General features: G+C 39.0%; 1 protein-coding gene across 2 annotated transcripts; it reads right to left on the reverse strand.

The window, feature by feature from the left end:
* Positions 1 to 14,143: 14,143 nt before the first annotated feature.
* LOC128734619 (phospholipase B1, membrane-associated-like) lies at positions 14,144 to 44,397 on the reverse strand. Of its 2 annotated transcripts, none has more exons than XM_053828900.1 (7): positions 43,888 to 44,397; positions 22,459 to 22,909; positions 16,359 to 16,537; positions 15,594 to 16,036; positions 14,825 to 14,942; positions 14,589 to 14,665; positions 14,144 to 14,500 (listed from the first exon to the last, which is right to left on the reverse strand). In XM_053828900.1, the coding sequence occupies exons 2-7, from the start codon at positions 22,760 to 22,762 to the stop codon at positions 14,365 to 14,367; spliced, it is 1,257 nt and encodes a 418-aa protein (XP_053684875.1). In that variant the 5' UTR covers positions 22,763 to 22,909; positions 43,888 to 44,397; the 3' UTR covers positions 14,144 to 14,364. The 2 variants fall into 2 exon arrangements, with proteins under 2 accessions (XP_053684875.1, XP_053684874.1); XM_053828899.1 differs by having other exon boundaries at positions 43,822 to 44,397.
* Between the last annotated feature and the right edge of the window lie 27,692 nt (positions 44,398 to 72,089).

Here is a 72,089-nt window from a genome sequence, read left to right on the forward strand (position 1 = left end):
TAATGCCGCGTAAATCTCCTTCCGAAGACGACCCCTTATCCTAGCAAAGCGGCACTCAGTGACCCAGAAAATCGCAAAAAGATCAATTGAGATCGGCAGTATGGCAAAGGCAAACGTCGGGTTCGCCGGCGTCACTGACCAGCGGACCTGGCCCGAGGCCAAACTAGACTGACCGTCTGGGCGTTTGTTTGTTCATCACACTATCCATCGCATGATTAAGCGCATAATTCGAAAAGCAAATATTATCCACATACAGCTTATTGTGGTTTGCTCTGCTCGGCTGGCAAGTGTGTTATCATCATTACCGAATTTTGCCTCTTTGTCTTCTTTTTTTTCGGTTCCGTGAGCAGCACAGGTGAGGTGATTCAGTAGCACAATAGGATAATTAATTGAGTGAAGAAATGTATACCACTTCACTTCGCTCTGAATGGGTAATCAACCAACGGCTGAAGTGTGATCGGACGGTATCAAATAAACGCATAACGCAAAAGCGAGCAAAAACCGGCCAACGCAAATTGGCAGATAGTAATTAAATGGGTTAGACTGATAATTTCATATTTACAGCGATACGCTAACGTTCACAATAACTTGCAAATGGTTTGCGAAATTTGCCAACCATTTGCTGGCGTCACTCATTCAACATGCCTTTTTTCGAGTACCTCAGGTTAAAGTGATTTAAATCTGTAGTTTGCAGTTCTCGTGTGTTTGGAAGCATACATTCACTCTTGTTGAATGTTGAAATTATATCGCACATTTCAGGTCGAACCTATTACGGTCTTGATCAATCATGACACTTGAGAGAATTTTTATTATTTGGTGACATTTTGTATTGCACTACAAATTTATTACAAAGGTCTGCGTAACTTAACGTAAACTTTATTTAGTTTCTAGCAACCAATGTATAGTGGTAATTACTCTAGTTTATCGATACAGTTTTCATGTTGAAATCAACGATTTTTCGTTTGGGTATTTTAAACTGAGCATAGATTGTTTAACTTAGCAGGTTAATGATAGATTCGTCGCAGAATGATTGATCACGAGTGGCACATTTCCTGCAAAATCGTTAAAAATTGAGTGCTGATTACGTAGTTATTGAATACTTTGCGCTTGCAACAATGGACCTCGACTGCTATGACAGCTCAAATTAATTCTATTAAACTAGTTTCAAACATATTATATTGACAGTACAAGGTAGGTAGTAATAACTGTCAGTATTTTTGACGTAGGACTTTCAGGAAGGTAGCTGGTATAGGGGGTTATTCCAAAAAATCGAAAAATGCGAGCGTCACGAAAAATAAAAGATTTTGAGCGCTAATAGCTTAGCGGTTTCCCGATCGATTTTAAACATTTTTGCACCAATCGATCGGAAAATCTTCTTCGCATCCACATTAATAAATTTGTTCAACTCTTCGTCGAAATATAAATTCTCGCTTCGTGATTGGTTGGAATAATTTACAATTATTTTCAAATAAGTTTTGATACAATTCAGGAACCAACGAGAAAGCTGTTGGAAAATTCCATTTAATTTTACTATAACAAAGTTACAAGAGAATTAAACGTAGCCCTACCCTTTTATCGTTGATTGCTAATTGGCTTGATAATTCCTTATTGTGATGTATAACTAACAATTTTAATTTCAATGATCGTCACATTGAAAACTTGTCTGCCGTGAACAAGTGATAGCAATTAAAACCAAGTTAACACCAAATTAAACACTAGTGACCGCAACAAATGCGCAGGAAAACGCATTAAAACTAAACCCAATGTTTTGTTGTAATAATTATTGCTGGCCCAATAAACTTTATTGCGATCAGCGGAGTACAACAATCTTTTATATAAGCGATATTAGTATTAGCAGTTTTAGTAACATCTTTTGCATCTTCATATAAGAATTTGTTCATTCTTAATAGACCGGTTTTCGGTAATTGATGAAACTTGGAACTTAGGGCTTTTTACTAGGTTTTCTTCAGCAACACAAATCTATACATCACTAATGCTACAGTAATACGTAGCGTAATTTTTCTTTGGCAGCAAAAGGTGAACAGCTTGCTGGCAACTTTGCTCTTTTGTTCAGACTGAAATTGAAATGCTCCATTTTCTTCAACGTAGATGATGGAATGATGGCCCACGAAAAATAGGCGGAACCGATTCTTGTCGCTTGCTCTGGTACATAACACGAGGTAAGCCAGCGAACAGTATTATTCAAACGCTAGCTGAGCTACTGCCAACATCTTACCAGCATGTCTGGACGCGACAAAGGAGAAAGCATCAAGGGCAAGCGAAAGTCACGCTCCACAGTGGTTCCATTGGTATCAGAACACGCGTTTTTTTAATTGCGCCGAAATGGTTGATTACACTGGTTAAGTAAGTTCAGAGAAATTTCTCAGCGTTAAAAGCTCTTTCATATGGCATGAACGATTATTTGATTAATCCCCCTAAAAGTAAGATGAAAAATTTATTTTTTGAACAGTAAGTGATACAGCAAAACAATGTTCTACAAAATTTTTGAAAAGATTATTATAAAGAACTTTGCCAAAGAAAGTAACCTTCTAGCTATTATAGTTTTAAAGATAAAGAACAATTTTTAATGAGACTTTATGAAAATCAATTTTTTGACCACAGTTCTTTCTACAGTATTTATACGCATTAGACATGTTTGGCAAAGATTTTCTAACAGTCAAGTTACATACTTTTGTAGAATATAGTAACTTGCTATCGTCAATATTTGCGGAGAAAATTAAAGTTTTCGTTTAAAAATTAACCAATTTTCAACAGCAATAACTCCCAAACATGCAAATATATTCAAGCCATTTATTACCCATGTGAAAGTACAAGAAAAATACTACAAAATGCAAAACAAATTAGCTTGACCCTGGCTATCCCTCTACCAAAACACTCGCATTGAAAATTGTTACTCGGTTGAATTTAATATGGCGTAGTGTAAAAACCGTGTTATCCCGATCAAGTAAAGTGTGCAAAATAAATTATGAAAATGTGTAATCCAAGCAGCATGGATTATTAAGATTTTCAAAATTCGTTTTCGGATGAAGTTTAATTACTGCAGTTCGAGGTGTACAAATTTCGAAGTGTATTTCAAGATACTTCATCGCTGTTACTGTGATTATCAGACCTCGTCAAGTATTATCAGCTCGAAAGCTGCATCACTAAACACGTTTTCTGATGAAGAACTGAAGACAGTAACTTTTTTCGTAAAGTACGGTTGCGATGAAAGATGGAACCGCAGATCTTAGCGAGTATTAGCAAACATTCATTGATGATGATGGCACGAAGTCCAACTCAAGCCTTTGTGTCACATCAATTGTTGCCATGAAAGCAGTAACAAATGGAAAGAATATATTCCTAAATCCCCATCCATCTTCGTCCAGATTTTTTCTTTGAATTAGCCTAATTAGATCGTCTTCGACCAGGTATTGCCGGCCGTTGCATCTCCAGTTTGCAAAGGAAACGGCTGCACTAACGCTGCAAGAAAAAATTAACATAGACCAGCAAATCGCAAAAATTCATCCTACATCCATTGAATGTGAAGGTAGAACGGTAGTGGTTACGAGCTGATGATGACAATGGTGGACAAGGACATACAACAGTTCCGAACTCATCACACAAGGAAGATCTCCAGAATGGCTACAGATACGGATCTTCTGCCGTCTGTTAGAATCTTCTGATCCGGTAATTTCTAGCATGAGGGAACTACCAAATAACAAAAACGCCATGTCCTCTGAAGATGTACCTACTGCAACTGTTGGTCAGTACATATGATATGCACAATAATAGCGATAGTGAGGATGAAGAATCTTCAAATACATTTCGAAATTCGTACACCTCGAACTGCAGTAATCAAATTTCATCCGGAAACGAATTTTGAAAATCTTAATAATCCATGCTGCTTGGATTACACATTTTCATTATTTATTTTGCACACTTACTTGATCGGGATAACACGGTTTTTACACTACGCCATATTAAATTCAACCGAGTAACAATTTTCAATGCGAGTGTTTTGGTAGAGGGATAGCCAGGGTCAAGCTAATTTGTTTTGCATTTTGTAGTATTTTTCTTGTACTTTCACATGGGTAATAAATGGCTTGAATATATTTGCATGTTTGGGAGTTATTGCTGTTGAAAATTGGTTAATTTTTAAACGAAAACTTAAATTTTCTCCGCAAATATTGACGATAGCAAGTTACTATATTCTACAAAAGTATGTAATTTGACTGTTAGAAAATCTTTCCCGAACATGTCTAATGCGTATAAATACTGTAGAAAGAACTGTGGTCAAAAAATTGATTTTCGTAAAGTCTCATTAAAAATTGTTCTTTATCTCTAAAACTATAATAGCTAGAAGGTTATTTTCTTTGGCAAAGTTCTTTATAATAATCTTTTCAAAAATTTTGTAGAACATTGTTTTGCTGTATCTCTTACTGTTCAAAAAATAAATTTTTTATCTAACTTTTAGGGGGATTAATCAAATAATCGTTCATGCCATATGAAAGAGCTTTTAACGCTGAAAAATTTCTTTGGACATACTTAACCAGTATAATCAACCATTTAGGCGCAATTAAAAAAACGCGTGTTCTGATACCAATGGGACCACTGTGCGCTCGAGTCGTGCACGTCTGCACTTTCCGGTCAGTCGTATTCATCGGCTGCTGAAGAAAGGAAAGTATGCTGAGCGTGTGTTGGAGCTGGAGCACTCGTTTCGCTGCCGTGATGGAATATCTAGCTGCTGAAGTTCTGGAATTGGCAGGAAATATGCTTCTCGCGACAACAAAACGACCAGAATCGTCAGCAGCTGGCCATCTGCAACGACGAAGAGTTGAACAAATTGCTGTCCGGTGTCAACACTGCTCAGAGAAGTGTCTTTCCTAACATCCAAGTTGTTTTGTTGCTGCCCAAGAAGACGGAAAAGAAGGCTTAAATTGTCAACATATCACGTCGAAAAACTGTTCTTTTAAGAACGAAATATATGTTCATGAAGATGTGAGGAATTTTCGCTCACTGATATTCAATTTAATTCGGTTGGTTCTAATTGTTCGGTTCATATTAAATAATCATCGATCACCTCTCGCGCTTCTGTTCGCTTGTTATTGCCGGGTGAGTTGGCCGTCTCGGAAGGTGCCAAAGCAGTCAACAAACATACCAGCTCCAAGTAAATGTGTTCGGTCAAGCGTTAAAATGCATTGAAAACTATGGATTGAAATTGTTTTAGTAACATCTTTTGCATCTTCATATAAGAATTTGTTCATTATTAAAAGAACGGTTTTCAGTAATTGATGAAACTTAGGAAACTTGAAACTTAGGGCTTTTCACTAGGTTTTCTTTAGCAACACAAATCTATCCATCACCAATGCTACAATCATACGTAGCGTAATTTTTCTTTGGCAGCAAAAGGTCTAGCTGGTAACTTTGCTCTTTTGTTCAGACTGAAATTGAAATGCTCCATTTCCTTCAACGTAGATGATGGAATGATGGACCACGAAAAATAGGTGGAACCGATTCTTGTCGCTTGCTCTGGTACATAACACGAAGTAAGCCAGCGAACAGCATTATTCAAACGTTGAGCTACTGCAAACATCTTACTGGCCTGTCTGGACGCGACAAAGGAGAAATCATCAGGGGCAAGCGAAAGTCACGCTCGAGTCGTGCACGTCTGTAGTTCCCGGACAGTCGTATTCATTGGCTGCTGAGGAAAGGAAACTATTGAAGCTGCAGCTGACTGCCGTGATGGAATAATTAACTGCGGGAATGCTGCTCACGACAACAAAAAGACCACAATTATCCCACGTCGCTTGCAGCTGGCAACCTGGACTGGTATTTCATCGTGACTCATAACTATACACGAACGGCTTCGTCGATCGCATAGCTGCTGTGGCTTTCCGGTTGGTTCGTTGCAACAAGCGGTGCCTGGTTTGCGGTTATCGGTACTCCAATTTACCGCAAAGAAAATTACGATAAGTGCGTTTGTGCAAGTTTATTGCAAAGCTGGAGTTATGATAACCAAACAATCGGTTCTTTTAAGGACCACGCAACAATTGAAGAGTTTATTTATTTTCTTGTCCAGTTAATACGACAATAACACAGGCAACGAGGGAAAAGTTGAATTTTTATAAGGGGCCATCCATATACCACGTGGACAGCTTAGAGGGGGGTGGGGGTATGAAAATGTCCACGCTTGTCCACGGAAGGGGGGGAGGGGGTATGGAAAATGTCCACGTGGACAAGTTTTTTTTCCTACAAAAAATAGCAATTAGAAACAGCAATCTTGAATTGATTCTACTTATGTATTAGCATTAACCACTGATCAGTGATTGTTTTTGAGATCGAATAAAGTTTTATCTTCTGAGGTATATGTTGACCTAAACACATGAACCGAGCATTACGAGGGCACATATCTGACATAAATCTTATCGAAAAGATCAAGCCTGCGTTTGTACACATAGCTGTTGATTGCCGAGTCTGACATTTGATGTAATGCAGTAATAAAGATATAATTGTTTTACAATCCTTGCACCCTTTTGAAAATGATAAGGGTAACGGAAGAATCCACGAATATTCACCAGTCACGTGACTCCTTTATTATTTAGGTCGCGGTTGCACCAAATGTGGATTGTATTTTGCCTTAAAATCAAATGCAAGGGCATCCATGGGCAACGTATTTCCAAAAGGATTCGCTTTCAAAAAATTTTATGAATCACATCGCATCGGATTGTGTTGTGTTGAAGTAGACGGCCAAGTTGAGGTGCTTTGGGTAGACAAAGATACTCTGGAGCGCGAAAGTCAAGCTGAAACGGACTTTCTTGCAGTCGATAATAATTTGCAGTAGACAAGATCACAAGAATTCAGATTCTAACACCTTGCATACGGATTTTAATACGCTGCGGAAAATCCACGGAAAAACTCAAATTTCCGCAACGACTGAAAATCCGTAAGCATTGTGTCGGGGTTTTTAGACTGGAGCTTCCTTTCACGTAAGCTTTTTCAATAAATACTGCATAAATCAAGTTGAAAACAAAATGTAGCACAATGCATTTCTGTTTTGTTAAATTTGACATTAGAAAAAAAAAGTCCACGTGGACAAACAGGGGAGGGGGGGGGGGGGTTTGAGCCAATGTCCACGCTTGTCCACGGAGGGGGACGGGGGGGTTGAAAATTGGTATTTTTCTGTCCACGTGGTATCTGGATGGCCCCTAAACAGATCAGGAAAATTGATTTACTGTTTGGTTTAGTGTGACTGATTCGTTTTAATAAAATAGATTCAATCAATTCATAGAAATACTCCTAAATCTGTTGAGGATTCAACGTATACTATGTTCCTACTTTGATAAGCGTTAATTACAACGCATGTAGCATGTATACATGAAGAATCGTATTAGAACCCAAACTCCTTCGTTCTAGAGGTAGCAAAAACAACTGAATCTGAGCAAAACTTTGTGCAGTAGATCAAAACTCGAGCTGAATTGCGTACGTTCAAGGTTCAGAGGGCCCCAAAAGAATACGGTCGCGAAAAGCCGTACCCAGAAGTTATACGACCAAAACTTGACGAAACCTCATTGCTGCGTTATGGACGACGACACCTACGTGAAAGCTGACTCCAACCAGATTCCGGGGAAACAGTATTTCATAGCAAAAGATAAATTTGACATTTCAGTGAACCTTCGAAAACAGAAGATCGAACTCGAACTTTGCAAGAAATTCTTGATTTGGCAAGCGATTTGTTCATGTGGCGAGCAGATGTCGATTTCGTGCCCAAACCGCTCGAATACACCGGTGTTGCGACCAATTGTAAACGACCATGTGAAAATATGCAAAAACATGTCGATTTTGATGTGCAAAATCTCATGGGTGGGGTTAATCCCTAGCCGCTTTTGCTTCTATTTTTCTATGGTAAGCTTTTTTGCATAGACAGGAATAACAGCAATATAAGCAGAACTTTCGATGCCTATCGTTGCTATATACTTTCGTGCGCCTTCGCGTTCGTGTGTTTTCCTGATAAAAGACCCTCGCTGTCGCCAGGTGTGCTACTATCTGTTGAAGGTCACAAGTAACAATTTCAAGTTTTATAACGTTCCTCTAGTGGTTTTCATGACCGATTTCATAAAACCATCAATAAAACTATGAGCTCCACCAGAACTTCCTAATGACCACTATAAAACTGCCTTCCGCCCAAGTGTACTGTGGTTTAAAAAGCATAAATTACGAACCTCAGCATTTTCAAAGGACAAACGTAAGTAAGGCGACAGCATTATTAGCAAAGTTGTTGTATGTCAGTAATGCCAACTTTCGACAGGAATAAATTTTTGATTAATCCACCTTAAAGGGAGATAAAAAAAATATTTTTTTGATTATTCGAGAAACAAAATTTGTTCTTCGGCAAACTTGTATAAAATAAAATTAAGAGAAACTTTTTCTTCTATCTCTTCAAACTAGCGAAATACAGTATTTTTTGTATGAACAACACCTAAAAACTATAAAAAAAAGTCCGCTTTACTCATATTGATGGCATTTTGAAGGCCCACTATGTTCTAGAAAATTGCTTACATTACTGATTGCATAAAAAATTTTACATTCAAAAGTGCACAATCGTTCATAAAAGTGCTATTTTCGATTGCATCGCGTCGGTATTTTCGGCACACTTTTTCGTTATATTCCGTACAATAAGTGCGCAAAAGGCACTGAACCGATTCAATCGAAAATAGCTAATTTTATGAACGATTGTGCACTTTTGAATGTGAAATTTTTCATGTAATTAGTAATATTTTAAAAATATCTTGTAGTTTTACGCAGGTTTTATGACTTTTTTGATGAAAAATTGTGCTTTTCATACTACAATATCTCGGAAAGTTAGCAATACATGCAAAAAAGATGATATATATCTACAAGGGTAAGATTTTGGCTTCCACATCCAGGTGAATTCTGTTAAGACTAAATTGTCTCTTGTCATCAAATATCAGGTGACAATCTGGAACATTCAGTCCAGTTTCATAATAAAACCAGAAGTAACAATTAATAACGCACTAAAACCTTTATAAGACTCAAGTAAAACCAAGTGACTGCAGAACTGTTACTTGGGATTCATAACACCTTCATATGATCGAAATTCTGGTACATTACGTCAGTGCTTTTTTTAACTAACAAATATGCAGCGAAATTCATTAAATACACACTTGTGGTCCGGAATACCGCATAGCATTCGTTTCACACAGATAATTCGATCGTACAAAGACGGTCTGGGGCTTCACAGTACGAAAACCAATGCTAAGGCACTACTCCCGGATCGATACTTGCATACTAAATTACCTCCAGAAATACAAAGCCTTAAAAGCCTTATTGAAAGGAGAGTTTTCAATGCCAATTTACCTCACATTCAGCAAATTGTAAACACAATTGGTGAAAAGTTAATGAAGCAACCAACTTCGAGTCGCATATTCATATTGGCATATGGTGCACGCTGTGCATTGGCGTGCCTGGGGGACCCAGAAATTTTAACCATTGGGATTTGAAAACCGGAACAAAAATCAGTGTATATTTTCCCAAAAATATTCCATCTTTATTTTTCTCACGTAAAAACCAAACGAATATCAACAGCTATGTAGTTGCGATATTACATACCGAAACCTGGCATACGTAGGGATGAGGGAGTGAATCTAATCACAAATGAGCGAGAGATGGTCGACAAGTGGAAGCAGTTCTTCGATGAACACCTCAATTGCAGAAGGAGACTTAACGAAAGTTAACTGAGGAGTGCCCACGGAAGAGAGTAATGTCCCAGCACCTGATCTCCAAGAAATCAAACGAGAAATCGGGTTGCTGAACACCAACAAAGCCACTGGTAAGCACCGTCTTCCGACAGAGCTTTATGCACATGGCTGAGTAACGCTGGCAATGGCTCTACACTGGGTTGTTTCCCAGATTTATGAGGAGGAGAAGCAACCGGAGGAATGGATGGAAGGATTGGTTTGTCCCATCTTCAAAAAGGATAATCGGCTCAACTGCTGCAACTATCGCGACATAACGTTGGTAAACACCGCTTACAAGGTACTCTCCCAGATCCTTATCAGGTGGGCTCGCGCAGTAACATCGCTCTTGATCCGACAAGCGGGCACCGTTGTGAAAATGTCAAAAATAGCGGAAAATGAGCAAAATGGGGCACTTCCTAATGGCAAACAGAGAAGGAGTGGGCACCACGAGATTCTCCGGAAAATTTTACATAAGATCACCTATATTTTATCAGCCTGCACGCCGTATCTCAATTGCGTCTGTTTTTTCGCTCATTTTTGCCCATAGTGCAACGCGATGGCTCGGCAGTATAAATTTAATAAGATAATTATGCTGAGAAAATTATATGTAGTTACTAGATCGTTATTTTCGTACACAGTGAATTTTTTTAGAAAGGCACCCCCTAGACCCCTCTCAGCAAACTTTCCTAACTACGACAATGACGCTATTCCACTAATCGAACGCGGGTAATGTGGGTTAATATGGACTGGAAACGCATTTGTAAAAATTATCAATCACCGGAAACTGAACTCTAAAGAAAAATCCTTGCATTATCGCTTGGCCAATGCTACATTGGAACATAAGGAACTGCGTTATAGAAAGGAACGGCCTAATCCGTTTTATACACGGTGCAATCAAGTGGAATCAAACGAGCATCAATACTCAGCAGGTGGTAGAGGCGCTCGCATGATTGTAGAGTGAAACGAAAGCGAGCATAACATCATGGTTAATTTTGTGGATCTACAGTATTCAGAACTAAAAGGGATAAATAATCAAAGAGTAGGTAAAATACTAAACATATTCATCATGTACTGTGAAAAAACTCCAATTGCAGTACAACATATCAACAAATATAGATTATATATGAAAATTACAACAAAGTAAATTAAAGTTAAAGTTAAATTGATCGAAGAGTTTGAAGGTAATAATATGAATGTGAATAATCTCCGAATAATGCCCGTTAATCGTTCATTCGTTCATAATCGTTTCGTCTCCATTCAACTCGATCTTGCGCAACTCGTCGCCAATTTCCCAATTGTCTCAAAAGTCGCAAATCACTTTCAACCTAGTCGAGCCACCTATCCAAGCAGTGTCTGTTCTGTCACTCCCCGCTTTTAGTTTGTACTCCACCAAATACCATCCGCAGCACCTGCCACTCGAACACGGCAAGGTCGCGTACGTCCTCCGTAAGCAACGTCACAGCTTCAAGTCCATAAAAAACTACCAGTTTTGTACATTGTCAGCTTTGTACGGCGGCATATGCTTCTTGATCGTAGCGTATTGCGAAGGTCAAAGTAGGCCCGGATTCCCGCGTGAATGCACCGCTGAATCTGCTTACGAGTGTTGTTGTCTGCGATCACCAGCGATCCTTAATACACGAATTCATCTACCACTTCTAGTTCGTCGCTGTCAACGGTTACCGTTCGTGGGAGGCGTTCATTGGTTTCCTTTGAGCCTCTTCCTTTCATGTATTTGGTCTTCGCCGCATTTATTTTTAGCCCAAATCTCCAATGTATCGCTTTCCGTCGTAAAGTTCCTGGCTATGACATCAAAGTCATCTGCAAAATTATGCCTCTCGTTTCGATGCCTGCTCTTCGGATCACTCCCTCAAGAGCGATGTTGAACAGCATTCAGGACGAGCCGTTTCAACCCTCGCCGCGTTTCAAAAGAACTCGAGAGTGTCCCCGAGACGCGCACGAAACACATCACACGATCCAATGTAGCTCTAATCATTTGGGTCAGTTTATCCGACAAACCGTGTTCATGCATTATCTGCCATAGCTGGTCTGATTCGACAGCATCGTATGCTGCTTTGAAATCAATAAAGATGTGATGCATGGGCACATTATCCTTCTGACATTTCTGCAAGATCTCTCGGATTGTGAAAATTTGGTCCATAATGGCGCGGGCCGCTATGGAACCCGCCTGATAAGTCCCTACGATGCCTTGTGCTATCGGTGACAGTCAACGTTACAGGATCTGGGAGAGTAACTGGTGGGTGGCGTTTACCAGCGTTATGCCGCGATAGTTAAAGCAGTCGAGCCGTTTTGTAGATGGGACAGGGACATTACTATCTTCCATGGGTACTCCTAGGTTAACTTCTGTGTTGCCTCCTTGTTCTACTTCGCTATTGAAGTGGTCATCGAAGAAGTGCTTCCATCCGTCGACAACTTCGCGCTCGTTTGTGATTAGAATGCCTCCCTCGACCCTGCACAAGTCAGGTTTCGGTGAATAGCCCTTACGAGATTGTTTCACCTTTTCGTAGAACTTGGGCGTGTTACTAGTTTGACACAGTTGTTCTACGATCTCTATTTTCCTTTTGACTCTTCTTACTCCTCAAGACCGTGGACAACTGGTTCATAGTTTATCGACAAGCTGGCCAGGTTCTACTTGTATTCTCCGGGGCTTTTCACCTAGTACCGCGGTAGTGTGTAATTCTTGGCAGATTGCGGGTTATCTAGCTGCCTAATGCTCAACCGAAGAGGACGGCTTTGACGTGTCTGGTATACGGTTGACAGTTTTGAGCGCACATTTACTGTTATTAAGTGATGGTCAGAGTCAATATCTGCACCCCGCAAGGAACATATGTTCACTTCTATAAGAACGTGGTCAATCTAGTTCAGTGCAAAGTTTATATATCGTTGGCCGTTATCGTTCGTGTCGGTGTGCATGCCATTGGGTCCTACCACCAGTCTATACCTTTATTCCGTACCTACGGACCTGGGCGTTCATATCACCGATCATGATTTTGATGTCCCGGGGGGGAACGGCTGTCGTACGTTGCTCCCAGCATCGCGTCAAACACTTCCTTCTCGTCGTAGAGTCTACCTTCGTGCGGACAGTGCACGTTGAAGATGCTGCAATTGAAGAAACGACCCTTTATCCTCAATAGACTCAAATCTAACGCGGTCAGGTTTGAAAAGTCGTTGAAATTGGCTAAATCTACCGTGTGCAGCGTTCTCAAATATTCCCGTTAGCAGTATACTATCGATTGCCAGGATCATAGCAAGCGTTGTAGTAGAAGTACGGATCGGAACCTACGTTGGTTGCAAGGTGTTGATAATGATTAGGCCAAATCCAGGGCTGTCGTATTATAATATCGCCTAGAAATTTCTTGGCTATTTTTCCTTTGACGAAATTTCTTCGCTAGTTTTTCTTTGAAGTGTAATAAATGACCTACATTTTGAGTACTCAAGTCAACATTTTTGCTTAATTGGCATGGTTCCGAAATAGATATAATTTTTAATGTGTCCAGGTATTGAAGGACTAAAACTTCGGTACAGTTAAAAATAAAATTTAAAAAATACTGCTGAACTTTACCTTAGATAGCCTATTTAAAAAAATTCATCATCATCATTCTAAAGTCACTTTTCAGGCGCAATAGACTTTAACGTCGTATTACAAAGATCGAATCAATCTATACCTATTTATTCGAGCAAGATTTCACTGTTCATTTATTGTGACTGTAAAACTTCTCGAAGTTGCCGAGCAAAAACTCTAACGGCTATCGTAAAAAATATTCTTTCCATGCATTTTAAACATTGAACTTTATCTCAACCGTTGCAGAATAACTTTTTCTTCGTTTCTGTTGTCGAATGCAGTGCAAGCTGCAACCCATCCAACACAGTTTCAGTCAAGTTTTTCCTAGATAGGTAGGTATTTATTCTCGGAGCACACTTTGCATACACCCAGATAGGCCAGAGCGTTATAGGCCATTACACACGAGCACGCGCATATGTATGTACATTGCTCAACTGAGCAAATAGAAATGCATTATCGGTGACAGCAAATCTGCATTTTCAAGAGTTACCTTTTTTTCGCGCTATCCATGCCGTCTGGTCGAACCGCCGCCGCGCGCTCCGATCCGACCGACCGCCGAGACGAGCCTTGAATGGCGCTTCACATTGGAGGGCTTGAAATCGAGATCAACGAGGCGAACGGGATATGTATAGCGACCGACTCGGCGATCGAGCTCAATGAGCCGTACCCGCAGGGTTTCGTAATTGGTAACAATTATCAATTAAAGTCAATCGGTTCTCTGGAACAGGTGAACTTACCTCTATACGACCGTCTTGCTAGGGTGGACTGGTCTGGTGGGACTGTTTTGGATATGTTTTCCTTACTAAAACCCGTACTCGAAAATGCTTTCTTTGACGTAATTAACACATTTCTAACTGTTACCTACGCTATCGATGTAATTGAAATCAATCAATCAATTGAAAATGTATTCTACAAACTAATGAAACTAGCATTAGAAAAAAATGCACAAATAAATTAACTTGTTCCCCCAGTAAGGAGGTTGTGATGGATTACGGAAAAGTCTTTTCCGTATTCTTTTTTGGCAGTTTGTTAGCTATTATCATAGGTAAACAGGTAAGGTGTCTTCGCAGTAGGACACTTGAAGTTCTCGAACAGCGGTTTCCAGTTGGTGGTTTTGGCGCCCTCCGGTTGTAGCATATTATTCCACAGTGCTGTGCCAGCATACCTACAGCAAAACACAAAAATGAGATGCAAATAGAATACCTACATACAATTTGTGACGGCGCTGCTGCAGCACAGATCAGCCCACTTACGCGTTTCCTTTCTGGCTCATATGAAAACAATCGTATGCTAGGAGCGTATAATCCACGCTTCGACCGTTCATTTTCAACTGCAAGTAGAAAGAGTTTGTAAGATTAGTGCGATAATCCAGCTGAGGACAGCTCTGTATTTACGAAATAAAATGTTATGTGCTTTTATGACCACATCTAGATAATAAACAGTTGTTGAATCAATGTGAATTTGTAGCAATACATAATCAAAAACTCACCGAAATATTTGTTGACCACGGTTGATGAACCACTGCAAATTCATCCAGTCGTCGAAATTCGTCCAGCTTGGCGACCTCCATTTCAACTTGTACCATTTCTTCTTGTATTCTACGCCATCTGTAGATAGACGAATCCTCCGCTTAATACGACTACTTATTACATATTAATAACCCTTCAATGGGCAAGACATTGTTAAACGTTTTCTCAACGAGGATAAGAACAATGCGCTCAGAATTATTTGTTTGATTATTTGGTACCAATGAATTAATATTCCAATAATTGACAAGTTTTCTAAATTTTAAAAAATATCTGAGTAGAGTGTAGGATGTGAAAAAAGAACTAACATTTGTGGATTATTTCCCACCTGGCGTTCGTTCAGATAATTATTTCTTGCGTAAAAATCAACATCGAAGTTTCTTTTGAAGGTATTTACTGCGCATTGCGCAATAATAAGTGCGGCGAGGAATTGCACTAACTGCGATAAAAATGCGATTCTGCGTTGAATTGTTTTGGCGTCTTCCGTGCACTTGTTTCGCGGATTTTAAAGAAAGAGGTGCACCTAACAGAGTAAAACGATACAACGCAAAATAACATTTTTAAGCGATTGCGCACTTCCTTGTCGCACTAATTAGTGCGCGAATCACAATACATGGAAACATGATTATTAGCATGATCTCAACGCTTTTACGATATTGCCCATTAGAGGGTTAAAGTTGCCTGGCGCATATCTTGTGTTGATAGTAAATTTTGCCTTATAATAGCACTCACCTAGCCCTAGACGTCTCAGTCTGATTGTACAGCTTCCCGACCCAGCAGGAGCATTCACCGTGGTGCAGGGTGTGACAGATGCCCGGTTTCGGGCTGATCGAGACGACCGTTTCCACCGACGGGATCGACACGACGTTAACGAAAGTCCGTGGCATGTTATCCCGTAAGTACCGCAAAGCTTTTATCATTCGCAATCGATGCTTTTCCGGCAGGTCATCCGGACGCTCCATGGTGCACACAAACGAGCAAATGTCATTCCCGCCGATACTGATAGTCACCAGTTTCCAGTCCCGTTTGAAATCGACTCGAGGATCCGACCGAATGCGCTTGACTAGAGATCGTGCCATAAAGGGCATGTCGTAGGAAACTGCTCCTATTTCGGCCATATTGAACTGCGTTTCCCGATGAAAGGGATAGGCATCCCCGAGCGAGTAACCTACCAGCTGGAAATAAAAGGTTTTTGATAACGGATCCATTTTCGTTGCATAAAACTTTTCGTTCAATGACTTCGTTTTTTGCTCCAGATAACGGTTTCGTCACGAACTAAACAGACGTGCTCAATTCACTGAAAAAGTGCGATCAACTAGCAACCGGAATACCAATTAGCATGATCGTACCATTAAAACTACATTACCACCGTACAAAAAAGCATTAACAGAAATATTGACGTCAACTACAGTGCGCAAGCCGAAATAAAAATAACTACCAAAAGAAAGTTACAAAACCAGCATTCGGAATTTCGGAACTTATCGAAAGCACGCTCACCTTTGGATTGAATTCTTTCAGAATGTTTGGCAACGTGGTTACGTTGCGCCAATTCCACTGGCCTCCGATGCACCAAGCAAGGCCACGGTTTTCCATGTACAGACCCACCATACTGTCGGATGCTGCCCCGCTGGCTGCCGTTAACGAGTCTCCCATGGCGGCAATCACGCTTATGTCACCTGTGCGAAAGAGAACACAACAAAAAAGGAGTAAAACGATCAATTCTAATGGAATGGCTAATAAAATACTGGCTAATTTATCGTGCAATGTTATACAGAAACGAATCTCGTCCCCGTTTCGACGAATAAAATATCATGATATGACAGATTTGTTATGATATCATGGTTAAACAACGACCAACAACATAAATCATAACTTATTATTACTATAAAATAAACATGAACATGTAAGGTCGTGCCCATAAAATCTGACCACAATTTTTTCTCTTATCATTTATAATAAATGAATGTGAGGATTTAAATTGTAGTAAAGCGCAGAAATGTTTTTGTAATTTGTAACAATTTTTTTAACATATAATGCATAATCTATAACAGCTGGTTGAACAAATAAAACATTAATTTCATTCTAGTTCCTAGTGTGTGTGTGTGTGTGTGTATGTTGTGTTCAAAAAAAATTTTAATCCCGTTTCTACAAAAACGTCATACAGATGAACAATACATGTTTTGGCCGAAAAGAGCATTATCGCGTTACGCCAAAAACACAATCGTTCCTGAATACCCATTCAATCCCATTTTTACCCAAAAACTACGACCCGACAAATCTGTCTCAGTCCGCCCAATCGAAGATTTCATCAGGATTTTGAGCTCCTTGGTGTACAAAAATAACTGGAGAGTCACGAATTGCAAACAGTTGTTCGGTAGAGTCAAGAGATGCATTCGCAAAGTTGACATGACGGCCGTACAACGCTCCTGTTCTGACATCAAACGGAAGCTTCGCCGAACAGCCGGTTACGGACCGTTTTCAAATGTTCACTAATTTTTTTCAACAATGGATAATGTATCTTTAACATGTATCTTTATCTTTTTTTGACAGCTTGAGAAAAAAATTCCAAAATTTTAGTTGTCACCCGTTATATTCATCGACCAGAATGGTTTCTTCCCCAAGAGATCCGATGCCACGAATTTCATACAGTTTGTTTCGTTTTCCTCAAACACTCGGAATTTTTGACGCTTTTATGAAATGGACAAGATCTTTCCTGACTGACCATTGCTTACGTATTAAGATCGCCATAAAAAATCGGAATTATTTTGCAATCCACTGGGAGTTCCTCATGGAAGCCAGTTAGACCCTTTACTTTTCACACTGTTCATCAATGAGCTCACCATAATACAATCATCTGTATGTTGTTTATTTTTTTGCTGACAATGTTAAGATACACCTGTGGGTAAAAATCGTTCCCAACTGTCAGAAACTACAGGGCAGCTAGTCGATCTCATTGAAGCGTGGTGCTCGAATAATTCACTATCAGCGTCCTCGAGTGCAACGCAATCACATTGCACCGCTGGTTCATAGGTACACGGGTACCAACGAGCCACATGCCCTGGCGGGTGTTGTGGGTTCGAATCCGGTTATAATCTCAGATTATAGCTTGGTTCGACCCATGCACCTTCCAGCATTGGACAAAAGGTAGGAGTCACAACGACAACTTGTTAAGCGTAGCTACCTGTTACCCCCCCCCCCCCCCCCCTCTCCCCTTCCTGTCCACTCTTTCCCCTCCATTCCCATAAAATCAAAAAATCTTTCTTCATTACTTTCCCTTACCGTCGACTGTTTAGCATATCCCAAGATTCCCAACAACTATTCGCAAGCAAGGTAGTGGAAGACCAGCTAAAATTATGGACGCAGAAGGACATCGTTCTTTTTCTCGTTTCGTCAACAACAAGCTTTCTGGTTTGGCTATCAATTAAGATGCATCAGACGATTGTTTGAAGAAAATTTTGATCCCGTTTCTACAAAAACATCATGCATATGGACAATTCGTGTTTTGGCCGGATAGAGCATCATCGCATTACGTCAAAAAAAACGTAATCGTTCCTGAATACCTATTCGATCCCATGTTTACCCAAAACCCACGACCCGAAAAATCTGTCTCAGTGCGCCCAATCGAAAATTTCCTCGGGACTTTGAGTTCCTTCGTGTACAAAAATAACTGGAGAGCCACGAATTGCAAACAGTTAATTGGTAGAATCAAAAGATGCATTCGCAAAGTTGACATGACGGCCGTACAACGCTACTGTTTCACCGTCAAACAAAAGCTTCGCCAAACAGCCGATTACGGACCGTTTTCAAATGTACACTAATTTTTTTTTCAACAATGGATAATGTATCTTTAATTTCGGTAAATCAGATCTTCTTCATGTATCTTTGTCGTTTTTTGACAGCTTGAGAAAAAAATTTCAAAATTTTAGTTGCCACCCGTTAGTTTAATCCAATCAGATACATGGCAGCAAGGTTCAACACTGTCTGCGAGTCGTTCGATTTTGACATTTCCATGATTCCAAGAGACGACTCTCGCAGACACGAGTTAACCCTTTATAAGTCCGTGGCAATAAAATTGCCACCAACGAAAAATATTTGTTTTGCGTCTATAATGACATCAATATAATTATAGAAGCAAAATAAAAAATTTTTGTTGGTGGCAATATAGTTGCCACTGCCTTATAAAGGGTTAAGTGTAGTTAATGTGTAATAATGAATTGTAAATTTTATCCGTTTAGTTAATTGCAAATAGCTGTCGACGTATCCGTTTCAGGATAGATTACTGCATACTCCGTTGCGATCACACACTTTACGATCATTCGATCCGGTGTTATTGGTCAAAGCAGTTTTATTTATGTTTCCACAAAGAACTCGTATGGAGCGGGATCGGTTCTTCGTTATACCAGTCGGAATACGAGCAACCTTAAAAGAGATCGAGTAACTAACCTCGGCAGAAAGGGTCGTTGGGTCGTATATACTGACAAGGAAGGAGGCCATTATGTGAACGCTGACTGTAACAACGACGAATAGTAAGTAACACACTTTTCACACTTATGGTTGCAGAAACTTAATTATGACTGAAATTAGTCATAAATCGGTTGCCACAACTAGTTTGTAACAACTGTACTAGTAGGGTTGTCAGCCTTAAGCGTCTTGTTCCCACGTCAGGGACGGCTCATGATGGCTGGACAATTCCTCATCTATGTGAGCGGTTGTACTCCAAGTTAGCAGAGGCTTACGACACCATCTGATCCACAGCATGCTGCTGTATTTAAAACAGTGGTGTCTCGGTAGTAACGCTAAGATGGCAGCCCCATCATCAGACTCGGTAGAATGGCCCTGGTATTAGCATCTGGTGTTCGAACAGCACGTTGATCGCAATCGAGTTGGAGAGAAGACCTTAGTAAGGCAACCTATCTAAACTGAACTACTACGAACATTCAAGCGAATATAGATCGCAATATTCGACATCAACCTAGATGACTAAACAAAGACGACGAACAGAAACTCGGTAGTTGAAACTGCAGGTCGCTGATTTTTGCAGATGGCGACCGGGTGCCACTCGAACAGCCAAAACCCCGCAAACTCGGCACCGTAGCACTGCAGTAAATCTGTCGCAAAGGAGAGAAGGTTTGAAAGGGCCGCGGCGGAAAGGCCCAGTTTTATCAGAGCAGTGGTACTACCTACAAACCGGAAACTGGTGTTGTAGTATTGGGCGGAATGTAGGATCGCATGATATATCCACACGAGGACTTGCTTGTTGAGAATAAATAGCTGATTCATCAATTACAGCATCATCAACATTAGGCACCTGGATAACCCGCAATCTGCCGAAGAGCTTCGCGCGAATACTAGCATGAGGCACTTATTCCGCATCAACCCTCGACGACAGTTAGAGTAGAATTCGCTTGAGAGAAAAAAATGACTTGGAAAAATTAACTGAGCATTGCCACTTGAGAGAACTTGGTCAAATACCAAGGAGCAAGGAACCAGTTAACCACGATTCTAAGAACCAAGAAAGAGGATAGAGATTGTGAACAACCTTTTCAAAACAAGGACGGAATCTGACACAAACGAGTACTCGGTGGTCGACAAGCGAAAGCAATTCTTCGATGAATACCTCAATGGCGAAATTGCAGAAAGAGGCGGAATGGAAGTGGTGCCCATAAAAATAGTAATGTCCCGGCACCTGATCTCCAAGAAGTCAAACAAGAAATCACTTACATGGATGCATCTAGGAACCACCTTTGCCTCTTTCGGCATAGCTGCCATCAGTGTGTCCCAATTATCGGCAGAGCTGCCAGTCTTCTAGTTACAGGGGTCTTCGCTGTAACGTTCGCTATCATCGGTACCGGCACTAGGTTTCGTAGGTTTCATCAGATGGCAAATTTTTACCATCCGACAGATCTTGCAGAAGTATGGAGAGTACAACTCATCGCACCGCATTTTTATTGACTTCAAAGCAGCATACGATATAATTGATCGAGACCAGCTATGATGGAAGGAGGCGATCTTACAAGTGTGCATCGAAACGAGAGGCACGATTTTCACCAAAGTTAGCCACCTGCTAGGCTTCGTTGATGACTTTGATATCATAGCTAGGAACTTTGTGACGACGGGGGTGTTCTACGCCAGACTGAAGGTGGAGAAAAGAAGACAAAAGCGCGCCACGCGACCGATAACCGTTGATGGCAACGAACTATAAGTGGTAGATGAGTTCGTGTATTTGGGATCGCTAATGACCGCGGACAGCAACAGTAGTAAGAAATCGAGCCTGCCTTGCCCTTCGTAAAACGAGTGGCGACGTTGTATGAATTACGAGCTGCAGGCACTGCTTGGTATGACAGATAATGCAGGAGTACGGTTTTCCGGACAAACTGACACGACTGTTCAAGGCTACCCTGGAGCGAGTGATGTTGTACGTGCGCGTTTCGATGGTACTCTCGAGTCCTTTCGAATCGTGCAGAGGGTTGCGGCAAGGGGACGAATTGTCCTGCATGTTACTCAACATCGCTATTAAAGGTATGATTTGGCGAACGGGCAAACGGGCGAACGGGCGAACTTCAGCAAGAGTAGCCTACTCCCAGCCTTCGAAGACGACCTCTACGTTACTACTAGAAACCTTGGTACGGCGGAGGCAATATACGTCATACTAAAAGTGAAGGCTAGGAGGATTGGGTTACAGATAAAAGAGGATACGCCTGCGCACAAAGCCGGGCTTGAGACTTTGCTTACTAGGAATAGAGAGGCCCGACGTGCCAGATGGCTCGACTAGGTTGAAGTCGACTTGCGTGTGTCGAGACGCGCAACGAATTGGCGACGAGTAGCCCAGGACTGAGTATAATGGAGAGGAATTCTTGATACGGCAAGAGCCACCCCGGCTTTCGGCTGGTGAAAAGTAAGTAAGGAATTGCTTGAAGAGATTTCCATCATACATCTGGCGAAAGTCAATAGACTACGGCGGACCATATACGTCGTAAAGGTGCCGGACGATAGTGCGACAAAAATGGTTCTCTTCAACCACCCCAACCGGAATCAGGAACAGAGGGACTCAACGTGCAAGGTGGCTCGACCAGGTCGAAAGTGATTTGCTGCGGGTTGCCCAAGACCGCGTTGAATAGAGACGTCTACTTGAAGCACCACGAGTCATTCCGGCTCTACACTGGCGACAACGACGACTTAGTGAGGAGGGGGCATGCTAAGTGTCAAATAATAAAATACCAGTTTAAATTTTGAGAAAAGGAACAAAATTGGAACACTTTTTATCATTGAATTACTAAGTGGCACACCTGTACCCGGTTGATCGTATTCAAATTTACATTTTTCAATTTTTCCCCCCGAATCTTTTTAAGACATAGCATGCATATGAGCAATAAAAACACGAAGCAGCAGAGAAGATTCACATAATCAGACAATCACAATTCAAATATTTGCAAGTAGTTTTGTTTGTGAAACATCGATTAAATCGATATAGGTATTTTGTTTCTAATGATAGGCCTTAATAAGAAAAATTTTACTTTCGTTTTTACTCATACCTATTAAATAATCATCTAGCATACTCAATTATACTCGTTATAAAATAGTCGAATATTCTACTCACCTGGTCTTAGTTTGTGAACACTTTTCGGCGACCGTTCGCTTCGCCCCAAGGAAACGTTGCACGGAAATGGTAAATCGTCCGGTATTTTGTCCTGCAGAAAGTAACCTCGCGTCCGCAGTCCGGTACGGCCAACAAAGTTGAACATCCATTCTCTAAATGTGTGAAACAGATCGCGCATCGAACCGGTATCCAGCGACGTTGTTTGATCTGTCATGTCCACACTCAGGACGGTTCCCACGTGGAGTACCAACAAAAACAGGATGCCGTAAGTGGAAAATTTATGTACACTTGTGGCAGCACTCATTATCTACACTGGGTCTACGGAACTGTTTTCAACACTATCACTTCCGGAACAAAGCATGACCCCTTTTCTTGCACGTCTGGGGTTGCCACAAGAAGCTGCTGCAGTCACTTGAACTTCGACATCGACTGAGCCGAACATCCGTTGTGACTTCGGAATAGTTCGGAAAAAACATACGTTTATCAACAATGTCGTTGCCGTGTGCAGAATACGGTTTTAAACGACTCACTATGGGGCAGAACCCGAAAAAGCTCGGACAAAACCTCAAAATTTTTATTTGAGATATTCTATCAAACTCAATATTCTACGTATAGTAGACACATAATCTATAAGAAATATCCAAAAATTGTTTTAATAAGTAGTTTTTCAATAGGCATTAGAGAAGGGGAAAAACAGTGTAAAAAAATTTTGGAAAATGAAAAAATAAATATCATTTAATCTTTTAGTATCTGGCTACCATGCTGCTTAAAATTCTATACTTTTAAAGGACAATTCACATTAAAGGGATTATAAACTAATAGTTTAGGTGATATTAAGACAGATTTTTTACTAGTAGGCTTTGTTCTGACGAAGTGTTTTAGTACAAAATATTTGTTATTTTTGTTATTTTCAATAGTGTGTAGAAAAAGATTTCCACAGATTTCCGCTCTGACACTACCATAAAATCAACATTCAGGGTGTTAACTAGTAATAAGCAAAAAATTAGCTGCTACTAGTTGCGATGTTCGGAGATATTCAAGTTTTCCGAATGCATGTTTTCCGGCATTTTAGGCTACAAATTAGTAAATGCGCGCGCCAGTGCGAAGTTCATTCCTGCTGTACGTTAAATAGTCATGCTTGTGTATGTAAGACATAGCATTATTATCGTTATGAGATACATCGGTGTCGATAATGGGAATTCAGGACATTGTAAAGGCGACCACTTAACAGCTTTTACCCAATTAGCTCTGTTTCACGTCAAATTGGCAGTAGAATATGTTCGGTTGGACTTTCAGCTCGATTGAACTAGCCTCCATTTTGTTTATTTAGAGTCGAACATGTTGATACGTGTTTGTAGGATAAACAGATTGCTATACTCTGTCAGTTACTCGTTATTTTTTATGTCTTCTGCCAGGATTTGGCTGAAGCCGATGACAGCCTATCTCGCCACTCATATCCTTTTGCTGCGTATGGCCAAACTAATGAATTAAAAAAATTGCATGAATGCACTAATGCAGATAGTAGGGTAAGTTAACCTATATAATAAACCCTTTACCTGTAATGGACCCTCGGATAAAATTTCGGTATTTATTAGCTTATACTTCTTATTTCTGAGGATATATAACATGAAACAGAACGTACTAAACATAACGCACATTTGAGTTAATAAAATTTTAGCTGCATTTCATTATTAATGCTTTAAAATTGACGTTTTCAACAAGTGGGTCCATTATATACAATGCAAAAAATGTCGCCATTACCGGACTCTCTCCATGCAAAAAACACTAAAATTCCTATAATGGACCCGGTCGTTATTCTATGTAAACCACAAGGGTCCATAAAAGGAAAATGGACATTCCAATCTGTTTTTAAAAATATGTAAAATATAGAGATTTGCAGCAGAAATTGAAATATTTAGGCTTAGGAAAGTTACTAATATTGTAAGTGTCATTGGTTGGGTGTTTAGCGTTACGAGTTCAAAATAATTTACAGAAAGGTCCACAAATGGTTGATTTACCCTATACCAGAATAATAATACTAAATTACTCTTGATATACAGATTGTAATAATTTGTATAGGAGGTCGTCAGATTACCAATTTCGACTACATACTTAAAAAAATGTGTTTGAGTATTTAAAATATTTATAACTTGATTCCCGTCAGTCCTACAATTTTGGTATGTTCAGTAACTTTACGTAACTTTACAGGACAAAGAACTTTTCTGAAGACACAATATTTCTAAAGTCATTATTTAAAAAGTTTGATCTCAACGCCATCTATAGTAATAAAAATACAACTACTTAAAATTTACAGAGAGATGCGAAATTTTATAACAAACAATGTTGCTGAAGACAATAAAGCTCTACGAAGCATATGAAAGAAGTTATGAGGTTTTGTCCGAGCGCCAGGTCAATCTGCCCCACTGTGCGACTTAGTTATTCAGACTTTTGCGGACATGTCTTGGGAAAAAGCGTGAACAAATGTTTGCGTAAATGCAATCTCGAGGACACCCTTCGAAAGGCCGGCACCGTGCCGAAAGTTATAAATTTTTTGGCCAAAATTAAATTTCAGTAACTTTTTTGATTGTGAAGTCTTTTTGAAATTTTTATTCTTATGCAAATTTTAAAATTAGGCAAATGTTTTAAGTTCATAACCATCGTTTCGCTTAGTGTGGACGCGACAATATTTCTTTCGAGTCGGAACCGAACAAATATATGCATGACTCAAACGAAACAAAATGGTTTCTTATTTGCCTTTCTCTATTGTTGCCGAAAGCACCCCAAAAAGTCTTTAATACCCACCAATATTGATTCATTTCACTTTCATTGAATGCTGTCGGTTGTAAACGACTCGCTTAAAACCGGATTTTGCACCATGCCGTGCGTCCGCATGGCATTGTTGATTCATTCATGAGTGGAAGCCCCAGCTAAACTCATAAACATATCGTCAACACTGTGGACGGTGCAAACAACAGATGATAGGACTGCGGCGCCTGCAGAGACAGTGCCCAAGACACTGCCAATGTGGCTTAAGATTCAAGCTGGCTGCGATGTAATACATATCACACCGGCATCGTCACTACCGGCATGGGGTTCGATTTAAACATTTCATCCGCTCTCCACATCTCCCGCGATGTTGCTGCTGGCGGCGCGGCAGTTCACCGTAGGTTTTATGTGATTACCTTATGCAAGCCATTATTTCACTTATGCTTCCCATCATTTACCTCTTTCCGTTCGTGGCTGCGAAAGCCTATACGATCGGGCGGCTGTGCGGCTTTGCGGAGCAACTGCAGCCGAAAGCAGGCTCCGCAATCAACAAGTTCAAGTTCACGGTTGTTTTCTACGGCTAGTTTCGTTTTGCTTGTCATGAATTTGGTCAGCAGCGCAGCAATGCAGCAAACCCGATCAGGTGAACATGATGAAGTTATGTTTGATTGTGCTACTTTGTCTCTAATTTCTGCTAATTAATTTGTAGGTATGTAAACCAAAATGATTGTAGTATGTAAAAGTTATTATAGTTTTTGAAGCACATTTGCGGAGTTCGTAGTGCTGACCGACTACCTCCTTGGCATAAATTGGAATTCAAAAAATATACTTAATTACTCAAAGAGTTGGAACCAGACTTACAGAACTGAATCTACAGAAAATATTTCTATAGTGCAACACCGTCTTGAGGGGTTTATGTCATACAAATTATGACCAAAATGGTCCCCGAGGTGGTTGGCAAACGACTGGATAATACGTACCGTTGGTGTCTTGCGCACGTATAGACATAAAATAACCCCCTAATTTGGTTCTCAGTTTTTTTTCTGCAACTCCTATGGCTACCTCCTTGTGCTACCAGCAGGGATTCGAGCAACCTTAGTGAAGATCGGGTAACCAACCCCGGTGAAAACTAAAGTCGTATGCTGACAGGGAAGGGGGACTCATCGTCTTCAGTGTGGAACGCTAAACAGTACTGTCACGGCGATCCTCCGGCGACAGTCGGGGTTGATGCAGGCCTTACAAGCCCTTTACAAAATACTAGAACAGGAACAAAATAATGTTTGAGGAGGATTTCGGACCGCTCATGAACGAAAGCGGACGAAAACGGCTCATTGAATTCGCCGCCTCCAAAAATATGACCACACGAAGTACCTACTTCCGGCACAGCCTCCCATATCGGTACACTTGGAGATCACCACAATAGATTAACTCGCAAATCGTCTACGTTTTGATTGATGGAAGGGACTCGAATAGCATCGACGTTAGAACCTACCGCGGCGCAAACATCGATTCTGACCACTACCTTTTGATAATTGAAATGCGCCGTCGTCGTCGACCGCTACGGTACAATCTGGGGCGACTCAAGTAACCTGAAGTCCCTACTAAGTACGGACAACGCCATGAGGCAGTGCTGCCAGGCGAGGAAGAGCTAAACGAAGTCCCTCTCGAGGACTACTGGGCAGCTATCAACGTCGCAGCGGAAAGTCCCATTGAATTGAGATCAGTGAAAGGAGTCGACGAAACGACTGGTTCGACAAGGAATGCCAAGGGCTGTTAGACAAGATGAATGAAGTGCGGGCGTCGATACTGCAGCGGGAGACCCTTCGAAACGTGGAACGATATAAACATAATGTCATCAATTCAAACCTGAGTAATTCTCGCTGAAACGGGGCCACTACTGACACGAGGTCTTCAAATATTGGAACTTTTGCGCTTAATTGGTTGAAAATGGTTAAAAAATAAGAAACACTTTTAATACTTTGAAATAGGGGACCCCTCGCTCGCCAAGGGGCCTAACAGTTTCAAAAAAAGTTGAATTTTGAGCAAACCTTGAGATCTATATCTCGTGATATTTCATAAATTTTACATGAAACAACTAACAAATGGCCCGGTTCTATAAAGGAGAACGGGGCTTTCAAATGGAGTAACAATTTTTTTGCTGGTCATCTTTGATTTGGTCGCCATATTGGATTTTATCAAAAAATCTCCGTTTTCACCATGAGCCCCCCAACCGATTTTCATTTTAAGACCACCATCAGATAGCTGAGAAAAAAGTTCTATAAGAAACATTCATCAAATTACATGAGTAGTGGCATTAAATAAACGAAACAATTAATTATCTGTATCAAGGTTTATAACTCTCACACAATGGAATATTTTGCCACAGAAAATTGATGGTTTTATTTAGTTAATGCCATTGCACACCTAATTTGATGAATGTTTCTTATAGCATTTTTTCTCAGCTTTCCGTTGGTGGTCTTGAAATTAAAATCGATTGAGGGCATCGTGCCGAAAACGGCGATTTTTGATTAAATCCCAGATAGCGGCCAAATCCAAGATGGCCACCAATTTTTTTCCACTTCATTTATAAGCCCTATCTCTTCTCTTTACAAAACCGTGTCGTTTGTAGTTTGTTTCATAGCAAATTTTGGAAATATCACTATAATTATATGAAAATTGTGAACCTTGCTACAAATAACCAGTAGTTTTTTTTCAGTTATTGCGATTGCACACCTAACTTTATGAATTTTTCTTGTAGCATTTTTTCTCAGCTTTCCAATGGTGGTCCTGAAATGAAAATCGGTTGGGGGGCTCATGGTGAAAACGAAATTTTTTGATAAAATCCAATATGGCGACCAAATCAAAGAAGACCGCCAAAAAAATTGTTATTCCATTTGAAAGCCCTGTTCTTCTTCTTTACAGAACCGGGTCATTTGTTAGTCGTTTCATGGAAAATTTATGAAATATCACATGATATAGATCTCAAGGTTTGCAAAAAATATAACTTTTTTTTAAACTATTAGGCCCCTTGGCGAACGAGGGGTCCACTATTTCGAGGTATTAAAAGTGTAATTCTTATTTTTTAACAATTTTTACCCAATTAAGCGCAAAGGTTTTAATATTTGAAGACCTCGTGTCAGTACCCGAGCGAAGAGCAAAATAATATCGAAATGTGTTATGGAAATCGAATAACTCATATTAAAATTTGGTCTTGTTTGGGTTGACATTATTGGTAAAATAACAAAAAATAATATCAAAATTTAGCTCCTTTAAGGCCAAAAGAATAACTACTTGTGTTATTTGAATAACCAAGCAATAACATGACTGCATTCAGAGTTTAGAATAACATATTTTAGTATTATTAAGGTATTGAATAACAAATGTAGTAGCATATGAGATATTAAAAAATCATTTTATAAAATATTTATACCTAATCCAAAAATTTCTTTAATCATTAAAAAAAATTATGAAATATTTCGAATGTCATTTTAAGGTCAAAATAAGATATGATAACAAAATCAGTTATTAAACTCATCTTACAACCACTGTTTTAAATATCTACTCAATAACAAAATGTGTTATCAATGTATCTCCATATCTATTCAATAACAAAATATAGCATTATAACACAGTTTGATATTGTTTTTATATTATTTTGCTCTTCGCTCCTGCTCGGGTAGAGGCCCCGTTTCAGCGAGAATCACTCACCTAGTTTTTCCAGGATAAGAAACGTCGTCTGAAAGAAACTAGGAGAATGCCTACATCGATACGACGGATTATGGTGACGTGCCGACCTCCACAATAGGGGAAGCCATCACACAACAAGGCAGCTGGCAAAGATGGCATCGCATCGGAGCTCATCAAGACCCGGATCAGTTGGTTACCTGTCCACACCGACTAATAATCATGATCTAGGAAACAGAACAGCTACCGGAGGAATTGAAGGAAGGAGTAATCTGCCCAATAGGAGGGGCGCAAGTTAGAATGTAAGTGCTATCGAGCTATCACCATTCTCAACGCCGTTTATGCATTCTCAGATCTATCGCCACTAGCAAGTCGATTTGTGGGAGGTTGTTAAGCCGCTTTTGTGGAAGGGCGATCGACAACGGCCCAAATCTTTGTGCTGCGACAGATCCTCCAAAAGTGGTACGAATACCAAGTCCCTACGTCCCACCTATTCATAGATTTCAAGGCCACCTACGATACTATCGACCGTGAAGAACTATGAAAAATGATGAACGAAAACGGCTTTCCCGGGAAGCTGACAAGACTGATTAAACTGACGATGGATGGTGTACAGTGCTGTATGAGGAAGCCGGGCCCGTTGTCAAGCCCGTTTAAAACACGCAGGGGTCTTCGACAAGGCGACGGTATTTTCTGCCTCCTGTTTAACATCGCGCCAGAAGGTGTTATGAAACGTGTGGGTTTTAATATGCAGGGCACGATCTTCAATAAATCCAGCCAATTTATCTTTTTCGCTGACGACGTGGACGTATTCTTGTCGGAAGTCGAGCTTGCCACGAACACGGCTTCGACAAGATACTAACGTCTGATAAGCCCCACCTCCATAATAAGTGTGTCATGTACAAAACGCTCATAAGACCTGAAGTCCTCTAGGAAGACGAAACGTGGACAATGATCGTTGGGGACTTGCAAGCACTACCCGTTTGCGAACGTCGTGTACTTAGAACCATATTCAGCGGAATATATACGAACGGTGGAAGAAAGATGAACCACGAGGTGGTGCAGTTCTTCGGCGAACCCAGTGTCCAGAAAGTCGCTAAAACTGGAAGGGTACAATGGGCTGAACATGTTATAAGAATACCGAAAGACAGCCCCACAAAAATGGTGTGCGCCTCAACCAGACGCAGAAGTGCGCAACGGGTCTTTTGAATAATAGTAATATAAGACTAGTATGTTATACTCTATATAAACCAACGGTTTTAAAGAGGAGGGGGGTCACATATCCTGTGGCCGCGGGATTTCGAACGAAGTAATGGTTAGCATTTCCTCCTTGTTAACCCTAAAGACGCTGCTGGTTAGCTAGATGCCGTCCATAGATTACGAACCCGATCAGATGATTCTAACAAAAATATTATAGAATTGTAGCTCCAGTTGATATTTCTATCAAAGTGTGTTATAAATGCGATAGCAAAACTCTGAGCGACACTGAAAATGAAATGTTTTATCAAGAATCTGTCTAATTCTGCTATTTAGAACACGGTTTGTTACTCATTTTGAAATAAACTTGATCAAATAATTTGATATAATTGTGATATGCCTAGAGCGTATTTTGTTACAATTTTTGTTATGTTAACTACTAACGAAACCAAGTTTATAACAAAACGTCAAGCAGATTTTGTTATGAAAAACTTGTTATTTAGAACTCATCCTGTTATAAGTTTGTTATTTTTATTTGATCGGTGTCGTATCCAGAACCACACGTCTGTTCTTCTCGAAAATCGCACACAGAATGCTCTCTCTCATTTTACTAATGTTCCTCGACCTTACGGGATATGTTTCCCACACGTCAAAGAATTCTTCTCATGGTTGCCATACATAGGGCCCTATTCTGTAAGTCACGCCGAGTAACTCGGCTCGACTCAGTCACTGTCGAGTGTCGAGTGCAAGAAGAACGGGCAGCATAGCGGCTCAATGCAGGACCAAAACAAAGCTAGCTCAAGCGTCACTTGCTAACCGTTTAGTGACTAGCTTTTTGGCGGTGGACTCAGTCGAGTTACTCGACCAAATCGGGTCGCATGTGACTTACATAATACCAAAAGTCGACTAGTCGAGCAAAGTGACACTCGACGTGACTTACAGAATAGGGCCCATAACGTCTAAATTAGTTAGCGTTTGAGCAGTGCGAACGTATAAATTTATCATTTTCAACATATCTTCAAGTTAATGAGTGAAGACGTTTTATAATTCAAACATTAAATTCCACCACGTCCCTGATATTCACTACAATCGGGAACTCATTAATAGCCATTTCAGACCTCCCCTGGTTATTTTCGTCCATACATTTTGAAGAATGCGTTGTTTTTAGCCGACCCCCGGCCTCTAATAGTCCACTAGGTTCATGAACGGGCTCATACGAACTACTATATACTGATATTTATGTGTACTGTTTATAAACGTGCTAATGTTCATTGTTTTGCCGGTGCATACTGTGCTATTGAACAAAAAAGTATACTTTTCTGCCACAATCTCGCTCCGGATGACGATACTTATTTTAGGAACGAAATGATCTTTCGGAATGCAACAACCTGTTTATAACCGCAATTGTAAGGTGTATCATTTGCAGAGCATTCAAGCGCCGCCTGGGGACAAACTTATGCAATTCTATCCCCCAAACGAACGATTTTGACCTACTGATTAAATTTGCTGAAGACAGTCACATTTTATTAAGCCGGGATTTCGAGATAAAGAGTGTTGTACACAATACAACACACGAGTAACTATGTTACAAAGCTTGGCGCACGTAACGGAAGGTTATACATAATCTTCTATCCTCTATATATCTAAGAGGCTTGTCTGTTGCCAAAACCAGGTCTCTGACAGGATGTCATGAGAGGTAACTAAAAACAGGCCCCTGACAGGGCGTCATGCTTTCGTAGCAATGGATTCTATTCTCAGTCACCTCGCTGGTCGACTGCTGGACTGCTCGATTTCTCAACTGGTCGACTGGACTGGTTGACTAGACTGCTCGATTTGATTGCTCGACTGGACTGCTCAACTAAACTGGTCGACTGGAGTGTTCGATTTGAATGCTCGATTGGACGATCGACTTGGCTGCTTGACTGAGCAACTCGATTTAACTGCTCGACTCAATTGAGCGACTGCTTTACTCGTCTCAACTACTCGACACATTGACTCGATTTACTACTCGACCCGTCTGCTTGATTTACCTGCTCAACTTAACTACTCGACTGGACTGTTCGATTCGACTACTCCACTTGACAGCTTGGCTCAACTGCTCGACTGAACGCTTGATTCAACTGCTCGATTTGACTGCTCTACCCTACTAACTCTTTTATGTACGACATCTTAGAGGTTTATTATTGTAATCGTAAGATCTTCGCTAGCCGTGATGCAGAAAAATTCAATATGAACCTCAAAGAACTAATACAAAGATTAAACATCTTCGCAAACACTGACAACTGCTTTTTTTCCATTGCATATAAGATAAGTCTATGCGAGGACTAGGATAAACTAAGTACAATTGATAGACATAGAAATACGAATAAACATAGACAGTTGAGATTTCTGCGCAGGGCTGTTCCGCCGCAGCGGCCGGCGTCATAAAATTATTTTAGGATTTTTTTCCAAAAGGTCGTTACGCCAAATGGCCCATAATGATGATGTCAAAGTTTTAAGTCAAACGGCTTTATGTCAAACAGCATTATGCCAAATGACTTTATTCTATATGGGGGGCCCCTGCTATCATTGTATTGTTACCGAGCGATTATTACTCAAGTGCGTGTTCATAGGAAAGCGACATTTTTTAAATTATGCCTAACGTCCGTAGTTAGGTATACGGTCGCCTATTTAATTCAATTATTTCCCAAGTTTATGCTACTTCAATATGTGACAGTTGACAGTTTCTGTCTCTATGTAATAGTAAACAACGTTTTTATTTTTTCTTCTTTGAACGTTATGTTTTTCATAACCGTTTGTACTATTCCTTAGAAGTAATGCTAGTTCTAAGGAAGTTGCATATCATAAAAATTGATCGTTTTATTGGCCTGTATTATTTAATAACTCATGTTTAAGACCATTTGTACGTTTCAATATGCTACTATTGATCTCCTGAATGCCACTTATTTTCTGCAATAAAACGGTAATCGTGGACACTACTACCTACTGTAGTATTTTAGCCGCAACCACATCCGCTGAATGATGGCCTGTTGATTTACTCTTTTAGTTACGGACATTTTAATAGGCATCCATATGTCACCGATGGCAAAAGTCTAGAAAGAAACCATTATTTTCTTGACAAGGACGCCAAGTCATTCAACTGGGAGACTTTCATGAGTAATCGAAATTTAATGACAAACAGTGCAGCAGGCTGCTGGTAATTGCTAATAGAAGGCAAAGTACTTTATGCGATGTGGTCAACGAGCTTGTCTTGCATTGCATGAGCGTTTTAACCATCAACTTCGAAGTTGAACTATCTCGCGAGGTAATCTTGAATAAAGTGCGTAATGAAGACATTCAAAGGATTCATTGTCAAGTTCAACGCGTTTTGATATACATTTCATACGCTTGTTTATGACATTCACTGAAGCGAAGAGAAGCTATTGTCAAAAAAATGCCATGCTTGAATACCACCTCACTACACCTTAGCTATCTAAATAAAATATTTATCTTCGGGTGTGCATTCCATCATAAATTACCTGCGTCTGTCATAACAGCCACTTTATGAGCGATATGTTAAAATATGACGCGTGCCTTGGTTTTGATTAATACAACCACATTACTTAACCAATCGCTGCTGAAATGCTGAATAGAAGCAACTTTAAAATTATTAAGTTGCTCCTCGTTCGCTGGCGAAGCGTGTTCCAGTTTTCCGACCGCCTGCCGGTCGCAAGTATGCCTTCCTACATAAATTTTAATTGTACCGAAATAGCTCGATGTGGTGACCCTATATAAAAAACCGCATATGCATGTCGAATCAAGTTAAAAACTATCCGGCTATCGTTTTACTCTACTGGCATTTGCATATACGCATTGCGAGCGCTGCAAGGTAGAGATTTATTAGGCTCCTGACCACAATTACCTTAAACTGTTTTAATAGGTGCGATTGGCGCTTGCCAATATTTGCATCTCAGAAAAAAAATTGTGAAAAAAACGAAGAGGATAATTTACCAATGCTATTTGCGGTTAGATATAAACCGGTTTAAAATATTCGCCTCCACTTGTTTCACTTGTTTTCGGGAAACGAATAGGTATTGCATATTACACTGAAATATACGCTAAACTGTAAATACCTTTCAATTCTAAGCGCTTCAATGATCTTTCCGCTCGTTGGGAGTTGCAACAAAGTTAATTTATTATCTTCTCCCAAACCTCACAACACGCAAAGCATTAAAAACAACCAATATGTACTATGTATTTCGTATAGCAGTTTCACCGCCCTATAATTTGCCTACCAGAAGCAACAACACGTGCTACCTACGGCATTTAAATGTGTCTGCAGCTCGAACGAACAACATTGTTAAAGTCCGAAATGGGCATCAGACAGATTTGCTGAAGCGTTTCACAGTGTTCGAATTTAGGAGAAACCCCACACGAGGTAACATGCCCTTTTGTAGGCTTACCACAAAGGCAGTAAGATTTAGCAACTTCCAGTAGCAAATTTGAATGAATGTTTTATCTAGAAAACTTGAAACTATTTCATAAACTTTTGATTGTAAAAAATTCATAATATAATGTAATAGGGATAATAATAAATAATAAAAGCGAATACCTTATATCGAGGCAAGCAATCGACATGGTCGTTGCGATCGAATTAATTGCCAAAAAGAATGATGATGGATACGGTCAAAAGAAGATTGCCGGTAAAAGTGGCCTTACACAGGAATGACCTAGAACACCCCGGTACAATGTTGGCCATAGCTAAATTTGTTTCTACTTCCGATTCCTTCACTGTCGATAAACAACAACTCGAGTAGGTATTTAATTTTTTAAAACTAAATTTGAAAAATAGCAAACATATTAACGCGCAACCAATTCAAAACGTCTACCCTTTTACTGTTTACTGAACTGATAATTATTTCAAATAAATTTTCCTAATGAGGCGACCAATTCTGATACGATAACGTGTAAAACAAACAGGAAACATATTGTAAAACCTGTTTTTGGTCGTCAATTTTATTGGTTGTAAAAAGGAAGATGTTATACTAGCCTATCTACCTTGTGTGGATTTTATCTTTTGCAAAATAGCTGTTCGATTTATGTTATCGATCCCTAACTTCAAAAGTCACTGACATGATATTCCAAAACTATAAAACCAATGTCATGGTAGTTTGTTATGTTCCTCCTATATTAAAATGGTATGTTTCCCCAATCCGAAAACTTAGCTTGCTCATCAATTTGAGTGTGCTTTCAGGGTTGTCAGTCAACTTAGTGTTCGCGTAAGTGCCGAAGAGGATCGGAGATAGCAATAGTTTTTGCGCATTTATGTATCTTTAAACTCTAAATCTTATATATTTTGCTTATATGCCGGATAGACACGGATTGTCTTGCAAAACAGTCCTTCAAGTGTTTTGCAATGAAATGTGAAATCTGTGAAATCTTTTGAGAAAGCAACACTAGCACCAAAAAAGTTCTAATAAGGCCATTGCAAATCATATTTAAAGTTTTTGTCACCCCCCCCTTTTGGAAATTGGCTTGAAAAATCGGGGGGCCAAAAAATAATTTGTAGGATATGAGTCAAATTTCTTTTAATAAAATCAATTGTTTGTGGGCTCTACAGTCTGGAAACTAGAAAAATGAGTCTTGAATTAACGCTTCTAGCACGAAACAGAAATGGAAATTCGAACAATAGAATTTCCGAAAATCGTCCAAAAAATTTTCCTCTGTTTTTGTCTTTTTTCGTATATTTAAGAAGTATAAGCAAGAATAGATTCGGTTTTCACGTTTAAACCTTAAATAAAAATTCTTAAAATCCATGTTTTTTTGCTCGATTAAAAAAATCACTTTGTTTTTTTTTCGCCCCCCCCCCCCCCTTCAGTGAACTGCTCGAAAACCGAAAAAATCAAGCAGTTTTCCGGCTACTCGAATTTTCTGGTTTGAATAATCTGCGAAAATCTGCACACTTTTTTAAGAAATCTGTGAAAGTTTAAAGAGCTTCGAACAAAAATCTGCACCAAAACAATAAAATTCATAAAAACTGCAAATATCTGCAAATTTATAATGATCTGCAAGACCGTTCCAAAAATCTGGAATTTGCAGACAAATCTGCAAGTATGGTATCCCTGCTTAAGGCTAATAAATTTAAAATTAAATGAAATAAATGTCAAAAACTAAACTAATAATCACACGAAATTTGATATTGGTTGAAATTTGGCTTTTTTACGCGGATTCACGTGAAAAGCCACTTGAGTGTATTTTTAAAGTTTTTGTCACCCTCCCAACCCCCCTTTGAAATTGCTATGAAAAATCGAGGGGCAAAAAAATTATCAGATATAAGTCAAAATATTTTTATAAAATCAATTGTCTGTGGGCTCCACAGCCTAAAAAACTCGAAAAATGAGTATTAACGCTTCTAATACGGAACAGAAATGGAAATTTCGAATAACGAAATTTCCGAAAATTGGCTAAACAAATTTTCATTCGATTTTGTCTTTCTTTTCGTATTTTTTTGCATGGAAATTAATAACAGATATATGAAAAGCAATAATAGATTTAGTTTACACGTTTGAAGTTTAAGTAAAAATACTAAAAACGCAGTTTTTTTTGCTCGATTAAAAAAATCTCGCCCCCCTTCAGTTGGCCAACACCGAAAGGACAAAAACTTGCTTAAATTTTTGTAATGGCCTTATTATTACTGTTTAGCAGGCAGGTTTTCACAGAAACTTATCAAAACGACGTTTCGACACTTTGATGGTGTCTTTTTCAAGGGCCCGGCCCTTTTTTGCCCAGCCAAATATTAATAATTGTAATTGAATCCCGGCGATAGAAAGAAAACACAACGAAAAAAACTGTTTCAAATAACAAATAACTGTTACAAATATGAAACCGGTAAGCTTCGTTATGTCACTTTTACTTTACCAAATGCAGAACATGATTACTGCTGCTTCAAATTGCTCAAACTTTCAAACCAGCTGCAGATATTTGTTAGCAGGGTTGCTGTGTCAACCCCTCTTCAACCTACAACCTTCGATAAAATCAAACAAAAAATCCGCTTTTCCATCATCTCTCTACCGTTCTGATTCAAACTTCGAACACTTAAGCTATGCTGAAACTTTGTTCAAAGATAAATGTTCGAAAACAACTTTATTCTACTCCCATAAATGGTTTAATAGCATAACAATTTGATTATTTTCGTGTTAAAATTTTAAAAATGAGGATAAAATGTTAATTTACATTGAAAAACACTAAAAAACTGCTGTTCGGTTTTGATTCAAACTTCGAACACTTTCATGGTCGACATTCAAAGCTCAAATATTTCAGTCTCAGACAGCGAACACTTGTATTACTTTGAAAAGTATTAATGTTTTTAGTGTCATTCTACTTAAATAAGTGAAATTCCATCCTTTTTTTAAACACTGTCTTTTTAAATCCACCTAACAGTATGATTTAAATTTTTCACACAATAATTAGTTTCAATCCGTATTTCTGTAGTCAATTGCTAATATTTTCAAACTGTATGTATCACAACTAAAGCAAGTTAACGTTGTACAGCTTTACAATGCAGATAATTCATTTTCCCGACGGAAAATCCCGAAAAACCGGATATTATTTGTGGGTGTTCGAAGTTTAAATCACACCTCAAAACGTAATTCAAACTTCGAACACTTTTTATTTATCTAATATCTTTGAAATAATGCATGAAATATTGTATTTTAACTATGCTTTAGTACATATATATCTTGCACTTACCTAATAATCGCGAAGTGGGAAGGAAAATGTTCTAAAATTGGTAAAATAATGCAAACGAAAAAACAGCTACTTTTGCACGAAACGCTAAGAGTATGCGAACGAAGTTAAAATCTGAGTTCTCACTATTTTCCAACGCCTGCTGATTTCTTAGAAGGAATCCTATAGTTCAATGTCATACCTCACCGGATAGAGGACATTCTAACGAACACGGTGGTGTACAATAAGCATAATATTTTATCATATTAGCGATAGTAACGAGCATTTTATTCTGAAGTGTTCGAAGTTTGAGACTGTTCTAAGTTTGAATCAGAACGGTACATGGTACAATTCCGAATGCAGATATCATTTTTGTGAGGATGTGTTTTCGTATTTTCTCGCACAACACTTATTCCAAAAAATGGTTGCTTTTGAACCTACACTCAAAAAAATCGATACGTCGCATCGACGTGAAATTGATTACATGATTAAACTTCTGTATAGCAACTTACATGAACTTCATGTACTACTGTGTTACCTGACTCATAACGAATATGCGTTATATACGAGGGAGGGTCTCGTAACTCACAAACTTTGTGGTTTTTCGTTTAATTGATCATAAATTCGAATAGAACATACAAATATCAACTATATAACATAAGAAATTACATGTTTACTCCAAAAATAAAAGCATGAGAGATTTTAGAATTTTGGAAATAGGGGTTCGTTATGAGTCAGTTATCGCAGGAGTTACTGGGAAAGTTGATCAAATTTACCGGTATCGCATGTGAACTGGTTAGTATGAGTGCGATTTACTAATAACTCAAGTAAAAGTTACATGAAAAGTGCAATGGATGAGAATTACCTATGTTTTCACGTAAACTTGACGTGCCGATTGTTTTGAGTGTAGCATCATAGGAAAAAGTAGATTGGTATGTGCTCAGGACACAACCGCAGGCTTGTCGTAGGACTTCCTAGTATACATATATAACAAACACATTCCATCAATAAGACTTGCTCCTCTTCCTCGCGCCCATACAAATGACAACTAACAGAAGCAACAGCGCACCATCACGTACGTGTACGTGATCCATGTTGTAATATACACGCACGTGTTAGTTCAGCTTTAACCCGACAGATAGCATTGCTGTTACTGTCTTTCGACTATTGGCAGAGTTGCCAGTCTTCTTGATGGAGCGTTTTTGTCTATAGGTAAAATCTCTCCCAGGCCGCCAAATGTGCAGGGTTTGTTTGTAACACAAATTTGACTACACCCCAAACGTATATGACTAACGTTTGCCAAACGGACGGTTGCAATACGTACGAATGCCATAAAGACTAATGCCATAATGTATGTTTGCTATAATAGACCGGAACCATAATATACAGGGTGTTCAGTAAGTTCGAATACAACTTTTTCTACAAGGGCCTACATTACTGGTTCATTTTATAGAGGGTATCTCGATACGAAAACTAGGGAAAACTAACTACTGTTTTACCTGACTCACTGCGAATATGCGTATTATTAAAATAAAACGTAACCATACGTTTTATTCGTTTATGGCGCATATGCAGGTAATATCGATAACAAACGATTTTTTATGAGTTGTGCTTTTGTTGTTGCATTTAATTTGTAAAAAGTTGCATAAATAACAATTCAGTTTCACAATACAATTATTGCGTACTACTGGCACATGAAATATAACGTTTAAGTATGTTATTTTTAGTGATCAAAATTAACGATATTTTCGATACAAGGGCGATATTTTTCGAAACCTTTCGAACCAACACGATCCCGCCAATACAACGCATATTCGCAGTGAGTCAGGTAACACAGTAGAAGTAGGTAAACCTAGGAAAACGAATGAATCTAGACAGATGTGATTTCTGCGACCGGCTCGCCCTGAATCATCTAGCAAACGTTGAATATATGGATTATGACAAACGTACATTATGGCTCCCGTCCATTATGGCATACGTTTGTATGGCTCCCGTCCCTTATAGCAAAAATACAATTGCGCAGTCAAACGTATGGAAACCGTCCGTATGGCTATCGGATTTATGGCTCTCGTCTGGTCACCCACAAATTTTGAGCCCGTCTCATTTCGAGCCCACGACAAACCTCGCCTCGGATAAGGAAGTATTCGTGAAGCGTACACACCAGGTTAGGTGAATATCTATCAGTTTCAGCTTCATGTAAAATAAGTGTGAAGCAAGCTGTGATTCTAGACACAACAATATGGCTTCCTGTCACAGGCCTTGTATCTCCCCTTAATGCTTATACTCCGGACGTTTCTATAGATTTCGAACGATGATATCAAATTTGAACATCATCAGGCCAAAGTGCTGCAATTAGATACTTCTACAACAATCAATGAAATCCACACAAGATAAACTAACTTGTGGTTTTTAAATTATTACCGAATTTTTTATGAACATATAATCATATTACAACCGACTGTGTTGCAAATGTGAACTTTGCACTACAACAGCTGTAGTGTAGACCCCCAACACAGAAATCAAATTGATCTAGGTTTAATCGGCGTACATAAAAAATCTTCAACAAGGAGACTTCGTTACTTTATCTGACGTACTTCCCGAGTAGAGACATCAAATTGGTGTAGGTTTCATCGTCGTAAAGTATCTTCGACCTGTTGGGATGAGTAGACTCTGTCACTTTTTTTCTAAAAAGAAAATATCAGAATTTACCGTCAACAAATGGTGTATTTAACTGTCTTTTCTGCCTGGGATACAAGGCGATCACAATGAAAATGTATTGGGAAATTTTACCTTGAAACTCATTTTCAAAAACGAAATGACAATAAAAACTTCATAATTGCTACATTTATTATGAATCGGTATCCAAACCATCAAAATCCATTCCTAATTAACAGAGTTATTAGCGTTCAAATTCTTTCATATTTTCGTGATTGTAACTAGAAACTGCGGTAAGACGTAGCCCTACGTCAAATATACTCAAATATACAAATATACGGAAATGTTTGCTTAGCAAATCTTTCCCAGATAATATTTTCATAAGGATTTCTGATAAAATTGAGCTACTTTTTCATTACAAAGATTATAGATTTACTATGCTTCATTTTTTAAGCAGATAAATGTTTAAGAGTTCATACCCTCTTGGGAGAGCTACCTGGAAGTCAAATATAGCTCTGACTAGAACAAGTCGCCACTAAGCACCTCCTTGCAGATCTAAACCAAATGATGACGATCGATGGCCACAAATCTAGAAATACATCGTGCATATAGTGGAGAAGTTAAGCTAGGAGGTGCGAACTTGAGCGCTTGTTCTCCAGGCGAGGGGCGGCTCAAACAGTGTCTGTCTCGGAGCGAGCTGCTGAATATGCAACGATGTATCCCGCAAAGATAAACTATACCAAAATAGATATAAGGCAATCTTCGAGAGGACCGATGAAAAGTCCCCAAGACTTGACGTGAAAATTATCATCCGAGATGCAAACGCGTAGATCGAAACGGAGGAATTCTTCCATCCTGTAGCACCTACCTTCCACGTCTGAATATTCGGAATCACACCTGGGGGCATCCAAATGGAGACTCTAACTCTCAGACCGATTACGTTCTAATTGACGGTTGACACTTTTCGGATGTTATCTATGTACGGTTCTGTGTAAGTTTCGGGCAAGGTTGTCAAACGCAGCTTGTTCAAGGTTGCCAAACGTCAAAGCTTGTTCTACAAATCGCGGAACAGTAGGAGGGAAGGCAAGAATATATTAGTGGGCTGTGGAGGAACCTCCATGGTGCCATCGAAGCAACTGTGAGAGAAATAGTAGGCACGACGCGTGGAAGACAGCGTAACAGTTGGTTTGTTGCTGAAGACTGAAGAGCCAGAAAGTGACAGATGGGAAGAACCAGGCCAGGAGTCGCATGCTCACTGTGGCTACACATCAGAACAGTGCTGCTAGAAAAGACGGTAACCCGGCTGAACTTCTAAAAGCGGAGAGCGGGTGGTTGTATGAAGCAATCCACCGGATCATTGTCTGCATCTAGAAAGAAGAAAAAATCCGGAGAAGTGGTTGGATGGCCACATTTGCCCTATTTTTTAAAGAAGGACATCGACTCAAGTGTAAAAACTGTCGAGGTATTACATTGCTCAATTCTGCCTATAAGGTACTCTCCCGTAACCTGTTCTGTAGACTAAGACCGTTAGTAGAGTCCTCCGTCGGCGAGTACCAAGCTGGTTTTCATGAGACGGATCGGAACTTTAAAGCGGCGTACGATTCCGTCAATCGAAACGAGGCATAGCAGATAATGTTAGAACAAGTTTTTCCGACGAAACTAGTTAGGCTGATTTGAGCGATACTGAGTCGTTCCAAATTATGCGTCAGAATATCGGGTGAGAACACAAGCGAGCTTACGTGACGTTGGTTGGACTGAAGCAAGGGGATGCACTCTCTAACCTGCTCTAACCTCTAACCTTGGAAGATGCAATATGAAAAGCAAACTAAGGGACTATCATCACGAAATCTCACATGTTTCTTGGTTTTACGGATAACGTCGAAACCATCGGAATCAACCGTAGAGTAGTGGAAGAGGCCTTTAAAATTCTGCGATCAATATTTGGTGGCAAATTGGAAAATGAAGTACTGTGTAGACACATTAACCACAAGCTGTATCAAGTATAATACTACTATGCTAATGTAGTGAAGGTAGTAGAATTTAGCAGGCTGCGGTGGGCTGGGCACGTATCCAGAATGCCGATGAAAAAGTTCTCAGAACTATTTCCAGCAGAGAACTAAGAAAAGACCTTTGGGACAGACCAGATTTAGTATTGCTCTTCAAAGCAGCGATATTATTTGTATAAGACAACCTTAAGTTAGTCAATATGTTTGCATAATATCAGTTATTATATTATTAGAAATATCTCTAAAATAGTTTACGTATTAATGTTTTAAAATAGCTTAACAGCCTTACTCCTTTTAAATTTTCTATTACTGTCTATTACATACGCCTATTAGCATATGTATTTTTCCCACTACTAAGGCATCCTAATCATATGAAAATAAACTAAATTATCATCATATAATTTTATCTGACATTTCAAAATTTGTTACAAAACCAGCATTCTATCCTGACAGAATGAGGTATATTTTTTGAATATCAAGTTGTGTATCGCAAGTTCTGTTCCCTCGTTTGTATTAAAATGTATTTTCTTATGTTTATAGTAATATGTGACATGCCATAACCTGTTAACAACTGTCTATCAGGCCAACTTTGCATTGACGAGAATATATTGCACAATTTTTTTCAATGTTTTTGTTTCAACAACAATACAAATACTAAAAGTCGAAGGCATCAAAAAAATTGGATATTTTCTAAAAATTCATCAGAAGATTCAGAATATTTGACGCGTACTGTGCTTACAACAAAATATAATACCTGTAAACCACCCTCTCGTTGTCTATAAAACAAACATTTATTCATTGTTGCTTTCAAACATAGCAAGGTTATTTTAGTTGAGGTTGTACGTAAAGTCATAACTGTTCCACCTAAAGCAAACTGTGTCAGAATTCCAACCTCAACGTCTAACGGTGTAAAATCATTCGTACAGACTTGGAAAATTAATATGCGTATATTAGTGTCGTGTTTCAACACTTAAGTGATTTTTGCTTCTATCTATACGCAGGGTGCCCCAAACTGTCCGTAAAGTTAATGTATTTAATTAAGTTCGTTTCCAAAAACTGAAGCGGTCCCGAGTGCAACTGCAACAATTTCAAACTTAAAACCTTATGACGCTCAAAATCCAATAATCCCCAATGACATGTCCAAATCCAACTAATCTGGGTGTCTAATATCTGAGTAACGACAGCAACGGTGCACACTAATTCGACACAACACATTGCCAAGGCAAAATTGCACTAACTAATTTGGCAGCATAAAACAGTGCAAATCAGGAGCTCAGAAAAAAAATGCGCGAAGAACTTCGGTCGTCCGCTTGGACGTTCACAAATTCCTTCGTCGATCTATTGCACTCACTTTTTCTTTTTTTTTATAATTTTGTCACACACTTGCCTGACTGACATTGATTTTGAATCAACTCACATTGAACTTGTTCGGTAAATAATTTAGTTCGGCTTGTCACATCGACTTCGCGCTGCCCCTCGAGCTGGCCCACTAGAGCTGCAGCTGTACATTAGGTAGGGTATGCACTTTCGAGGCTCCAGGGCACCTGGTCAAGTAAGGCGGTCAAGATTTTCTTCTCCACTGAACTGGTTTAGTTCCGAAGGTTGCCAACAGTTATTAAATTCGTCGCGATGTTTGAACTTATCCGATTATCCGTTAATACGGTAAAATACGTTAAAAAGCACTAACACATAATATTCTAATAAATGTCTTCAATTAAGCACCATGTTTGTAAACACTATCAAATCCTTCTTCTTCGTCCAAATTAATCCACTCATCGTGAAACCAAAACAATCATCGAATCCACGCACGCTGGAAGCGCAGCTGCTTCCGATCCGCACTAACCGGTGGCTGAGGCTGTTTTGTTCTGAGCTGAAGCTGGCTCTGGTAGCAAATGGTCGTAAAGATCTGACTACCGATCGGAGTAACAATCATGTAGCAATGGGTGGTAGATCGGACAAAGTGTGGTCACGATTTGCGGCGGATGATGGAGGACAGCTCATTTCCATCATCCGTGCAGCAGCTTATTGCCTACGATGCTGGGTGGTGGAGAAAAACTGCACCCAGCGGCGCCGGGTGGGTGGTGTTGGACGGGAGGGAAACGAAAGCAAATGCGCTCGTATGCAAGTTCATTTGACCTGTACAGAAGATGGTTGAACTCGGATAGTTAAAGTGGTGGTTAAAGTTTTGCGAACATCTTCTCGACCAAATGATTGTAGTAATTAACTGCTGTAGCATTGGAATACAATTGCACCGGTATTGAGTATTTCGGACTTCCCTGCCAGTGCGGCAGAACCGAACCACAATTCGACTTCGACATGTACAGACAGCTGCTCAGCTGTAATTCTCACCAATGGAAGTGTTGGGAAATGCATTGTGCATCACCATATAGGCGAGGCAGGCAGTGAAAGATGATGATCGTCGAAGTTTCGGAAGGCAATTAATGTCTGGTGGTTGAATAAGCAAATTACTACCGATTGTGCCGGCGTGTGTGTAATGGGCGTGTAACATTGGCGAGTTACTTTAGAGCTCAAGTTTAAGCTCAAGGCCAGCACATTCCATGCAAGGTAAAACATATTCTAGCCTTGCTGTGAAGAGCTATTAACCGGGTGAACGATCGCCTAGTTTCATGTAACAATCGAGGTGCGTGACAAAATTGCGAACCGGTACGAGCAGGGTGATTCAGCTAGTCGTGTAACAAGTGTGGTGGAAAACATAATTACTGGTGAATTATTGTCGTATAAAGCTGCATCAAGCTCAAATCATATGCTTGGCTCCCACTAAAATTTATACAATTGACATTCTTAACTTGGATGGAGCGTCTATAAGAAATATTGACATTAAAGAAAATGATATGTAAACAGCATACAAAACATCAATATTGCATAGCGTAAAACATGCACAAACTTAAAAATTCAGGAAAAATGACGTAACTAAAACTAAACATGAAAATATCAAAGATTTTGAACGCTAATAAGGCCATTGCAAATAATTTCAAAAGTTTTTATCACACCCCCCAACCCCCCCCCCCCTTGAAAATTGGCTTGAAAAATAGAGTGGCAAAAAAATTATTAGTAGGATATGAGTTACTTTTTTTCCATAAAATCAATTGTCTGTGGGCTCTACAGCCTGAAAAACTCGAAAAATGAGTGTACGAGTTAAGTTAATACCTCTAGCACGAAACAGAAATAAAAATTCATACAACGGAATTTCCGAAAATCGGCCGAAAAATTTTTCTTTCGTTTTGGTCTTTTTTCGTAGATTTTCGCGTGGAAAATAATAACGTATATATTAAAAGCAAGAATAGATTTGGTTTTCACGTTTAAACTTTAAGTAAAAATGCCTCAAATCAATATATTTTTTTTGTTCGATTAAAAAAATCTTTGTTTTTTTTCGCACCCCCCCTTCAGTGGCCCAACACCGGAAGGACAAAAACTTTATAAAATATTTGTAATGGCCTAATTCCACCAATTATGAATGGATTTTAATGGTTTGGATACCGAACGACTCATAATAAATGTATCAATTGTGCGGTTTTTAGTACAATTTTCTTCTTCAATGACTAAATGGTGAAAATTAACGAAAAGGGTCAAGGTCTAATTTCGCCATACATTTTCTTCTTGGTCGCTTTACTTTACAGGTAGAGTCGACAGTTAAATACACTATCTGTTAACCTACTGTGATTTATATTACTTTCCTTTTAAAAAAAATGACATAGTCTCCGCGTCACTATAAGTCAGAGATTCTTTACGACAACCAAACCTATATCAACTTGATGTCTGTGTTGGAGAAGTCTTTGGTAGTTTGGAGTAACTAATGAAATAGGTCTATCTTGCTTGGCAGTTGACTAACGAATGCCAATCTACATTGAGCATGTTAAACTCATATCCTTCTTGGGAAGCAGGGCAGAGCAAAGGCTGCTACATCTCCCCCTTAAAAGTAGGTTAGTCACCTTGGGAGTTTTGATTCACGGATAGAACATCGTAAGATAACTTCATCTTGATCGAATAGCCTCGACGTTGTGTGGCTGAAGCTTCGTCCTCTGCTTCTTCAATAATCGGAATAGGATTTGAGCCAGACGTACCTTCTGCTGGATCCAGGACCGGTTGCACCGGATTAGGGATGCCACATATAATTCTGTGTTTTTGTTGGAAAAATCTGGCCATCTGTACAGCGAGAAAAAATATCTGTGCAAAAATCTGTCCAATGCAAACCAAAGAGAGTGAAAGAGACGGAGAGTCATTTTGCTGACTATTTCCGTCTCTTTCACTCTCATTCAAAAGCTCAAAAATCTGTTTAATCTGTGTAATTGGCAAAAATCTGTATTCTATGCATACAGATTCTGTACAGGCGATTTCTTTCAAATATCTGTTAAACACAGAATAATCTGTGCATGTGGCAACCCTGCACCGGATTGGAAAAGTTTACAGAAAGTAGGAGTACGCTACATGCTGTAAATAATGTCCCGAAAAGCATAACTTTATTCTGCCTGACAGAAAAAAGCTTGTTATATAAATATTCTATTTGCTCTTTTTACGCAATAAATAAAAAAACTGTTGGACTTTTATGCTTTCAGAAAGCGGTGCAAAGATGACTAAAACACCTATAAAAGGCAACGAAGAGACAGCGACAAGACCGAGGACATATGACGAAAATGATGATGAAAAGATGATGGAACAGTGATAAAAAGAACATGAAAGTACGATGAGAAGTTGGCGAAACGACGACAAAAATACGATGGACTTTACGCAAAAATACCATGAAAAGGCGACGAAGAGATGTCGAAACAGCGACAACAACTGCAAAGAGAAATTTATGAAGCGTCAAACGATAACCAAAAATCGACGAATGACAACAAACAGGGTGAGACACGATGAAAAGATGGCAAAAAACGAAGAAAAGGCGGCAAAATGCCAACGGAAAAATGCCAAAACAGCAACAGAAAAATGACAAGAAACCGCCGAAAATAAGCGACATAGAAGCCAAACGCATACGTCAAAAATAAACGAAAATTTAATGGAAAGATAGCAAAAAGACCATGAAAAGACAACAAAAATACGACAGAAAGACGACGAATACGAAGAAAAAGCAACGAAAAGATGACAAAAAGACGGTGAAAAGGTGAATGACGAATATACAACGGTAATATGACAAAAAAACAACAAAAGAACGACGAAAAGACACAAGACAAACGACAAAAAGAGGACGAATAGACAACGAATGGACAGCGAAAAGATGATGGAAATATGACGAGGGAGTGAAAACATGTAAGCGATAAGACGCTGAAGAAACGACGATAAATGATAAAAACATGGTGAAAAGACGCCAAAAATGCGATAAAATGCAACAAAAAGAAACAACACAAAACGACGGAAAGACTATAAATACATGCAGAAAAACCTATGAAGAGACAATAACAATACTGCATAACAGGGACAAGAAATGTCAAAAAAAACTACGAATAACGTTGCCATCAAACCAACAAGGCCACAAAAAACGATAATAGAATGACAATTAATCGCTAAAAAGAGACGAGAAGACGATGTACAAATGCCAAAAGGTCAGATGTTAAAAATAACGAAAAATGATTAACAAACGTTAAAAGCAATGTTGCAAATCGAGCGAGAAGCAAACGATGTCGACCCGTATACAAGCGAGTGTGACAAGGATAGCATCCAACGCTTACTCCACTGACGCAAGCGTACGACAAACAACCGTTGGTACTTTTTGCATACTTTTAGCTTCCGACACAGTCTCGTAGCATCATTTTGTGCCGCCTGAATACGAAATCAGCAGCACGTTTCCAAGAATAAAATTATGCGATAGAATTTGTTCAATTTGACCTTTTACAAAATAAAACGATTGATTACATCATGAACTGAGACAACATTGAGTTCTAGATCACTATGGGTGCAGCCACCTACGAAAGTTTGTTCTATTTGTGAAGCAGAATAGAGATTTATAAAACAGTGCAGAAGACAGACAATACTTAGCATACTTAGCAAATTTTACAAACGCTCCATATGGCAGTCATATGAGAGTGCAAGAGATCGGTTTGCGCTTACATAGCGAAATGCTACACATTCAAAGAGACGGTTAAGCTCCCTTATATGAGGAGAATTAAATTATCAGTTTCACTAGATAGGTGAAGATTGTATACGTAAATCATACATTTTACATACATACACAGCTATGTTTAAACAAAAAAATGCGATTACGTTGCTAAAATTTGCTTAATAACCTTTTTATCGCTCATGTTTCCTCAGCAGACGCATCGACCATGCTAATGTAGGTCCGACTGTCTCATTTTTCTACAAGTTGCTATATCACGACATTGTTGCCTACATGTAGGATGTGATGTTTCCTATCTCTATTACACCAGATTTTATACTGCACGCTAGTTTATCGCTGTCAGAGCATATAATTTGATAGCAATATCGTCATGATTTCTACGTGATTCATTTCGCCCGTGATTTGTGATTTTTCAATTTCACGATTATATTAAGTTGTATCAAAAATAAATATTTAAATTATTATCGAGATATTCAAAAAATACTCGTAAAAGTGACCAATTTCACTCGAATTTAAGGTACCTCTTTTTAATTACTTTAAATTACTTTGAATACTATTTGGCTGGTATTTTCAACTGAAAAAAGAGGCGTTGGTTTAAGATGCTAATGCTCCTGAGTTATTGACTTACTTAGCGAGGAAGTACACATAGCATAAAAAGATTAAAAGTTAAAGACAAAAAACGAAAAAACAAACAACGAAAAATGAAATGTGAAATACGGAAAACAAAGATAAAAAGCGAATGATGAAAGTCGAGAGCAGGTGTCCTTGAATGATCCAGGGAAAAATTGAAATGTATCATGAACTAATTTGATTCAAAAAGCAATAATATTTTCAAATACAATCAAAAACAATTCTAAAATAGTTTTTAGAAGTATGGATTGGCCTTCTTGGTTTTGATCTTCTTGTTTCTATTTTGTAGTTATAAATATTTTGAAAATGAACTGACAAATTCGAATAGCACACCTCAGAATAAAACAAATTAAATAAAACATTGAAGGTTTATCCACTCAGTTAGCTTCAAGGTAAGATGCTGGTCCAACAAGCAAGCCGTCGTGTAGTCGAATCTCGGCTGGGAGGTACTACCTACAATTAGTAGGATCGTTGCACACTGGCTAGTGTACTGGCTAGGTTAATTGTCATGTACTCTAATAACCGGCTACAATTTTTGCCGATAAAGAAGGGTAATTTTTTTAAGACGGTTATACGCAAAGCTTTGCTTTCAGAAGGTTTACAATTTTAGTTGACATTTTACTAATAGTAAATGTTTTACCTCTAATAAACTCATTCACAGAAAACCTTTAAGAATTATCCATATTTAAAGCACACGTCGCTCCATGAAACAGCCATTTCGTCAGTTTATTCCAACATAAGGTTAATCTAAACTTTTTCCCATAGCTCATCTTTACGAGACATTAAAAAATCTAACCTCTCAACATCCTCGCACTGCATTAAAAATTTATTATGCAGTTTAAAGGTATTGACTTTTTTCCGAGCAGGCAGGCCCACGGACCGACTTAGTAGACTTGCGGGCGGTGTTTGCGACGAACAAACGAACGAACGTACGAACGAAACCAAATGCAGGACACCACACTCGTCTCGCAGTAAATTAAAGACACGTGTAATTGCGGCTTCGTCATCAACTGAAGCAAGTGCCTTTTTGCGCTCTTTAGCCGCCAGCCAGCTAGCGCCAAGTGTGACTCTGGTGGTGCGTTACATCGTAAACTAAATACCCGGCCGGCCTCCGAGCGCGTCTGCTGTCGGTCCCCAGTAGTCGGAGCGGAGCATTGCCAGCTGCATTTGACAGTGCCATGCCAGCCAGCCAGCCAACCAACCGCCTAAGTGAACAGAGCGGCAAAACTGCACTTTACTTCGCGCTATAGGAGCTTGATGAGCGGCGTATGGCCAATTATGCTGCGGCACAGGCAACTAAAATCTCAGACGGTACAATATGTTGCTGTTGTTCAGACGACGTGTTCGTGCATTCCATTCGCTTACAGTTTTACATCTTTTCATAATTGCTCATAAACGGACTGAAGTAATGTTGATATGATTGTAAACCGCCTTTGCTGCGAACTAATAAGTTGTCTGAGTATATTGATACAAATATTATTTAATTTGTATTTAAGTGATACATTACAATTAGTTTGTTACCAGGACACAAAATATTGAGTTTTTATTACTGATATTGATGGTAATATTTGAGAACAATGAATGGAACTTTGTTCTAACTTTTCATTACCATCACCAATATTCACAGAAATAAATATTTTTCGGAATCCGAATGCGCACGAACACTTCAATTTATTTCAGTAGAATATAAAAGGGAATATTAATGATAACACTGTAAGAGAGAAAAACATTTGGGACCCAAGGTTTTTCAGACCAAAATTTTATTCAAGTTTGGGTGTTTACAATCTAAAATTTTTGATTAGGCTTTATTGCTAATTTTGGCTTGAAAATTATCCTGTAGTGTGCTTAGTACACAACTAAAAATTTGTATAATTATCCAATGTATCCTAGAAATCCTTCATCCCACAAAATATAGTCGAAACGTCGAAGAATGTACAAAATCTGTTCTGATTTAATAAGACTGACAGCCGATAGAAATAAAACAGCGAATTACACAGTCGACAAAACATTCCCGATTAAAATATTTATTCACTTTGACCAATTCATGATATTTTCGCCACAGACTAACAGACGTAACACTTCAAACAAAACATCGTTTCAATGACACCCCAAAAACTTGGAAAAAACACCAGCGTCACCTGGTGCAGTCTTCACGCTACGCAGAGTAGTTGGCTATAAGTTTGGCGATGCTATAAATTTACTTGTATATTATCTGACAACAGCGCCAGCGCAGGCGAGCGGCGTTCTCGCGCAGCGACTGTTGTTTGAGTATTGGCTTAAGCGAAAATTTGAAATTATCGTTTTTATTGACGATGGAATGAGGCTTCAGTGTTACGTCTGTTAGCCTGTGTTTTCGCCATCAAATTTTCGTTTGGAATCCTGTCCAATTATCCATAAAATCCGTTTGATATACAAAACGCGCTGCTAGCTCAAAATTAGGGCATTGGATGGTATTTTCGTCATTCTTCTAATTATTGGGCCTACGAGGCGTATCACCACGAAGCGAATCTGCAACCATTGGTAAAAATCTGACTGAGAGGAGCCAGCTTGGATTATTTTTGTGCAACGAACTGTCAGTGCAAACCGGGTAAGAACTGTTACTGTGAACCGGGCTTGCTTGATTGAATGTAATAAGGCAAGGATTTATTTTCGATGAAGTTTCAAACCCTTGCAAACCCGACAATGCTGACTTGACTTAAATGGAACTATTCAAATTGTTTGCATCAAATATAAGAAGAAGAAAACGAAAACAATCAATCTGTCACTGAGCTGGCTCCTATCTCTCAGGTAACAATTAGTGATAGTTTTCCCCCTAGGATGTGGAGAATAGAGGGAAGGCCCAAAATAAAAACAAGCTGTAAAACTAGTGCCACAACCCTATTTACTTCGCGAACGGGTTCGAAATGCACTATGGTGTATTCCTAAAACTACGTTAATTTTAACAGACATTTTGAAATATAGAGAGTTACGCAGGTTATACAGGCGTTCGCATTTTCGGAATTTCTACATCTAGTAATAAGCTTTTTACCTAAGTTGGTAGTAGGGTAACCGACGTATTTTGGACCCCATCAGTAGCTGTACATAATTCGGACACTTCCATTTGATTTTGCCGTAAGTGTCCAAATTATGTACAGCTGCTGATGGGGTCCAAAATAAGTTGGTTACCCTAGCACCATATAAAAAAATCAGTCGCTTCATGTAAATCAAACTGCCACAATTCGTACAGTTGCCATAGCTAATTCTACAAATTACGCCAAGATGTAGGCAGTAGGCAGCCACACTTCCTAAGCTCGTAACGCTCGAAAGTAACACATTCGGTGGTGTTGCATGCAAATAAATCCAGGCGTTAACTAATGCGCTCTTGAGAGTACCAGATGCGTTCTGTCTTTGAGCTGAAAATATTCAAGTAGAGTTAAGAGGATCGTAGCAATTCACGGACGCGAACTGGTGTGAAAAATTTGTAACGTCCAAATTTTTCTATCTTTTCGGGAAAATAGTATTTCGAATTAGAAAAATATTTGCTTGTAGTGATACCTAGTCGCAAAGTGATAATCCTTTCCATCTAGGGTTGCCAAGTCTAAAAATTACAAAAACCTGCCGGTCGGTCCCGCCTTAAAAAAAATGCGGGGGAGGTCAGGTCGCTGTGGCATTTTTGTATTTATAGCATATTAGAGGATTTCTCTAGTGAAATTAGAGGATTTTGTAGTGAAATTAGAGGATTTGCCTGGAATGTGTAAATATGTCTAGTCGCTGGTGGCATGTAACCGTTGACAGTTTCCCGTGTAAATGGGATGAGCCAGGATGAGTCAGTGGAGACGAACGGCAGGACACCGCAACCACACCGAACATTAAATGGAATATTGGAGGTAGTAACAACCTGCTTCTGGCGCTAGTGGACAATTTAATATATATTACCGCCAGAAGCAAGGTATTGTCACTGCAAAACCAGCTATCTTCAATGATCCACTGCTCAGGATTACTAATAAATTTATCAGAAAATTTAAAAAATCAGGTAAAGAGTACAAATCCGGCTTCATATGTCGGCAAACCGGCCTTTTTGCCGGATTGACCGGCCTCCGGCTTTGCAAGTGAAAAACCGGTCGGGCCGGCCAAAAACCGGCCACTTGGCAACCCTATTTCCATCTGCAGCACGTAGAGTTTTGGAAATTACGGAATTTTCATTTAAAGCCCACGACTAGTGCTTGAGTAGTTTTCTTCCACGAATTATTTTAAACTGGTAACGCTAAAAACGCAACCGATGGACCTTACAATACAAGTAACTTTCGATTAAAACTATAAAAATATCATTTTATGTTGCAAATCTCTATATTTTACACATTTTTTAAAACAGATTGGAATGTTCGTTTTCCTTGTATGGACCTTGTGGTTTACAATAGGATAGCGTCCGGGTCCATTATAGGAATTAGAGTGTATTTCGCATGAATAGGGTCTGCTAATGGCGACATTTCGCATTGTTAATCATAAAATGGACCCTAGCTTGTTGAAAATGTCGATTTTAAGGCGTTAATAATTAAATTTAGCTAAAATCTTATAAACTGAACTGTGTGGTATGTTTAGTACTTTCTGTTTCATGTCATATATCCCCGGAAATAAGAAGAACAAGCTAATAAACACCGAAACTGTACCCGAGGTCCATTATAGGTAAAGGGTCCAGTATAGGTCAATTTATCCTATATTTAAGTCGTGGTGATGCCGAACAGGATGTGAAGACGTCCGAATTGAGAACTGGAACCAGTCGAGAAATGTGAAAGGACACTTATGCATGGATTTACATCAAAGACGCTTGCGCAGGCATCACCCTCAGCCTCCTGGCTCCTGTTATCCATAATATCACGTAAAATGCCGGATGGATCAAGAAGGGCAGTTCTGTCTGCCACAATACTGACGATCTTTGGAATTGGACGAAATAGCTGCTCGCCAAGTTAACTAAACGATTCTTATTATAAAGCTGTGAAATTAGAAAAATTCGGTGATAAAGTTCCATTTGCTACTTTTGCTACTTCGTCGTATTTGCCTATTCCCGTCCTATCCAACACAAATTATTAAAAATATCAGCGTTTTTATGACCCGCAATGCAAAACTAGTTATTCCCTAATATTTTAGTTTGTTGTCTATCATACGCGATCAATTAAAGTGAGCTGAGATCTATTTAAAGGCTTTTTATCATTAAAGAAGACCTACCAGCCAAATTTCCTACGTTTCGTGCGGCGATTGAAAATGTCGATTAATCGTTTTAATTTTCGTCATACATAAATTAAAAAAAAATACGCAAGCCATTGCCGTTATTCTACAGCCAGGAAAACTTGCATGGCCTGCAGAAGTTTTGCAGAATAACATTTGTCATGCCGTCCTACAGAAATACATGCACGTAAACTTCTTAAACATTGTTGGGAGTTTTAGTTCGAACGATGAAAAATTTTGATGGACGGATTTTAAAACGGTAAGACGAATTTAAGAAATAAAGTCAGTTGCGTAATTTCAATACATAATATGCTTTAATAGTCGCTTTTCAGTGATTTCAAAGTTTACGGATCGGAAAGTAAGTGTGTTTCAGTCAAATCAGCACAAGAACTTTTGGAGTATTCATTAAATCCATCCAACAAATGATGAAAATTAGAATGGTTTTACTTACTACGACGGTGATTAGAAATAAACCCTATACAGGGTGTTAGGTAGCTTAGTGCAGATATTTCAGGGGGTGATAGAAGATCATATTTGACGAAAAAAAATCCTTCTACGTATATGGCCAAATCTCAATCGTTAAAGAGTTATTGAACATTTTTAGTTTTCGGTTCTGTTTTCCTTAAATTAGCTCTGGTACAAAAACTATGCTAGCTAGCTCAATTCTGTTATTTTTATTTGAAAAGTGAGAAAATTTTCACCCCTATTCTGTATTTCGAACGAATCTTTATTTCGTTCGACTTGTTTCGAACGAGATGTTTTCCCCATTTGATTTTGCTGGCGGAAATTTCGTTTGAAAAAACTTTCATTCGAAATACTAACCCGTTCGGAATATAGAATAGCGGTGTTTGTATTGAAAATTGCGTTAATCGCACGCGGTAATCTAGTGTGCTATGCGTGGTGTATGAATTCTTGTAGTGTAGTTCAGATAATAATTCAACACCTAATACGATTCGTTTAAAAAAAATTCAACGAAACTAAAAGAGACGGGCGTTTTACGTCAAAGAACGAATTGGGAAACGGTAGCAGAGCTTCAAATTGATGAATAACAGCAATCACACATTTTTAAGAGAAATTCGATAAAAACGCCTTGAGAAACACTTGTTTCATAGCCTTTTGCTTCTAAAAAGTCACTAAATCTTATGAAGTAGGATATTTAAGACCAAATTCTCAGCTTTCGAATGAAAATAACCGAATAGAGCTAGCTAGCATAGTTTTGTACCACAGCTAATTTAAGGCAACAGGACCGAAAACTAAAAATGTTCAATAACTCTGTAACAATTGAGATTTGACCATATCCGTAGAAGGATTTTTTCGTCAAATATAGTCCTCTATCACCTCCTAAAATCTGCACTAAGCCACCTAACACTCTGTATAACTTCAAGTTCTATGCATAATTTTGCAGGATTGTTGTTCAGATATATTTTGGTTTTCTTTTATGGGAGCCTGAACCACTGCGACCATTAGTTAGATCTATTGTGGTATACTCCGATTTGCTGTTTGCATCACTATGAGTCAGACTGTTGGTCGCCCTATGAATTTGCATTTCCCCCGACTTCCTCAATGAATTTCAGTACCTTTTTGCCTTTCTACTATATAAATATATAGTATAAAGGTATAGAAATCACTTGGAAAACCGGAAATGGAAAGAAGGTCCTGCGGGCCGAATGTCATATACCATTCGACTCAGTTTCGAAAACTGAGCATTTTCTGTGTGTGTGTATGTATGTGTGTGTGTGTGTGTGTGTATGTGTGTATGTGTGTGTGTGTGTGTGTGTGTGTATGTGACGCTTTTAATCTCACTCACTTTTCTCGGAGATGGCTGGACCGATTTTAATGTTCTTAGTGTCAAATGAAAGGTCTAGGTGTCCCATTGGTCGCTATTGAATTTCATACTGATCGGACTTTTAGTTCAAAAGTTATGTATAAAAATATGAAAAATATGGGACTTCATTATCTCATAGGTCCCTTAACCGATTTGAACAAAATTGATTGCATATGAAAGAGGAGCCTTGCAAACCCTTAACTTCCAAATTTCATGACGATTGGGCTTGTAGTTTGAAAGTTACATAAAGAAATGTGAAAAAATAGTATTTAAAACATATTTTTGTAACATATAAGCATTAATTCAATGAAAAATATCACACATTTTATTATTATTTGAAAATTACTACTGAGATCTATCAAACGAAACCGAGTTATTTAAAATCAGACAGTTCATTCAAAAGTTATTTAAACTTTAACACTTAAGCACCGTATATTAAACCGTTAAAACGTGTGAATTCAAAACAAATGTTGATTGTATTCAATGTGTGTGATGTATGTGTGTATGTATGTATGTATGTATGTATGTATGTATGTATGTATGTATGTATGTATGTATGTATGTATGTATGTATGTATGTATGTATGTATGTATGTATGTATGTATGTATGTATGTATGTATGTATGTATGTATGTATGTATGTATGTATGTATGTATGTATGTATGTATGTATGTATGTATGTATGTATGTATGTATGTATGTATGTATGTATGTATGTATGTATGAATGTATGTATGTATATATGTATGTATATATGTATGTACGTATGTATGTATGTGTGTGTATGTGATCCCAAGCAGCAATGTGAGTTTGATTGTACTCTTATGGTGGTTTTCATGACCAATTTTGGTCTTGAATGTCATCATAAGAGTGTAATAAAACTCAAATTGTTACTTGGGATGACAATTTGCAATTTTTAAATTTGCATTGAAATTCAAGAAAAGATGTTTCTCACTTTTCTGAATCAATTGTCTGAAATTTTTGAAGCCTCTTAGTGGAATACGAAATTTGAAATTAAAGAAAAGAAAAAACTTTTACCGACTAAATCCCACTATTTAATATTTATTTGCAACAGATACGTATACGCTTTGAAATAAGACGCTGTTGAAGCCTGCACGTCGTAGGCGAACTACGTATCTGATGCAAATAAATATTAAAAAATGGGATTCAATCGAAAAGCTTTTTCTTTTCTTTGATTTCAGATTTCAATTGTCATTTTGTTCACTTGCTGTTACTCACAATTGTACACGAAAAGCAAACAGCGAAGAAAAGCAGTTAATTTAAGCATACCTTCATGGTGGTGTATAGGATTAAAAATGAGTTGATTTTTCCAAATAAATTTATACAAATTTCAAACAAATTTTGCGCATCAATAGATGCTCTTTTCAATCAATAGATACTAGAGCTTAGAAATGTTATATGAAAAATAGGAAGTAAACGTTGCACGGTAGTAATTTTGTAAGATTTGTTTTCGTTAATGACATTTTAAAGGACAGATGTCTTATGTCATGTATCATGTTTCAACAAATAAATCAAAAATGACAAGCACTGAAAATCATATCGATCATATTTCCCATTCTCAAGCATGTTTAAGGCGCAGCTTTTGCAACCCTCTTGCTTTTGCAACCCTCCAACATTGTAAAAACGATGCGATCAAGCTAATGACTATCTTTTCATGAAAGTACATTAAAAAAAAGCATAAGTTTTGATTTTCATGCAAAAATAATTATCTGAAGGAGCGCCAGCTAAGAAAAAGTTCAATTTCTCCTTTTCATATCTAATGCTCTATTCAGTTATTTTTTCTAATTCAGATATACTGCAAAATTGAAGCCAAGCAAACTAATAGTAAAATTTTGAGATTAATCATTTTGTTGTCGATATTCTTTGTCTTCAAAGGCGAAGTATAATAATAATTTTTCTGAACTCTTGTTTTTCAAAGATGCTAACTTTTGAACACATGGTATTAATTAATTATCAAAAAATCTGTTCTGAACACATATTTCATATTGTCAATTCAAAACAAGTTTCCTATGTGGCTCTGAAGCCCGAAAGTTTAGGCCGACCGATTATAAAACTAAATAAGGTGTTACAAGTATTTACGCACACAAGGAAAGAAAATTTAATTATTCTACGCAATACGTTGTGAATTTTACTGGCAAATAAGGATTTTGAGGAATACGGAACGGATGTTTAAAAATATAGTCAAGTTAATTATACATAGATGTTCCTGAGAAATTAAATGATGATTATTGTGACAGTAGAAAGGCTAGATCACGCCGCTAGGTGGATAAATTCGGGTTTTGTTTCAGCAGACCATATCTCGCTAGGCGTTGGAACGCCCTCTCCGAAAATACGCAGTCTTCGTTGAATCAGTGCGCTGCATTGACGCAGTATATGTTCCGAGGTCTCGACCTCAGAATTATAGAAGCGACATGTATCATCTGTCAGCTTACCTATATTTTTGAGGTGATATCTGCTCGGACAGTGTCCAGTTAAAAGACCGGTCAGCGTACTCATATCCACTTTATTCAAACTGATTAAGTTGCGTGTGATGCTTTTGCATGGCGTAGTGAAACGCTTTGATTGTCGTAATGTTGAAATAGCTCTCCAGTTAGCATCAATCGTTGATGATTCCCAGACTTTGAGCTCAGTTTTTAAGCAGGATGTAGACACCCCGCAGAATGGATCAGTCCCAACGAATTCAGTTGAGGAACCAGTTCTCGCTAAGAGATCGGCCTTTTAATTTTTGACGTAGGACTACGTCTCACGGCAAGTTTTGAGATAGGGTGTCATTCCAAAAAATCAAAAAATGCGAGCGTCACGAAAAATGAAAGGTTTTGAGCGCTAATAGCTCAGCGGTTTTCCGATCGATTTTCAATATTCTTACACCAATCGATCGGAAAATCTTCTAAGAATTGACCCAAATGAAGAAAAGTATGGATTCTTGATGTTGAACTATTGAAAAATTGAAAATAATGAACCTATGTTTTACCAGAATTCTCACTTCGTGATTGGTTGGAAGATTCTTTACGATGATCTAAACCTATATCAATTTGATATCTGTGCTTGGGAAGTAAGCCAAACCACTGACAAAGCTTCCTCATTTCAACAAGATTTCTTAACACCGCGCTTCAACCTAGACCATTTTGATGTCCTTGCTTGGGAAGCACGCCAGAAAGAGTGACAAAGCCCCCTCGTGCCAACAGATTTCTTACGAACGCGATTAAACCTAGTACAATCTGATGTCTGTGTTAGGGAAGTGTGCCAGAAAAAATGACACAAGCTCGTTATCCCAACAGATCTCAAATTCTTTACTGCGTGACGATAAACCTCGGCGAATTTGATATCTGTGTTGGAAAAATTAGCTACAGCTGTAGTGCTCGGTTACAATACGGCTCTGTATGAATACGCATGCTTGCCGTTTCATTAGAAGTGTAGTGAAAAGATGTGCTGCTGATAAAATAGGATTGAATTGGTAAAATCCTTTCAACGTGGGAAACCATGGATAATAAAAACAATCTTTAATTTTAGTAAGGTAGCAGGAAAGCAATAGTTTGTGTTCTTGATTTTGTTAAATTGTTTTCAAATGCACAATCTTTTGAGAATTGAACGTATGCAATGTTACTGCTTTGATAAATGTTACATACAACGCATGTAGCATGTATATATGTTGCATGTAGCATGTATACATGCAAAATCGAATGATTACAAGCATGAATACATGCTACTATCACTTCAAAGAGACTTGCGTAGTCCTGCGTCACCTATATATGCGGTCGTGTCTTGTACACAACCCCTCTGATTTTTTTCTATACCGATATGACCAGGTACCCAGTATAAATTAACATTGTTAGTTAAAGCTACTTGTCTTAGGGAGAGGATGCATTCCCAAACCAGCTTTGACTGGCATGTGTATGCCTTTAAGGCATTTGGAGCTGCTTGACTATAGGAGAAAATACAGATATTGGCATGTCTGTATTTCCTAGTCAAGTTTGTACAATGTCCAATTGTCAAATGTTTGTACAAGTTAATATGGCATGTATTTCTGCTTGGAAGACTGTGGGCTACTGTCCCATTAGAATTGATATGTCGATTCCTGGTCCAGTAACCGAAGCCCCTGTAGATTTGCCAATTTTTGAACCATCGGTGTAAAACAGAAGTGATCCCGGACGAGCCTTAGGACCACCTTCTTCCCATAATCTGCGATCGGTTTTGATTACTTAGAAGGGTATATCGAAATTTGTCCTAGTTTCCATCCAGTCTTCGTTCATGACTACCATGGTGTTCAGTTTAAAATCTCGGAGGATTCGTAGGTGTCCATTGAGTTGTCCCTCTTGAAAATGTTTAACACGTCTAAGCCTAAGAGCACCTTTTTCTGCTTCAAGTTGTACGAATTGGTGCAACGGTAGAAGATATAAAAGAGCATCTAGAGCTTTGGAAGGTGTGCTGGTCATTGCTCCAGTTATTGATAAGCACGCCATACGTTGTAGCTTTGCAAGCATTTTTTGAGCTGCTATTTGTGTAATTTTAGGCCGCCACAATAGTGAAGCATATGTTAGTCTGGGTCTCACAATTGCCGAATAGATCCAGTGAATCATCCTTGGCTTAAGTCCCCACGTTTTGCCAAATGTAGCCCTAAGCTACATTGTTTGCTTTTGAGATTGCATACAATAGTCTAGATGATCGTTCCAATTTAGCTTATGGACAAGTATAACACTCAAGTATTTTGTACGTTTTGATAACTGCAATTGGACTCCCCTCAGCTGGAGAGCTGCAATACTGTATTTCCTTCTTCTTGTAAATGGTATATTGACTGTTTTAGAAGCGTTGTTTCTTATTCCTTCCAAGTCACACCATTTAAGTGTGTAGTTCAGAGCAGATTGCATTCTATTGGAAATAGTATGTTCATACTTTCCCCTTACTAAAATTGTTATATCGTCAGCGAATCCTATGAATTCATAGCCTTTTTCAGCCAATTTATTTAGAAGATCATCGACTACTAGGGACCACAGCATAGGAAATAGGACTCCCCCTTGAGGGCAACCTCTAGTTGGTTTTGTCGTTAAAGTAGATCCTCCCTGTTTTGTAGTTATTATGCGGTTGGTTAGCATAGCATGTATCCAGCTGGAATTACACCTGTTAAAACCCCGTTGAATGAAGACCATGAAGCCATGAAGACTTTATTAAATGAATTGTGGGAGACATTGTCAAATGCTCCCTCAATATCAAGAAAAGCTGTAAGTGAGATTTCTTAATTGTCAAAAGACTTTTCTATTTTTGAAATCAACGTAATTTTCCTGCTTGGTACGCAAACTGGAATTTGTTCAAAGGTCTTCTTTTCAAATATGATAATTTGATATGAAGATCCATGATTTTTTCAAACATTTTTAAAATCACAGATGTGAGACTGATTGGTCTGTACGCTTGGGATTTGTCCTGTCACGTTTTCCCGCTTTAGGAATAAAGATACAAGTTACATTTCGTAACGGGACACCATCGCAAAAATACTGCTTTTTCCACCATTTTTTAATATGTGTACACTTCAATGTGCTAATTATTAAACCTTCAGTATGTTGATTGTGTTGAGAACTACGTCTTCTTTGTTGTTCAATAGTCACTGGTTCATATCTAGTATAATATGAGTTGAAATATGTAGTTTTAAATACCGATTTCATGGTGTACAAGTGCGTGGAATGTGTCATAGGATTGCAATTCCTTACAACGTTTTATCACATTAGACCAAATAATTTAGTTGCCCTAGTTAATAACGCTGGGAAAAATGATGCTCTAAGTAGAAACATCGCATTGATGAGCTGCTGATGAGTAAATTTCCACGAAAGGAAACTTATAATTATTGCAGATGGCATCTATTAGCGAGAGTGCATTTCAAAACCGACTCCGCTTGAACAAATTAATTTTGCCACCTTCCATTAATTTTGGTTGGTAGAGAGCTTTTATCTTTTCTCCTTTATCTTAAAAAGCACCCCGTCAAAGCGTTGGTTGTGATCGGTCGCATATCTCTTCCAGTGAGTGTCTTGCGAAGGTGATCTCAGGTTTGATTTTTCCGGTTATGAGCATCAAACTATTCCACCAGCCAGCGGCGTCGATTAACATGAAGCTTGAGTTGTGCAGTAAAATGAATCTGGAAATATACAATACAACTGCAATGTTAGTACCAAACTATCCATCATCAAGTCAGAGTTCCAAAAATTGGTTTTTACAACACAAACATAGAATTATACAGCACATTCCAGATTAATTTAAAAAGTTTAACATCCGTACCCATATATCCTTTTAATATCTTCGTTGCTTAATATACCTCCTTCAAATAACCAAACCACAAAATTTCAAATTGTTTGTTGAAAATGCAATTTCAATTGTTCAGGTTAATTGGAAATCGGACATGTTTTGTCAATATTCAAACACGTTTCAGGAAAAAAAATTGAATGCTGAGTCATAAGTGTCATAAAAGTGCTCCTCTCTTTTAAGGTCTTAGTATTACATATTACAAACTGAATTCTGTGTGATTAATTGGTCGCTAGACTTTTTACGTTATCTTTTTCAAAATAGTCATCCAGTCTTATCCAGAACATCCCCCTACCAGAAATAATTGGAAGAAAAGCATTTCGATTTACTGAGTAAGAAATAAACAAGTGTAACTTTTATGTAAGCTACTCGCATATTTAACCCAGATTTATTCGACCTACGGAGGAAGGAACGAAACCTACAACAAACGCCAGCATGCAAGTTTTCTCACAATCCCATGTGAAACCTGTTCCGTGTGCCGGCCGTTGCTAATTATCGAGATTTGAGTAGTTTCTGCATTTCAGTCGAGCGGTCAACGTGCCTGCTTCCCATGTTCAAGGTACATATCTAAAGCAACCCACTTTACTTTACTACTGCCGCTTTTTTTTGTCTGTCCGTCTGTCCCTTTTACATAATCTTGCACAATGATTGATGTCATTTTACTTTCGTTTACGCCAAACAACCGAAATTATGAGCACACTACACATGTGAAAACCCTCATGCACTAATATCGTTTTTTTACTGCAGTTGAAGCCACAGCAAACAGAGATTAGCGGATTATTTTTAAGGCTGGATGAACGGATACCTTTCTCTCGAAAATTTTCGGCAACCACTTGATTGCGGTCCGGGTCAATGTTGATGACAACATGATATGATGTCGTACTGATTTTAGCTCGGTTTGGCAAATATTGAAGCGATTTGAGCAGACGTGATTAAGCGCATTGTTTGTCGAAACTGGTGTGATCACTCAACTCAAGTTATGCAACTGAAAAACAAATTTTAATTAATTAGCTGAAGGTTATTGAACATGAAATATGACTAAGTTTAGTAAACAAAACGAAAAATAAGGAAAACTAAGTGGAAGGTACCAGAGAGTCTAATGACCAATAATAAACTAAGCGGATATATAGAAAGTAAACAGTGAAAATAATTTCTCACAAACCTTTTTGCTAGAGTAATTTGACTATTTGTTATGTCTTGCTCAGCTTCAGCTGTTGTCGACAGCAGAAGTGTTCACTGGTAATTGCATTATTACCTACTTAATTGAAACGTGAGTTTTTGTTTCCTCGCCGAACCTGCATCAAGCGACTGTGAGTGCATTAAGTGACCTAATTTAGGTGCTTCTATTGACACGCGCTGAACTGGTAAAAACATGAGAGTAAAATTCACTAGCAAGGTGCGAACGATTACTGTAGTCATCTTGGTTAAATAATGGGACGATGCGTTGCGCAACAGTTAAAAAGGTGAAAATTAACTCAATAAAAATCCAGTTTAAAAACAATGCAGCAAAAGGAATGAAGAAAACCATTTCGGTGCTCTTGCTCTTGTCTGCGAATTCGCCGGTGGCAAGGGTGCAAAAGATTGCTGCACGCGAGTCGGTCGGCGCAGTGATTTCCTTCTAGCGCGATGCATTCGAGCAGCCAAGCAGCAGCAGCAACGGTGGGACCCAGCTTGCTGTCATATCAAACGACGATGGGTTAACGAATACAGATCGGTCGTCTGAAAAATGGGGATTTCTCTGTTTAATGTGCCTTATTTAATCGGATTGGTTGTGTTCATCATAGTAAAACGTTACGCGCTGAACAAAATCAAAAAGTTACGTTTAAAAATTTCTAACAACGATTTCACTTTTTAGAAATATTATTTTCGATGTTTAGAAAGGCTGGAAAAATGAGTAAATATTACAATTACAAATGTATTGAATTTGTACAGTTAACAGATACTCATAAATGGATATTTGGAAAATTAAATCGAACAAAACTATTGCAGTGCCAAATTAAACAACATTAGGCCGTACCAACAATATGTTTACTTGTGGATCAACTGTGTTAGGAATTTGCATACTATGCTTAAACCTCTCTACATTAGCAGACCACAGGCAATCAAAATACGTAACCTCCGGTATCATTTCAGACGCTCCGCCGAAAGGAAGCAGATGGTTTACACTAATATCCGCCGGAATTCAATCGTAAACTCGTCGACCTCACTGACTTATTCGGTGGATGTACAAAACGCAGAATCTGGTTAAAATCGCCGATATTTTTATCATATTCTATCATACCTAATAAAAACGGCTTTGACACGAAGAAGCATAAATTAAAAAGTGAAAATTTTAAAACTCTTTAATATATAACTGCGTTTGTTATGTTATAAAATACTAGACGAAGCGGATCTAATTTTTAATCTAAATCAATAAGATAAATTTGAAGGCAGCTTGTGATGAAAATGTAAGCCAAATGTAAACATACATTGTACAATAAATAAATTCCAGACCCTATCAAAAGCTCCGTTCCAAACCCCGTTCCAGTCCCCGTTACAATTCCCTTTCCAGTCTCCATTCCAACCACCATTACAATCCCCGTTCCATTCACCGTTCCATTTACCGTTCGAATCCCCTGCCAATTTCCGTTCCAATCCCCTTTCGAATCCTCGCTCCAATCACCGTTCCAATTTCTGCTCCAATTCCCATTCCAATCCCCACTCCAATTCCCATTCCGATTCCCGTTCTAATCCCCGTTCTAATCACCGTTCCAAACCCTGTTTCGTTCGAATCCCCGTTTCCATCTCCGTTCCAATCCCCGTTCAAGCCCTAGTTTCAATCTCCGTCCCAATCCCCGTTCCAGTCCCCGTTCCAATCACAGTTCCAGTTACCGTTCCCATCCTCGTTCCAATCTCCCTTCCAATCCCCGTTCCAGTCCCCGTTCCAATTCCCGTTCCAATCCCTGTTCCAAACACCGTTCCAATCCCTGTTCCAGTCCCCGTTCCAAACCCTGTTCCAATTCCCATTCCCATCTCCGTTCCAATCCCTGTTCCAGTCCCCATTCCAATCCCACTCCAATTCCCATTCCGATTCCCGTTCTAATCCCCGTTATAATTACCGTTCCAAATCCTGTTTCGTTCGAATCCCCGTTTCAATCTCCGTTCCAATCCCCGTTCAAGTCCTAGTTTCAATCTCCGTCCCAATCCCCGTTCCAATCCCTGTTCCAATTCCCGTTCCAATCACAGTTCCAGTTTCCGTTCCCATCCTCGTTCCAATCTCCTTTCCAATCCCCGTTCCAGTCCCCGTTCCAATCCCCGTTCCAATGCCTGTTCCAATCACCGTTCCAATCCCTGTTCCAGTCCCCGTTCCAAACCCTATTCCAATTCCCGTTCCCATCTCCGTTCCAATCCCTGTTCCAGTCCCCATTCCAATCCCTGCTCCAGTCCCCGTTCCAAACCCCGTTCCAATCCCCGTTCCAATCCCCATTCCAATCCCGTTCCATCCCCGTTTTTATCTCCGTTCTAATCCCCGTTCTAATCACCGTTCCAATCCCCTTTCCAATCCCGTTCCAATCCCCGTTCCAATCTCCGTTACAATCCCCGTTCCAATCCCCGTTTCAATCCCCTTTCCAATCCCCGTTCCAATCCCTGTTCCAGTGCCCGTTACAAACCCCGTTCCAATCTCCGTTTCAATCCTCATTCCAATCCCGTTCCATTCCCCGTTTCCATCTCCGTTCTAATCACCGTTCCAATCCCCGTTCTAGTCCCCATTTCAATCTCGTTCCAATCCCCGTTCAAGTCCCCGTTTCAGTTCCGTTCCAATCACCTTACCAATCCCCGTTCCAGTCTCCGTTCCAATCGGCGTTTCTATTCCCGTTCCCATCCTCGTTCCAATCTCTGTTCCAATCCCCTTTCCAATCACTGTGTTAAACCTCGTTCCATTCACCGTTCGAATCTCGTTTCCAATCCCTGTTCCAACCCCCGTTCCAATCCCTTTACTAATTTCCATGCCAATCCCCGTTCCTAACACCGTTCCAATTCTGGTTCCAATCCCCGTTCCAATTCCCGTTCAGATTACCGTTCCAATCACCGTTACAATCCCCTTGTCAATTTCCGTTCCAATCCCCCATCGAATCCCCGTTCCAATCACCGTTCCAATCCCCATCACTGTTCCAAACCCCATTCCAACCTCTGTTTAAATCTCCGTTCCGATCCTCATGTCGTACGTATCTCCGCCCGACCCCCCGTTCCAGTCCCCGTCACAATACTCATTCCAATCCCCGTTCCTATCTCCGTTTCAGCCCCGTACCGATCACCGTTCCAATCACTTTTTCAGTTTCAATCACCGTTCCAATCCTCGTTCCAGTGCCCATTCCAATCCCCGTCCTAATCCCCGTTCCAATCCTCGTTCAAAACCCATTCCAATCCCCATTCCTATCCCCCTTCCCATCTCCGTTCCAATCCCTGTTCCAGTCCCCATTCCAATCCCTGTTCCAATCACCGTTATAATTCCCGCTCAAATCTCCGTTCCAATCTCCGTTCCAATTTCCGTTCCAATTCCCGTTCCAATCCCCATTCCAATCCCCGTTCCAATCACCTTTACAATTCCCGTTTCAATTCCCGTTCCAGTCCCCTTTCCAATCCCCATTACAATCACTGTTCCAATTTCCGTTCCAATCCCCGTTTCAATTACCGCTACAATTCCCTTTCTAGTGCCCGTTCCAACCACCAATTCCCGCTCCAATTCCCGTTCCAATTACTGTTCCAATCCCCGTCCCTATCTCCGTTCCAACCCCCATTCAAATTCCCGTCCTCATCTCCGTTCCAATTCCCGTTTCGTTCCAATCTCCGGTCCGAACCTCGTTCCAGTTCCCGTTCCAATACCCGTTCGAGTCCCAGTTCTCACCCAAATTGGATTTAAATTTGACTAGATAAGGGCTGGAACTACAATGGGCTCTCGGAAAAGTCAATCGATTGAGAATTGGGTTAATTAACTTTTCCGAATTTTATTAACTATACTGAGTGGATGGTAAATGGTTGAATAATGCGCTCCAGAACCACCATGGGGTTCCACAGCCTCTTATTCAGCAACTCCTATCTCTACCTCCTCGTGGTACCATCCGGGATACGTTTCTAAGTTTCTAAATCAGACAACCGGTGGAAACTAGGGTCGTATGCGGACAAAGAAAGGGGCACTCATGTGAAGGCTGAAGTGTAAACTCTCTGCCTGCAGGACGGTTCTCTCCCAGGACTCCCAGCAACCAAAGCAGAGGGTCCAAAGCCCCTAAAGGAGATGGTTGTAATAGTTGTTATCCATGGCTATTATGTAAAAACTTGAATGGATAAGCCCCTAATACAAGGTATGACGTGACCCGTGCCGAGGGATGAATGGTGGAGGGGTTTCTATAAATTCTCTCGCCGCAACGGAGCCTGTGGAGTACCAGGCCGCCCTCCACAGCAATTTGCCCTTGCTGCATCAAGCCGGTCACCGATGCAGTGGACGATTTCTTACCGTGAAAGCTCTCTCTGCCAAAAAACAAAGGAACGAATGAGGTGGAGAGGAGAGTAGGGGAGGAACAGGGCTTGAACGATGCGCTAGGTGAGGTTCAGTCCTGATCCTCGTCTATCCTCAATACACCGACTCGTTGTGAGTCGACAAACGAAGATGTGGCTCCAACTCTCCACTCACGGGTAGAGATTCACTCTGCTTGATTTCTGACTATGTGCTGGAGGGTGGGCTGAAACAAAAGGAGAGCCGAACAGTTATGGTCAGTAGGATGGCTGTACAATCACTCAAACAATCTAAAAATATATTACGTCGAGTATCCACCCTGGGTTACTCAAAAGTTGCTGAGTCTCAATAAGAGAGATCTCAGCAAGCTTACCGGTCGTGCGACAGGACATTGTCCGAGCAAATATCATCTTCGGAATCACGGTTTCGTACAAGATGATATTTAACCTCGGAACACTTGCTCTGCAATTATGGGGCACAAATAGTACGCAGACTGCAGTATCTCAAAAAGTGGAGATCTGGTTGGCGTCACCGATCAGGGTAACTAGGTTCATAAATCTAGTCATCCCTGATTGGCATATGTCTCGCTCCAGCTACCAGCCTGTCACTTCCTTAATAAGTAATAGGTAAGCTTGAAGCGTATAGTAAAATATTAAAACGGGGCATACCACAATAGTTTAAAATAATGGACGCAGTGGTAAGAGTACCCAACAGAGGAGAAGGAACTTTACTGAGTAGTCCTAAAAATCATTAAAAATGATAAAGACGATAGTGAAAACAGATTCTCGCATATAGGATGCACATTTCAATGTATATGTCAGTTGCGAGACCTTTATAAAATAATACTAGTTCCTTTCAGCAAGTTTAAAATAATCTGTTATACTAGTTTGCTTTGTTCTTTCATAGGCTACGTTTTGATAATGTTCGCGCATATTTTCTGTCCCTCCTTTCGCATTTAAATTCAACTACACTAAACTGCAGTTGCAGTCCGGTCTTGTAGTTTAGTTTAATCCCAGTTATGATGCGACTCTGTATGTGACTAACTGTGAATAGGTGACAATAAACCGAAAAATGAGAAATTAATATAGAAGCAAAACACACGTGTGTGAACGAACGCTTGGACAACCGATAAATTCATACTCTACGAAAAGTTAAGGAAAAAATTAACTTTTTAGAGTGTCGCATGAGAGCTAATATTCGCTTAACTTTTCCGAGAGTCCACTGTACATACATTCGAAGTTAGGTTTGAAATTAGAATTCAAACTGTTCTTGGAATTGGATTTGAAATCAGTGTTTAAATTTGGCGTCAAGTTGGAATTAAATGGGACTTGAAATTGGACAAGTAACTCATGAACTTCACATTGAACATTAAATTATGCTTGAATTTGGAATAATTTGAACATGAGGTTTTACATCAAGCTGTCCATGTACATGAAATCAAACATGAACTTTCTTGCTCTCTCGAACGTTTTACATCTTTTTACCTTTGTTATACTATAACAAAGGTTTAAAAATTGGTCGAAAAACACGAAATTGATCCGAGGCCCGGAGGGCCAAGTTACATATACCAATCGATAGGGTTCGACGATTTGAGCAATGTCTGTGTGTGTGTGTGTGTGTGTATGTATGTAATGATTTTTTCTATCGCCTGTTTCTCAGAGACGGCTGAACCGAAGCGTTCGCTATTACTTTTGTTTGAAAGGTGTTATTGTCTAGTAGATCACTATTGAGTTGTTTCGTGATACGACGTTTCGTTTAAAAGTTATAAGCAAAAATGTGAAAAATACGTGACACGGGTTTCTCCGGAACTACATGACCGATTTCAACGATCTTAGTATCAAATGAAAGCCCTTATTAAAGCTAAATTTTACAGGAATTTTTATTTGAAAACAAACAAGTAGTTTAAAAGTTATGCTTAAAAAACCTGTTTTGACAAGGTAATAATTATCGCCTGTTTCTTAGAAATGGCCAAACCGATTTATGCGCTATTAGTCTCATTTGAAAGATAACATATCCTAATAGATCACTATTGAATGATTTTTTGATTGGACGTTTAATTTGAAAGTTATGAGTAACCGTATACACCACACCAAAATTAACAATAATTTATAATGATTTTAACCAAGATAATTTACATTATTTCAATTATTTTAATATCAAACGAGAGGTTTTCACACTACGAATATATATGCAAAATTTCATAAGAATTGGTTCTACCGATCAAAAGATATTAACCCTCGAACACTCGCGCCAACTTTTGTAACACAGTTACTCGCGCGCAAAATAGCCCCAAACCGACGAAAACGTGTGCACTAGAGTTTTGAGTAGGAAAACTTGGTTTTAGGTTTATCGAACCTTTGGAAGAGTTTCTAGAAATTGAAAGCTCTATCGTCTGGTGGGATTTAAATTTTGATTAATCCCCCTAAAAGTGAAATAAAAATTTTTTTTTCAGTGTCAATATAACACATTGATGTGTTTTGCAAAGTTATAGAGCATATTATGACAAAAAAATTTGCTAAAGACCGTAACCTTCTATCTCTGCAGCTAAGATAGAAAAACCTTATTTATTGTATATGAATTTGTAAAATCAGTTTTTTTTATTTTTGCACTTTTTGTAATTGTTGCAGGACTATTTCATGTACTACAAAATTGTACAAATGGTAAAAATACACAACTTTGCTGAAAATAGTATACCTGTATGTTTGCTTGTTTAGGAACTGTAGAACTTTGATTATAAAGAATACCCTAATTTTGACTCTGAAGTACTCGACCAGCAGACGGATACATTTTAAACATTTCACATTGGCTGATAGTTTTGCTGCATTCGTTTTCCCAACAATTTAAATTATTAATGCATTAAATAATTATGATATTTTGCTCACAATAAGTTAGTTGAAGAATATACATTAGTTAAACAACGATTTGTAACTATTTCCTATTTTGTTCAAATTTTATAAACTTTTTCAATTTTCAAAAATTTTATGTAAACCAACGCACTATGTAATGATAACCAATAGATGAATTATGTTCCGAAGACGTGTCGAGTTCTATCTCAAATAGCAAATAAGATCGTATAACAAAGGTTCCTTTCACCACTAGGTGGATTAAATCGGGTTTTGTTTTTCCATTTCCTTTTCCAGTTTCTTGTTATTTTCTGTACCGTTCGCTCTCAGTTTCCTTCCGTTTTCTCTCTATGTCTCTTGTTTTTCTTTTCTCTGTCTCTGTTTCAATGTTCAGCTTTTTGGCCCATTTTTCTTATTTTTGTGATTTTCACCTCACGTTTTTTGTTATTTTCTTTCTTGTTTTCTGTTTTTTCACGTCTCTTTTTCTCTATTTTTCATTTCCATATCGTCTTTTTCTAACTCTTTTTATCTTCATTCTTTTCCGTTGTTCGTGTTCGTCTGTTCCGTTTTTCCGTCTTTCCTTTTTTTCGACATGCCGTTTTTCCCTGTTTTCTGTCACATTTATTCTGTTTTTGGCGTCTTTTTCTACGGTTTTACCTTCGTTTTTCTTTCTTCCTTTTTATATATTTCAACGATTTTTAATTTCGAGCGGTTTTTTCGACGACGATTTCAAATAGCTTTGTCGGTGTTTTAAATTAACGCGGATTTTTGAGAGAAGTTCTTAGTTAATTTAATTAATTAATTAATTTTAGTTTTTAATAAATTCTAATCACCTTTCCAATCACCGTTCCAATCCCCGTTGCAAACCCATTCCAATCCCCGTTCCAATCTCCGTTCCAATCCCCGTTCTAATCCCCGTTCCAATCTCCGTGCCAATCCCTGATCCAGTCCCCGTTCCAATCCCTGCTCCAGTCCCCGTTCCAAACCCCGTTCCAAACCCTGTTCTAATCCCTGTTCCCATCTTTGTTCCAATCCCTGTTTCAGTCCCCGTTCCAATACCTGTTCCAGTCCCCGTTTCAAACTCTGTTCCAATCCCCGTTTCAATCCCCGTTCCGATCCCCATTCCAATCCCGTTCCAATCCCCGTTTCCATCTCCGTTCCAATCCACGTTCTAATCACCGTTCCAATCCCCATTCCAATCCCGTTCCAATCCCGTTCCAATCCCGTTCCAATCCCCGTTCCAATCCCCA

This window comes from Sabethes cyaneus, chromosome 2 (genome assembly GCF_943734655.1).
Source record: "Sabethes cyaneus chromosome 2, idSabCyanKW18_F2, whole genome shotgun sequence".
Taxonomy (NCBI): domain Eukaryota; kingdom Metazoa; phylum Arthropoda; class Insecta; order Diptera; family Culicidae; genus Sabethes; species Sabethes cyaneus.

Coding starts and splice junctions, on each gene's coding strand:
- LOC128734619 (XM_053828900.1), bottom strand. CDS start 22,762: ATGAGTGCTGCCACAAGTGTACATAAATTTTCCACTTACGGCATCCTG. Junction 16,538..22,458: donor TGTTCACAAACTAAGACCAG/GTGAGTAGAATA, acceptor TCTTTCGCACAG/GTGACATAAGCGTGATTGCC. Junction 14,501..14,588: donor ATGAGCCAGAAAGGAAACGC/GTAAGTGGGCTG, acceptor GTTTTGCTGTAG/GTATGCTGGCACAGCACTGT.